The following is a 72,089-nucleotide window of genomic DNA, read 5'->3' on the forward strand; positions in this document are numbered from 1 at the left end:
GATATGTTTAGTAGACAATGCTCTAAAATTAAAGAACCAAACACTTTTATATAAAAAAATAAAGATCTAGGAAAATCTTTAAATTGTGCCACCCTGATTATTACTACATTTGAAGCAATTCCAAAAGTCTTAGCAGTCACTTGACTAGTTATCCCTTTACATAGTCATTGATCATTAATCTTCTTGTTATGAAGTGGTAAAGACCAATGCCTATTTTCTGCAACCAAAATGCTATAAAGTACATGTTTATGTAATTTCACACATATATCTAACAAATACTTTCTATTAAAGGTGAATAATGGATATCTATGGACTGCTCTAAAGCACAGCTTTTATCCAAACTTCATTGACCTCATCTATATTTATGAAAATTTTAGAAGGGTCTCCAGAGTAGGGCTTGAACTTTTATTTGAATACATCTTCAGTAGAATGCATGGTTTTTGCAGCATAAAAATGCCTTGATCGGCAAAGCTTCAGCTAAAAACTTTATGGGACAAATAAAAGGGGCAAAGGATTGAAATCTGTAATTTTTCAAGAGAAAAACAAAATTCAAAGAACTTTTTTGAGGGATACTAAAGATACTAGAAATACTAATAAAGTGGGGATAAATAGGATAGGAAACAAAAGATGTTAGGTTAACAAAATGTTAAGGTTAACAAAATAGTTGGTGAAATCAAATTGTATTTCTGATACACTGTATTATTAGGAATATTTCTAAGATCACACATGTTTGTTTTATTAGTTTCATGTCTAAGGATGACAGTGTTCTTATCCAAGTGCTTACAAAATCTACTGCCTTCTCCTGGCTTTTGTTTGCTTGCTTTCCATTGCAAATCAACATTCAAGAAAAATTTGTGTTGAAGTTCCTGTTATGTTCTTGTAGGATATAAAAAAAAAAAACAAGAAACAAAAAAATCCGACTTAAACCACAAAGACTATAGTTGAATAGTTGTCAGCATTTATAAATACTTTTTTTGGTGAAATTTAACTTAATATTTAAATTTCTATCGCAGAGGCAGTTAATACTTCAAGTTTAAAAGCAAACTGCTTCAGATGTTTTTGAATTATGCACCTGTAGAAATGAAATTCTCAACAGTTCCACCTGTTTTTTTCAGAAAAGGAAATTAATTACCGCATGTATGTATTTTTATTCCGGTATTACCTTATGCTGGCTTAGGATTTTATTTATTTTTTTAATTAAAAGATGGAATCAAGGATGATTCATAAGATTAAGCGTCCATACAGAGTGCCAGGGAGATGGGAAGGAAAAAAAGAAAGTTTTAGTACACTTATGTAAAAAAGAATAACTACAGACTGTCATATTATCTTTATTAAAGATACCTGATGTGATATTGGTTCAGATTGTGTATTTTTATTACTCATAAAACACAATAATAAAAGGCATCAAAATAAATGTGATTTGAAATACATAAAGCATTGATCATGCAAGATCAGCCATATGTATTTGCAGTCACCATGACTATGCATACTGAGCTGTGCCCACGTTCTAATGCATTTGTCCAGTTAACTAAATGTCTATTAACTCAGTGTTAATTTTACTGATAAACATAAAATCAAATATTTTTTCATAACCAAATGTACATTCATATATATTATCTTTTAGCCTACATCCTTGATAGCATCTTGTTTTCTAACTAGTTTACTCCAGAAGAAAAAAATCAAATTACTTCTTGTATTTTTCTGTATGAAATGTAGTTAATTTCCTCAGAGCTTCATGCACTCCTCATCATAACTGTGTAGCTTAGTTGTTATAATTAACTTAAAATATATTAAAGAAGCTCAATTATACACTTACATTTTAAGAAGTATACTTTTTGTGTGTGTTTGTTGTCCTCTCCTTAAAAAGGAATATAGAAAGCAGTACAGCTTTCTGTAGTTTTACATTTTAGCAATGCATCAATTGGGCTCAGCAGGCATGCCAGAACTAGCCGTTACCTAACCAGATTAGATATGGCTAACAATATAAAAACACTTGACACTGAAAAGCCAAGCTGAAACTGTGCAGGAAGATCTGGATAGATAACCCATACTGATATGTACTGTAAATCTATATTCTTATTAGAAGTACCGAAGCTGAACATGACAAATGTAGCTATTTTAGGTTTACCTCACTCTCAAGATATCTATATTTTAAGTTGATTTTAGCAAACAATCTTACTGCTATAAAGTGGACTTACACAGTCTTTAGGCTTTTTTACAGGATAACATGTTTGAACTATATCATGATGTTTGATCTTATTCTATTCACAGGATTTGGAGGATTATTTCATTCCATTTTGGATTAATATAATGACAGTAAAGTAATGGCTGACTTTATTACCCATTGAAATAATCAGTGAAGTAGTGTGGAAAATTGATATTGTCTAATAGCTCAGATCAAAAATACTTTTGCAAACCTTTATCTCAATACACACAATTATAATAAAACTAATAGCTTTGATTTCAAAGGGATAGCTGAGAAGATTCAAAGATTCTTTCTGCAGACTGCTTTCATGAGCCTATTTCAGCTGGAGAAAGTCCCACAGTACCCTAACACAAACATTTGAAAATTATGAGCACAGAAGAAGGTAAAAATTTATTGAAGAATTTTAGGGAAAATTTATCCAGAATAAGTGATGACTTTAAAGACATAAGTTCACACCAAATATCATCTGTCACAGGCAGCACACAGTCTTCAGATTATAGAATGCCATAATCACAGAATAATAGAGTGGTTTGCATTGGAAGGGACCTTTAAAGATTAGCTACTCCAACCTCCCCGCAATGAGAAGGAACATGTTCAGATTAGCACTGGCAAGGCCACACCTGGTGTGCTGTGTCCTTTTCTGGGCTCCACGGTACGCGACAGACATAGACATACTGGAGAGAGTCCAGCAAACAGCCACTAAAGATGATTAAGGGATCGGAGGATCTTTCATACAAGGAGAAAAAGCAGACAATTGAATGATTAGCCTGGAGAAGAGAAGGCTCATGGGTATCTTATCAATTTGTAAAAACACCTGAAGCGAGGGTGTGAAGAAGGTGGAGCTAGACTCTTCTCAGAATGGAGCAAAGGCAATGGAAACATATTCAAATACAAGTTCAAATTTCAGAAGAAAACTTGTTTAGTGTTAGGGATGCCAAATGCTTGAAAAGATTGCCTGGGGACATTGTGCAGTCTCCACTCCTGGAGGTATTCAAAACTGAGTGGACACAGCCCTGAGCAACCTGCTCTCATTCATCCTACTATGACCAGAAAGGTCTGGACTAGGCTATCTCCACAAGCCCCTCCAACGTCATTCATGCTGTGATTCAGTGGATCTATGGAAATAACAAGAGTAATAATATGTTGACTCCAGAATATTTTCCCACTCCGAATCCTCTCCTTTCAGAAAGCCAACATCAAAGTACTTGAGTAGTGATAAACCAATATAACAAATCCAATCCCTTCCTTGCAAATCAGTAAAATGTAGTGTTTTAGGGAAAAGAAGTAAAAGATTTTTCATATCTAAAAGAGAATGAGACAAGCAAAGTACTCTGAAAGTGAAAAGAAAATAATGTTTTGCAAATAAAACTAAAGTACACAATGTAATTAATTAATACTTGCTGAACTTACTCCAAACTGTTTTTTGTATTTTAAATGCTTAATATCTTTATGCTCATACTATAATATTTATTAGGCAGTATTTCAGAGATGTTAGAGATGATTTAAACTCCTTTGATCCAGAATGTCATAAATTTTCTTATTTGAATGTTTATAATTTCCTGAATATTGTTTCTTTTAGACTCACAAAACTAGTTTTGACTTGAAGCTAAATTGCTTTAGAATCACAGATATCACAATTTGATAGTTCCTACTTTAATATAATTCTGTCCCTGAAATTATTTGCCGTGGTACTAAAAATCATTCATTAATACTGCTTATTCAGAGATTATGCTTAAAAACCTAATGTGTATCTTTGAGGAAATAAGTATAGAGTAACTTGTCAGAGCATCAGATTTGGACATGAAATGCCTACAAATGTGATATTTCAGAGTCTTGCAGAGAAAATTGGAAACTTAGTATGCTTCTCACTCTTTAAATCCCAGAAGAGATAAACATTTCTTGCTCAATTAAGGTTCCTGTCATAGCAAAAAAGACTTTTGTAGTATAACTTTGTTCGGTTGCTGTAATAGGTGGTTGTAATACAATGTAGCTGGGAGTCAAATGTATTCCCTAATTATGGCATGCAGACATTGTTATATAGTGTTTTTTATGTTAGTTTATTTTATTTAAACGTTAAGAGTTTAACAAGAGGAAGGACTCCTCCATTTTCCCTCTACTTCAGAGTATATTAAAACATTAAGATACAATAAATCTGAACACTGTTTTAACCTTTCCTGCAAAAAAATAAATTATTTTTATTATAAATATAACATTAAATTAGTGTTCAGTTAATTAATTGCCCTCCCTGTATCTCAGATAAAAGAGAGAATTGTGAGGTAGAGCTCTTCTACTGTTTTGTGCAGATCTGAGATTTTTTTGATATAAAATAAGAAAATTTAAACCTTAACATATACATTAAAGAAAGCATCTGCACCTTGCTTTTCTAACCTTGGGATCTACATGTATTTGTCTCAATTTCAAAGTGCAATGCCGCCTGTATTTCTTCCTTCTCAGAAAAATATCTAAACCCAAAATTTAAAAAGGTATGTTCCATTAATTTGACTGAATAAATAAGAAGTATTTGTAATTGGAAAGATATTTTTTCTAAAATAATGAATATATACTATGCTACAGCTACATATACCAAGCTGCAGTTACTTTGATTTTTAGATATCCTTATGAGCTATGATACATTCTGGGTATAGCCGGAAGAAGAGTCGCAATTTGGGACATCTTTTGGTTTTAAGTTTACAACATAATAAGTGTAACACAAAAACTGTAATAAAGAACAGAACTAAACATTTGTTTTTTAAGTGCTTTAGTTCCAAAACCAGCCCCCCAAGAGAGTTACCTTATTTAACCAGTATATGTGTCAATATGTTTGGATGATTTAGACAGTGTGTATTTCTTATTTGGGGTCCTTGAGGTGCATCCTTTGCCTTAAAGATTTGATTCTCTGTCCCCTCTGGTATATATTGTTTTATCAATTAATGTATGTGACTGGATAATTCTTTCCTCATCTAAGCCTTAACCCATTTGGAGCTTTTCTAGTGTGACCTTCTGTGGTTCTCAGAGAAGCTTTTGAAGGAAATACATTAAAACAGAGAACATTTTGTGAAAAACAAAGAAAATCATACCAGGAAATCAGTATACTTAAGCTTATAATTGGTTGAAACATTTAGGCCTAGAGGCATGCTTTCCTCAATACTTCATTTAAGAGGTTGAGGCACATTTCATGCTTTATGCAGCTTCATGTGTGAAGTATGTTAATTACCATTAAACATAGCAAGTCCAATGCTCTGTCAGAGCGAAGATCCATTTAAGCCACCATCAAATCTTCAACAGAGCCAGTACTCTATGCTTAGAAAAAGCATATGAAATATATGAAAAAGGAAAGATCAACACTTTCTCTTGGATACTATCCTAGCTTATGTCACAATTTCACTGTCATTAAATCAATTAAAAGAAAAATTCCTGGTCTCACTTATACGTAACACAGCTAAAGGCCTACCACAGATTCCTGACCTCTCTTCATTTGTTTTCACCTGTTTTCCATGACATGTCCACTTGGTCTTACAGAGATTGTTGCACAATTAACCAGGTGAATGAAGGGGAAAATGACTTTATGACACCTGCCTTCCTTGAGATGAGTTATGTATCGCAAAAGAGTTAAGTTTTTTATTGACTATCTCTAGGAAAAGACTTATTTAACTTTTTTTCACATGTGAAAATAAAGGACATTATAAAGTATATTTTGAAATATATTTGTGTTAATCCATACCTGTTGCCTTCACAGGCACACGGTGACCTGGTTCAGGAACGGCACAGCGGCTGACCCCTGGCCGCGCGGTCCATCAGCTCACAGACACCAATGTGGTGGATGGCAAATGGCATTTATTGCTGAACGACGCGACACTGTATAGCCTAGGTTTACAGTGTCACTTCCGTCTGCTTACATCATAAACTAAAAGCTGTTGGCTACTTGGAGGGGGGCCCTATGTTTCCGTACAGCGTGAGATCTTCCAGCCGCGAGGCCCTACCTAGCAACACATACCCAATGTAGATCAGCACACAAACATTCATACAATACAAAGATAGGTCAGTTTATTTCCCTTACAGGTAGGACTAGAAGGCTAATTTCTGAGACTGCTTGGAAAACAAAAAAAGAATGAGAAAAAGCAGCATATGTCTATTCTCAGGAAACTGGAAAGTGTTATTGTAATATAATTTATTTTACCATTTACCTATTTTATTGAATTGGCATCTAGGAACATATACAAGTATACCTTTCCTAGCATTAGTTTGCTGGAAAACATAGCTCAAGAAATATGGAAAGAATATAAAGGTATCCTGGGACTTTGGAGTGCATTTCTAGCTTTTGTTACTTATATTTTTTATGTTCTATAACAAATCATATCTAGGTACCCTGACCAATCTGTGCCTTATCTCCCCATGAAGCCACATATTTAAGAAAGGCAACATAAATTACTCTCGTCGTACCAAAATATTGGTTATTATTATCCATTAATGTAATTGGTTGTTTAAATTATTTCTTATAAATCAAATGCATAAGGAAAGTATCTTCTAGATTTTAGTTTTTATGAAAAGCTGTATTTTTCAAAATCTTAAATGCATAATGGTGATTAAGTACCTGCCACATTTCATTATTACAAAATCTTCAAGGTGAGGGAAGACAGGGTTATGAGCAAAAATCATTGTCTATAGATACAAAGAATTCCTGCTGTCATACAGAAACAAAATTGAAGACTTTTTTTAAAAATCTGAAATAAATAAGTCTTTTACGCTAGATCCATTTACATCAAAATACTTCTAGAGAAAATCTTACTTTTATAAAGCTTACAAACCTTGAAAATATGATCCTTTATTGGAAGTGATGACAGAATGTCGATTATAGTGTTGTGACTGTGACCTTGTAATTACTGATGCCACATACACCAGCTGTGATGAGTATCTATGAACATGAGTTGAGCTTCTGCCAGATTATGAGTAGGACATGGAATTTTGCACTCCATATAAGTGTGCTACCTACTGAAAATGAAATACTCTGCTTTTACCTTTCTGGTTTTCTTTCTTTGATTGTTTTATATATAGTTTCTCCTAGCGACTACTTCTGTTCTACCAAGAGTATTAAAGTGGCAACCTACAGCTAAAATCTACCCATATATGGGCAGAGATATCTACATAGCTGCATCATGTGTCTGCATATGCCTTGGCACAGCATCAAAACTTTAACCAGTGTCTATGCTTTGGAGCTAAGATAGATACTGATTTTGAGAAGAGAGGAAATTGAAGTCATAAGCATTGACCCATGTTCAAACTGTTAGATTATAACTACAGATTAAACTCCTCATGAGTTAATCATGAGTGAAGCTGGCTTTCACTGTTTCAGAGAAACAAATCTGTATTGTAGAAAATGAACAAAAAGGCTTGTCTATGTGGTGCTATTTATTTAACAACAAGATGTGCATGCACTTTATGATTTACATATGATAAGGTGAAATTATGGAGTCATTTTGCATAGTTGAACTCAACGATTGTATTTATTCTAGTGGAACTGTATCATCTTCTGAGGAATTACCTGAAAGCTGAATTTTTACTGCTAGAACATCTGTTTCTTGTAACAATATGAGTTCTCTAATATTTTGGGGTTTTAGACATGCAAAACTGTTCTGCGCACCAGGCAACTTTGGGAGTAAAAAGAACAGTCTGGTTTTTATAGTCTATTTGTTTATTTGAGCTTTTGTTTGTTTGTCTGCTTATGACAGTTATTATTCCTGGAGTGAATGAACACTGAATACATTATATTCTAACCCTTAGAGCTTTATACATCCTGGGTTTTATCTGTAAAGTTGCAAACAAACCAAATTTAAATATTGCACCATTAAAAGCAAACCAGCCTGACTGTTTAAATTATTTGTGCATTTATAGTACATGCTCTCATGATTGTGTTTACTTGTAAAGTATTACTATATAAAATCAAACAGGCAATTAAAGTTCACAAATGTGGGGAAAATATATTACCGACACGACATTGTAATTTAGTACACAGATATTGTATGGTAACATTGTAATGGCCCACAGCCAGTGAATTTTTCTGTGCAGATGGTCCACGCACCTGCAAGCTATTGGAAGGTACCATTTTTTGAAAGCTATGTTTAGGTCTCATGAGAAAGCTTTTTTTGAATGTTAACGCAATGCCCAGAAATTCTGGATTGTAGCAATTATTTCCACTATGATGAGAGAAAGTTTTGTTTATTCCTATATTAGACAAAAAAATATCATGGTGGAAACCTGTATTGCTTAAAGAATAAAGCCTTGGCAGACTATAATATGTGAAGATAATTAAGGATTTGGTTGATATAAAAATAATATCTCAAATATTTCAGTGGTTCATATATTGCACCATCACTGACACCTGTTCATATTGGGTTCAACATGGTTGTTATGTGCTATACCACTATTTTGTACCAGCCATTTGACCTCATTTGGCATAAACAACAGTTATTACATAACAGCATTTTAAGTGAGGAAAATCATGTCTTTAATGTGTTTCAGGGAAAAAAAATACTTTATTGTCATATTTCAGTGTTATTTCTGTACCAGCAATGTTATTAAAAAATACAGCTACAGTTTAAAAAGAGTTTACCAAGTTATCACATATATGAGCTCCCATTTAAAAATCTATGGAGAGTATATTTACACTTAGCTATGCTGTATATCTCCAATGAGAATGATGTAACTTTTTCATATATGATGCTTGTATATTATAAAAATATCTAGTAAAATTAGTAACTGATTGTTCTTCTAATGGTTACAGTTGATTGTGCTTATTGTAGCCATTTTTCTCTTTTTATGCACGTTTTCCCAATTTTTTTAAGAATTGGTATTAGTAAATTGCTTATGATAAAAAAAAAACAACAAACCCAAAACCTTATCAGATAGCAGTTCCTGAAGAGTGGATTTTAACCTTGATTCAAAATTTAAACTTCTATAAGTGAAAAACTACTACAAAAATAACTATTCATATGTGGGGTATTTTTATTTTTCAAGTGGTTTTTAAGATGTTTTCCTTCAAAGAATAATGGTTTTACACAGTTGAAACTTATTAAAAGCATGTTATCAAATTTCTGCACTTTTAAAATTATAGTGAGTTCCTTCCAGAGTACTTTGATAATGTATTAAATTAATTCAATGCTAGTTATTATTCTCACTTCAAATGTTAATATGTTTTATTCATATATCTTAGAGTTGGTGGAAATTAGGGATCTTAAGTGGGTAGTCAGCAAGTTTCCTAGTAATATTAAGATTTTGATTACCTAAGCAAAGAATGCAACTGCAGTTTTACTGAAATGATTAACAAGATTATATGCTTCCATTCTGGTCTGAGAATGGCATTTGTCATCCAAAGATCAACTGAAAAACCTAACAGAATGCAAAATGGAGAGGGGGGGGAAAGAAAAATACAACCACCAAAATCATCAGTATCAGATCCAGAACAAAATTGCCTGAGTTTTCTTTGATGGATCGAAAGTCATGGAAGAAAAAATACTAGACCAATGAGTACTCTGAAGGATTTGAGAAGGTCTTGCTACTCACAGTTTAAATACCTCTTGAACTGACACCAGCACTTTCAGGAAAGATTCCTGAAAGGGCATAAACACGTAGACAAAGTTTAGGGAGCAGCAGCAAAATTTATGAGTCATTATCTCGGATAGGTTTGCAAGATATTACTGCAGACCAACTCACTGAGACAAATTTTCTAAGATATATTCCAAAGGTCTGAAAACCTTGGTGAAAATCAGAAACTCTGTTGCTGATACTCCACACTGCTTATACATTGCAGGCAGACAGTCATGAAGGGATTGGTCAGGTCAATGACAAAAAGCAGACAGGTAGATAGATTTCAGCTTTGGAGTCATATGGAAAAACGTATTTATGATCAGCTGACAAAGAAAGCAGTAAGATCAATGGTGACCAGAAGGAAAGCTATAACTTCTACACATATCCAGAGGACAGCACTCATGGATCCATGCTTTTATAGGTATTAGTGCGTGGAACACAAGGTTTAAAATGGCAGGAAAATAGTGTTAAATCACAGCAGTTTAACCTGCCTAAAGCCCAGCTGGAAGATAACCTAATAACTGTTCACCAGTTGTATACAAGTGCACTGGCATAAAGATAAAAATGTGAAAGTCACACCTAAGATTTGGGTCAATGTATGTTGGCCCTCAGGGTTGAGTACATAGCCAATTTCTTAAAGGATACATGATTTTTTTGTTTATCTTCAACTCAGATAAACAGAATTACACATCTTTTCTGTAGTTTGACTGCTATTTCTTAGCTTTTAGGGAGGTTAACACAAGTATACTAGTCTATTTTGCAAGTAGAGTTTATTATGATTAAAAGCAAGTGCTTACATGATGCAATGTGCTGAACAAAACGATGGGATATGAATGGAACATGTAAGTTTCTGCAATTTTTCATTTCTTTACTTTTTTTTTTTTTTTTTTTAATTTGTGTTGCTTGTTTCTGGTGCAACAGACCAGAAGGAAGACTTATGTCCTGTTATGTGCCTAAATCCAAATGCTACATCCTCGTACTTCACATAGTTATTGTTTTAGGTCTTTCAGGCACCTGTGTCCAGATTCAGGTAGAATCTGAAACACTGACAGCGTAGATATTTTTGAGTTCCAAGAAACTGGCAGTAGAACAGTCCTTTTGAATGCTTGTAATGTAAGTCTCTTTTCTTATTTTTTTCAGTTAAAATCAAATGGTAAGTGATTTAATTACTACTCGGTTTGGATCAACTACTCTTCACTGCAGTCAGCACAGCAGCAGTGTGCCTATGTTCTCTGCTAGGAGAATAGCATTGCTCCTATCATCATCAGTCTGCAAAACTAAAGTTTTTGGCTAGAGTTTGAACCAGTGACTGCAGCTGAACTTTCTGTGTGCAATAATAAATGTAGTGATATTGAAAGTATGAAGTGAACATAAAAGTCTCATTCAGGAAACAGGACTGAAAACCAATCTATGTATTTTAAAGTCTACTCATAAAAAATAATTTAGATACAATTATTTTTTAATAATGAAATTGCAAACCGGTTGGGACATTTGAGTTTATCTTTGTAATTGACTGAGGTACAGCCAATATTTAATTGTACCTAGTTTGGATTTTTCATGCATTTTAATTTTTCCATTTATTTCAGCCTCCTTGTCAGTAGTCTTCAACAAAGATAGTGAAAAGATATCTTCTTTCTGATCTCATAGCTCCGTAATTTGTATTGTGACTCCCTGTATTGTAAAAATACAGGCATTTTGTTTTTTAAAAAAAGGAAAATAAATCTGAACTTGTTGATTTGTAGTGGGAAAAAAAAAAAAGTCACTGATATTCTCTGGTATTCATATCATGAAGACTGAAAACCAAGGGAAAGTAATATTCTTAACGGGGGTGTTTTTTTCGGGGGGGTGTTGTGGTTTTTTTGTTTTTTTTTTAACTATTTGTGACCACATAGACATGAATCTAACCTAACTGGGAGCACCATCTGAAGACTTTTTCTAAAAAATCTTTACTGTACTTTGATGTTTTTAAAAAATAATAGACAACCTTAACCTTCTTTATAGTCCACTTTATTATGCATTTATGACCATGTGCACCCAATTTTTACATTTGTGCTACTCTATACATGAATTGATACAATGCTAGGATGTATATGGGGAAGGAATGTAGCACAAAACCACATCATTGAAGGTTTGTCTATTCTGCCACTAAAATCAATAGGGAAGACATTTGTTTAAAAGGGTTATATAAGACCTAATTTATCTTTATTAACTCATAAAAAATAATACTCCTAAATGAAATATTTTCTTGACAGTATAAGATTCATATTCTAATGTTCTCCTAAGAAGTTTAATTAATATTTTGAAGATTAAACAGGAATTAGTTCACATTACTTTGTCATTATAATGGCCTTGAACTTTTCCAGTTGTGACTACGACATTTTGATTTCTTTATAAACAATTTTTTCTCTCTTTTTATCAAGTAATCAGAGAACTTACCTCAAAATAGAAACACAATAGATTTTACCGCTGAAACAAAATCTGCCAAGGAAAAGAGAGAGAGCTGAAATAATATTTACAAACATTATGTTGTTTTCTTCCCTTCTGCCTCATAAATACTTTGTAGGAAATGACACCATAATACAAGTTTTGTCTATAAACTTTACACTTCTCTTTTCTCTGTAGTCTTGGCAAAAGAAAGGAGCAGAGTGAGATGTCAAGTAAAAGGTATTGTGGAAGCTTCCGGTCACAAAATAGTTTCTGTGTGGTTGTACGCACTTGTTACTAATTACTAGAATTAGCTAAGAATTTTCTGCAAAAGCAATTTTGTCATATAGAATATTCTTTCAGTATGGTACAAATTCCATAGAAAAAAAAAATCAATTAATATCACCTATTTCAAATAAAATCAGTGATGAGAATAAGAAAATAATACTGACAAGGCAAACAGTCAGGAGATGAGATTGAGTGACAAGTATATGAGAGAGAACAGAAAGGCTGAATGGCCCAGATTTTCATTACTTGACCTGGCTGGCGGTCCACCTACAACTGAAAATCGGTTCATTTTGAAATTCTGAATGTCCAGCTTTCAGAAGTTCATTGCTCAAAGGAACCAATCACAATTGCCAAGTGTCTTCATAAAGCAAGACAGCATTCAAAAGAAATCCCTGGCTGGAATTTTTGAGAAATTGCTATATGTAATATGGGGAAAGAAAAAATTCCCTTGCCCTGCCCCTGCCCCCCTGAAAGCTTGCCATATTTCACTGAAAAGAAATTTTGTTTCTCAGTTACTCTCTGCACAGGTATGTCTATGTAGTCTGTCAAACATATGCAGTGCTATGCAGCTATCTGAGGCACCTGAAGGCAAGGTAACTCAGGCACCAAAAGCTCTACTGTTTATCTTGGCATGTCACCTAGACTACTGCAGATTATTTTTCAAGATGTCTTTGCTTTTAGAAGTCTACATTATTTTATGGGGGAGTAACTCTTTAGACATAGCCTATGTAAGTCTACACAACACTAGTTTGTTCAGATTGTTCAATATTTAAACATTTTTCACAAGCAAGTAATTCAGAGAGATATCTTGAATCTGTAAATGTGAAGTTTAGAGGTCTTGATGTTGTAATTGGTACTAGCCCACATCTTACTATTTATTGCTTGCAATATGCTTGTGGACTTACTGAACCCTCACAGAATGCAAATGAATATTCAGACCCTAGATTAAGATGTAAATGATCTGTGTGCATATAGCTACAGCTGTGCTACAAGGCAGTGTAAAGATACCAGTTACCTGTAAACAAAGCTATCTTGTGTATTGGGAACAATCTAGTTTGGCATTACACTGAAAATCACGGCAAATTAGTCAACATTTAAGTTGCTGCTGCTGCAGGTAAATTGCACTTGATACCTAAATTACCTTATTTATGGCTATCCTGTGTATCTCTGAACACTTCTGCCTCTGTACAGATACACTTAAAAATTAACTGAAAAAGTTACAAAGGATCTGAAGATGATGTTTGCAAGAAAGAATGCAAAGTCAAGCAAGGCTTTATTTTTTCATTCCAAGCTTTGTGATAAGCAATATCTGAATGTTCATAAGAATTTATCTATCTATCTATCTATCTATCTATCTATCTATCTATTTATTTTGGGGGAATATCTTCCCCCCCTTTTTTTTTAATCTCCATTTACAAAAATATAATACTTCTGTTACCCTCTGTTAGCTTTTTGTATGCCATTGCTTTAATCACTACTTTCTATTTCCTCGCTTGTCAGCATAATGCTGATTTGTAGCAGGAAGACTATGCCATAGTCGCCATCATGGAAACATTGGTGGGATAACTCGCATGGCTACAAACTCTTCAGAAGGGACTAAAAAGCGAGGAGAGGTGATGGGGTAGCTCTGTATGTCAGGGAGTGTTTCGACTGCCTAAAGCTGAATGATGGTGACAGTAGGGTGGAGTGTTTATGGGCAAGAATCAGGGGAATGGCCCACAAGGCAGATATCCTGGTGGGAATCTGTTATAGACCACTCAACCAGGATGCAGAGGCAGATGAAACATTCTGCAAGCAGCTGGGGAGAAGTCTCAAGATCACTAACCCTTTTTCTTGTAGAGGAATTCAACCTACCAGATATTCATTGGAAATACAGCACAGAGGAAAGGAAACAGTCTAAGAGGTTCATGGAGTGTGTGGAAGAGAACTTCCTGACATAGCTGGTCAGTGAGCCAGCCAGGGGAGATGCCCCTCTGGACCTGTCATTTACAAACAGGGAAAGACTGGTGGGTGATGTGGTGGTTGGAGGATGTCTTGGACATAGCGATCATGAGATGCTAGTTTCCAGTTCCTAGAGAAGTAAGGAAGGGGGATCATCAGAACTGCTACTTTGCACTTCAAGAGGGCCAACTGTGGCCTGTTCAAAAGCGTGGTTGACGGAGTCCCTTGGAAGACAGTACTGAAAGGCCAAGGGGTCCAGAAAGGCTGGACATGTTTTCAAGAAGGAAGTCTTCAAGGTGCAGGAGCAGGCCTTCCCCATGTGCCAAAAGATGAGCTGATGGGGAAGAAGACCAGCCTGGCTGAACAAAGACCTTTGGGTGGAACTCAGGGAAAAAAGAAAAGTCTACCATCTTTCAAAGAAGGTGCAGGCAACTTCAAAGAACTATAAGGATGTCATGAGGTTATGTAAGGAGAAGATTAGAAAGGCAAAAGCCCAGCTAGAACTCATGCTGGCCACTGCCATAAAAGAAAACAAAAAATGTTTTTACAAATACACTACAAGTAAAAGGAGGGCCATGGAGAATCTGCATCCTTTACTCAATGCAGCAGGGGTGACATTGCCACGAAAGATGAGGAAAAGGCTGAGGGATTTAATGCTTTCTTTGCCTCAGTCTCTAATAGTAAGACCAGTTACTATCTGGGTACTCAGCCCCCTGAGCTGGAAGACAGGGACAAGGACCAGAATGAAGTCCCCACAGCCCAGGAGGAAATGGTTGGTGACCTGCTACACCACTTAGATGGGCACAAGTCTATGGGGCTAGATGGAACCTACCCAAGGATTATGAGTGAGCTGGTGGAGGAGATTTCCAAGCCACTCTCCATTATTTATCAACAGTCCTGGCTAACTGGGGAGGTCCCAGAAGACAGGAGGTTAGCCAACATGATGACGATCTACAAGAAGGGCAGGAAAGAGGATCCAGGAAACTACAGGCCTGTCAGCCTGATATAAGTGCCAGGGAGGGTTATGGAGCAGATCATCCTGAGTGCCATCAGGCCTGTGCAGGACAACCAGGTGATCAGGCCCAGCCAGCACATGAACTCCTTCTATGACAAAGTGACCTGCCTAGTGGATGAGGGAAAGGCTGTGGATGTTGTCTGCTTGGACCTTAGTAAAGCCTTTGACACCATTTCCCACAGCATTCTTCTGGAGAAACTGGCTGCTCATGGCTTGGAGAAGCATACTTTACACTGGGTAAGAAGCTGGCTGGATGGCCAAGTCCAAGGAGTGGTAATAAATGGAGTTACTTCCAGCTGGTGACTGGTTACAAGTGGTGTTCCCCAGGGCTCAGTATTGGGGTACAGCCCTGTTTAATAGCTTTATGAACGGTCTGGATGAGGGGATTGAGTGCACCCTCACCATGTTTGCAGACAGTACCAAATTGGGTGGGAGTGTGTTCTGGTCTGGGAAAGGCCGAGCGCAGGAGCTTCCATGTTACACCCAGAGTGAGGTGAAGACCAAACGAGGTCAAATGCTGCCAATCAAGAAAGTTTATACCGCCCCGGTTCGGACGGGCACGCTGCGCCCGTCGCAGCCGGCTCCCCGCGGACCGCCCGCGCCCGGCACGGCGGGGCCCGGTGCCGCTCCGAGAGGCCGCACCGCACCCGCTGCCCCGGGGCGGCCGCTCGGTCCCTCGCACCGCGGCGGGGCGGTCGCCTCAGAGCGGCGGCGCCATCGCACCCGGCCCCGAGGGGCGCGCGCGTCCGCCAGAGCGGGAAAAGGCCCGCGCGCCCCGCGGGGCGGCTGCTCGGCCGTTGGCGCCAACCCCCGCAGGGCCGGGCCGCCGATGTCTGTCCCGGCCCGGGACGGCCCCGCCGGGGGCCGGTGTGACACCCGGAGCGGGGGGAGACGCACACTCGGTCGGACGGCGCCGATCGGGGAAGTTTCTGGGAGCGGAGCGTCCGCAAGGGAACAGCGGTAGGAGGGGGCGGGGCGGGCAGCGCGGCGGGAGCCCAGCGCGGGGGGAAGGACAGCAGGCGGCCGGGGCGCGGGGGCGAGCGCCAGCCTGGCCAACCAGATCTTGAATGTTACCAGGGATGGGGCATCTAACACCTCTCTGAACAACCTATTCCAGTCTTTCACCATCCTTGTTGTAAAAAAAATTTATATCTAGTCTGAATCTACTGTCCTTTAATTTAAAAACATTACCCCATGTCTTAGTGCAACAGGCCCTACCAAAAAGTGTCACCATCTTTCTTATAAGCCCCCTTTTAAGTATTGAAAGATCACAATAAGGTCTCCCAAGTAGCTGATTTTCTCAGCTGATGAATTTTAAAGACTCAGAATTAAAGACTCACTATAGCTATATAAGCAGCAAGTCAGTCTTCTTAACAGCTATCACATTGAAACAAAAGAGAACTGTCCTCAGATGTCCTCTGCTGTTGTCAAGGTATCTGCATTACCTTCTAGAGCCATTCTCTCAGGTGCCTAAAAAAGAATGTAGTGCAATTAGTCTTCTAATATATATGTCCAACACGTAGAGTCAAAATTAGTCTTTGGGGCTCCTGTAACTGAGAAGTATTTTCAAGACAGGACAAGCCATTGCCTGGAAAGATTGTATGTTACAAATTTGCTTCTTTTTTTCATTTTTTTTTCTTTTCTTTTTTTTTTTTCTTTTTTTCTTTTTTTTTTTTTTTTGTGATGCCTCGATGTCAAGAATGTGCTTGTTTTCTAGCTATGACCCAAATACTGATAAAGGTACTACCAATAGTACCAAAGTTGCTGAAACCTGGCATCTCACAGAGGTAAACTGTTGAACTCAAACAGTACCAATTTATTCACACCCTTACTCTCCAATGTCATCTTTTTATATCATCATATTAGTGCCTTATAAACAGGACATGAGAAAAAAATACGAAAAATATTTTATAAGTAAACAAGAAATAATGTTGTGGGGACTGATTTTGTCTTCTTTGGGAATATGTGTGCGAAAGGGGAAGAAAACAGAGAAGTAAAAAAGAAAAAGGCCTCTGCCTGATCCTATAGAACCTCAACATTCGTTTTAAAAGACAGATTCTAAATTAATTCTGAGATTTCTCTTTCTCATTGTAAACCAGCTACAGATCTGAGTTTCCACATATTGTAGGAGAATAAATTTTACTAAGGACATACATACAGAATAGTACAGAGAGAAGCTGGAGAAGTGAGTAAGACATAAAATGGGAAGCATATTTCAATAAAAGCTAGACTTTCTCCATTTTTCTATTTCATGTGAGATTTTTCAGTGTTTACTTTTGCAGTGTTACTCATCACAAACATATTACTATACATTTACAATTAATTTTTATTAGTAATTGCTTGATTAAACATGTAGTAGGCAAACAAGCCAGTGTGAAAGTAACGGACTACTCTAATGACCAAAACATCTTGAAATAAATTATATGCTCCACAATGGCCTCAGAAAACACATTTAAGATAACAGCTGGAGTTTATTTCCAAATCAATGTATGTTTAAAATATACATGAAAACATATTGTATTTCTTTGTTGCTTATGGATTATGCATATATAATGATGGCTAGGGTAGAAATGTGTTTACAGCGGGGAAGAAGATAGTCTGCTTTGCAAGAACAGTATTGTAGTGTTTGGTGTTTTCATGTGAAACAACAGTCTCAAATGCAATCAGGTAATATAAATATTTTCAGGGTATTTTGGAATTGTTTCATTTCAAAATTATGCAAAGATATAAGGAAACAGAAAGTTCCTATTTCAGTTTGGAATCTATGCCAGAAATCTCCAACTCTGAATCCAACCTCAACCAGTTTATTCAGGATTTGGAGATAGAAGAGAAGGTCTTGGATATGATGATGCAATCATCCTGTTGTAAGAGGAATATATGATAAGTGAGGAAGGCAGAGAAGGCTAGCACTTTGAGGCAAACCTACAACAGGGGAAAAAACCAAACCTTAAACATTTATGTTAAAATATAAAGTTGCTATGAAATCGCTGTCAGTTTTCATACATCTCTGTGGACCCAGTGTTGACCTGTAATTTCAACTCCTAGTTTCGGGGGACAAACCTGCCCTTCTTGAAGAGCTCAGGTTTGCCTCTTTCTCCAGTTTGCTGCTCAAGTAGCCAAACTGCCAAGCATATGTCCCATGCCACTAGAAGGCAGAGTGTCACCCATATAAGCTTCTCTTAATCTAACAGCCCCACACTAAAATGAGACTTGGCTTATATCTACACGTGATGGGTAAGATTCTGCTCAATTAAATATGAATCTTTAATGTCTGTAGTGACATAATAGACTAAATTCCCATTACATATGGTTTAGCTATTCTATAATAACCAGGTAAGCATGTAGTATCAGATAATATATTTTACCCAGCCTGGACTCCTTGTGCTTTAGATTCTGTGTAGTATCTTTAATAGCAGTAGGCACTGCAAAGGAGCAAACTGAATTAAACAGACACCTGCACTTCATCAGTGGAACCCTGATGAGTGAATTCCTCATCTCCATTGACTATATTGGCTAAATCCTCATTGACTTTGATGGCAATTTAAACTTTTAGCTCTCATGTACATATCTATACTGTAGAAACCAGCATTAAGGAAGAGTGGACCCCACTCCACACATAGATTTTACGTAATATAAGCATGAAGTTAAACACGAAGTCTCAGGTGCTTAAAAAAACTTTCCTAAGCTCATTCAGATACCTGAGGGTACCGTGCCTCACCTCCAGCTGGCAGTCCAGTCATGGATCTTTCCTAACCTGCCACTCACACACAGACGTCTTGGATACCTTAAAGAATCTCAAATGGTATGCTAAATCAACTTAATTGAATTTGAAGAATCAAAAATAATTTTGGCAAAAGTGACGGGTTTGATAGTAAATTAATTAGGAAGTTACATCTTTGAATTTGAAACAGACTGAGAACGGAGCAAAGTTTGGAATGTGCCTGTTAAAGCAGTTATCCAAGATGGTCTTGTGAAAGGGGAGAAAAAAATAGCCCAGCAATGCTGTGAGATAGTCCATTACCTAAGAACTACCAAGCAAGCTTGAAATTTTTTATGAAGTAAGTGAAATAAGATCTTTTCCTCCTGATTAAGGAAGGAGATGTTAATTTGGAACATCTATATTTCTTTCTAGTAATCTTTAAGCACAGGATCAGAAATGTTTTTGTCTAATAAATTTCCAGATAATGTTGCTCCTAAGATAATATGTGCAATGAATAAAGGTAGCAGAGATGTTGCTTCAGGTATCTAAATAACAGTAATTAATAATAATTTTAATAATGTCTTAATTAATCATTTGTAACTCTGATTCATTATTACAAATTTTTTTTTAAAGACTTTTTTTATCCATACATTGTAATTAATGAACTCAAGTGAGAGATAGCATCATCATTCTTTTGAGTACAAGAAATCCTCCACAGGAATGCAAACTCAACTCTGCATGGTCCAATGCTCCAACATCTTGTAGAATTTACAGGAGCTGAAGGGAAAATGTTGTTTCTTTTAAGGGTATTCAAAACTTGATTGGATGAAAATCCAAGCAACTTGATCTACACCGGCCCTGTTTGGAGCAAGAGTCTGAATGAGGTGACTTGCAGTTACATGGTTCTGTGCTGATTAATCAGAACTGGCTGACAAGATGATATGTTGTAGAGATACATGTCCTGGTAAGCATTATCCTGAACCTCTTTCAGAAGTATAAAGTTTGAAATGAGGGTTCTTGGCTTGGAGATGGGTCCTGTTCTCTCATTACATCCTCACAGAATAAATAATCTGTGGTTGATACTTGTCTTTTAGCTATTTGTCTTCCCAACTTTACAACACAAGTGTCTTCAGCAGATACTGAGTTAGGGATACTCATAGCTGAAATGGAAGTTTCTGAGCCCTAGCTCTTCAATAAGCTGTTGCAAGTTCAGCCTTACCTGTTGTCCTGTCACCACAGCAGAGGACAATCAATGCTGAATTACGTAAACTGGCTGATGAGTATTAACAGAGATACCACAGACAGAAGCAAGGATATTCTCAAACAGAATATATATCTAGATACTGATGTCAATCATTATGAGGTTTGATTATATTTTGCAGTAATCAATTCTACCTCATAACTGCAGTGCACACTGCCTTTTTGAAAGCATGTAATTACTGTCCATACATATTCATAAGAGTATCTGAACCTTTTCAATATCCTAATACTCTTTTGCACTTAGTCATGAGGCTCCCCCACTCCACAAGCCAAAACAGTAGAAACATGGAAAAGTTTTTGTTGGGAGGGTCCTTTAAAGGTCATCTAGTCCACCCTGCCCTGCAATGAGCAGGGACATCTTCAACTAGATCAGGTTGTATCTAGATCCATATTCTGTAACAGTAGTCTTGTATGTGACGGGTTAAAAGAGCAGAGATTTCAACATTCATGTCTTAAAAAAGAGATGGTCAGACCCTCAGGATATTAATACAGAAATATATGAAAAGTTAATTTCCAGAAGTGCAGGGCAATAAAAACAAGGTCTGTCCAAACTCTTTTATTAATAATTAAAGAAGTATGTATATGTGAAGTGCTTTTTAAGTAATGAGTGTTAGTCATAAATATTTAACCATTGTGCTTATGAAATATGCCCTAAATTATGTCCAAATGTTAACAAGAATTCCTTATACTTGACAGAACAATGAAGCCCATAAATGTTTCAGAAGTGTGTGTCTGACAGGTGGAAGCTGAGAAGACACATCCTGCTCTTTGTTTTGACACTGCAACCTTCAGGTCTCTGCTTTTCAAGCTTAATAGGAACAGAGAGCTTTCTATGCAAAGCCAGTATCAGAGCTCATAGAAGGTTCCCTTTGGAGTTTGTTATCAGGCAAGCACAAGTTGCCTCATCAAAATCATGGGGCAATAAATTCAAAACACATAAGCAGTGGCTCAGTCCATCCTCATATTGAGTGTCTTCTGCATGGTGTTGATCTTTATCAGGAATGAAGTTCATAGGAAGTTTGCAGAATGCTGACTTCCTATTCCCTTCAAGAAGGAATTAATTGATTGTCCTCAGGAGGTACTCAGCATCTGTTGCAACAATGTCTTGAATAATTACTTGTCAAGGAAAAATAAAAGTAAGTATTCTAATACACTAGGAGGTAACTGGTAACATTTTAATTGCAATTAGAATAAGTAGTGACGGAGGGAAAATGGAGGAAAATATAGGTAATCACTTACTGATAAATTCTACACTTGCTGCTTAATTTTGCAGTTTGAAAAACTGAGTGTCTTAGAATTGTAATCCAGGTTTTGTCCTTTTTAATGTATTTTAAGTAAAGACAGAATAAGTAGGAGAAAGGAATATGACCTATTTAGAGCAGAGAAGAACAGAGAGAAGTGAAGACTCCAGGTGAAGACTCCTGTTATGACTTGGGGTAAGATCTTTTCTTACACTCCTTCCTGGAACTCTTCTCTCTAAAAAATGGAGAAACTAGTACTGGAACATCTCTCTGAGAACTGTGGGACTTATGTGTCCACTGTCTAGTGACTGAGGTGACACTATAAACAGAAAAGGTTTTCAGTACTGCTAAAGAAATAATTTATATGGAGGAATCAATAATAAATTCAAAGAGTGCTGTATTTATCTTAGGACAGACATTCAGAGTTTTCACAGGCTTCTCAATGCTTCAGCTCAGGGAGAAAATCTCAGCTTTACAGTAGTCACTGATCCCTTCTGTCACTGCAACAATAAAGCTAGAATTTCACCCAAGGAGTACAGAAGAGCTAGAATATTCAGTGTATTCTGCCAAAAGGTTATTTTCAAAGATTTCAGCTTCCTTTTCTTTCTTTCCCTGTAATGGTTCTCACAGAGCCTACAGCAGATACTTGGGTGTAAAATCTCTATAAAAGATGCTCCTTTCCCCTATGAACATATCATCTTTAATTGCTTTATGAAAGGCCTGTAGGGCTTCCACCTCTATTCACCTGGGCCTCCCAGTACCAGAAAATAGTTTTTTGATCTTTACAGTTCCCTCACAGCATTATAATGAGTTTGTAAAAGCATTTCTTCTTCCCCTACTCCCCCCCCCACCCCCGTCACTGATTTCCATCTGAACTGTGAGTTGTATTAGCTTTTCCATTATAACCTCCTTTTCAATAGTACTGTACACGTCTTAGCCAAATGGAACTACTGCAGCTCATATGTGACAGTAACACTGAGGAACTCCGAATCCCAGACTCCCAAGTACTTTTTGCTGTCATCAGAGTGGGTCCAGGCAGTATCCTTTCATGAAAAGCAAGACTGTGAAAGAAGTCAGGTTCATGCCCTTGTTTAAGGCAGAAGAAATAATGACAAAGCAGTAAGAGTGGGCATACTTAGATTAGTGTGGAAATATTTTAATGAGGTTAAGAAGATACCAATATATACAGTTAATTTTTATTAAATATTTTTGCATGATCAGAGGTGTCCTATGATAACAGAAGTTAAGGATGCGCAATACATATTGAACCTGGACAATTGCTTATACTTTATAAACAAAGAAGGTTATTCTATGCTTCAGCATACATACTGATTCAATTACATTCTATTTACAGAAGAGCTTCATCACTCATATACTGGAAATCTGGAAGGCATATCAACTACAGAAAAATTTTACTGTCCTTCACATTATTACCATTACCTGCTTTCCAAAAGTAGACATAGGTCATTAAAACCTAACCAGGATGATGAATTTTTTGGTAATTACATTTAAGGTGGTAAAAAGTCATATGAGTGAATACAATATTAAGAAAGCAGATGGCAGAGATGGCGCTGTATGACTCCAAGACAACTGCAAATATCACTTGTGTAGTTTCAGCATGGTATTTAGTAGTAGTCACTGACTTTTCTATAATCTGCTGACACATCAGTGTGTTACTTCAGAACTGTGGCATAACCTTGTTGAAAGCTATTGTAAGTGATGACATCACAGGTTGAAAAATAAATTTATCACCATATCTGACAAAGTGAGAGCAGTACATCACAAATGCAAATATCACAAGTCAGGAAGTCTGAATTGATCCAAGTGTTAGGGTGAGATGTCCATCATATGCTTTGTTGGTTTTTTTTAATAATTTATTCAGACTACCTCTCAGTGCCAAAACTGTATGGGAAAGGTTCAGGAATGCAGAGCAAAATGAACTTTTTAAGACTGGACACCTGAGCCATTCCAAATGACTTCTAAAGGGAAGACCTCATGACTGACCCTCTGGAAAGCACCTGGTCAGTTCACTAGCCTTTTTCTAATACAATTCTACTTAGCTCTCCATCTCCTTTGCAAAAATACACAGTGATTCTATGAGATACCATATCCACGTATCCTAAGACTTTTACAGGTAGCATGTCTCCACAGTAAAGTTCTTCCTTTTGTTCCCCCCAAAGTTACCTTTGACACCTAGGAACCCAAATGCAATATTTGCCCATTAGCGACTGAAACCATTAGCCAGAATTAACTGGCAAGTGCAAAGTTTATCACCCATATATGTATCACAACTTCCTACTAATTGTTGAAAGTATTTTAAAGAACTGGTTATATGAATAACACTTTGGTAAATACAAAGTTTGTGTCTGTGCAGTACTGCTCAGTAGTTTTGCAGTTATAGATTTTCTAGAAGCAGTATAGTATCTTGCATTTTATATATTTTTAAAACTCATATATTTATACATATTTATATATTAATATATTTATGTGTGTTAAAAAGCATTTGCAATATACTTAATTGACAACATGATATATTTGAGTATATTCACTGCAATGCGTTGAAAATATATTTTGTTCACACAGACAGTTGTTCATTTAAACAGGTTTCATTGAAAACTTGAGCTTGAGATTTTGGTATATTTTCATAGTAAATCTACAAGACTTGCTGACTTAAGATTGCTATAATTTATCACTATAACTTTTTATAAAAAACAGTAAAAGATTAGTCAAAGTGAGTATTTAGTACATTTTAATGAAATCAAGATTTCTAGAGAATCCCAAACAATTATTATGGGATTTTTTTTTTTGTGAAATAATGGACTATCAAAAGATTTTAAAATTATTTTTTTTTCTTTCAGATTATTTGATTATGAATTTTAACCTGATGTTATTCTGGAAGGAAAAATGTTCTTACTGCAAGAAAGATCTGATGACAATGCAATACTCTAATATAGCGTATTATGATATATCTATATTATATATATATATTACAGCTAAAAGAGTAGTTTGCATGTGTGCATCTCTCAGTTTCTGCAATCTTGTCAAATAATTTACTCTTTCTTAGATTATAGATTGGCAATCCCATATTATTCTTGGAAATCAAATAAAAATTGAAAGCAACATATTCATGAACAACTATAAACATCACTATGTTGTTTCATGATAAGATTTTGTTTAAATACACAGTGTATGTTCAAAGACAGTGTCTTCTGCATGCAGGTATGCATTGCATGCATAATTAATTAATTCAAACTAATGAAAAATTGTGAATTATGTTAAAAAAAGCCTAGTCAAGCTAAGTGTGGGACCTAATATATTTTTCCACAATTTTCTTACATTTCTGTAATAAATATAAAAAATATATTAATATGTGCCAATTTTATATCATGTTTTGGAGCAAAACATTTTATTGTAATGTTGAAGCTACTATCATTGTTTGTTTATCTTATTTTCCAACTATTCTTCTACAATACGAGTTTTCATGTCAATGTTTTCTTTCTTTTTCATAGGCACAGATGTGGTTTTAGCCTTTCCATGTATTCTTATATCTGCTATATTCAGCTGGCTTTTCAAGTTCTCAGAATACATTTTACCCCTTTCTGTAAAATTCAAGCTTGAGTGACCAATACTCATTATACGCCAGTGTTACAGTTTTGGTTTGTATGGACACAGAAATAATAATCTGATATAACTTGTTCAGAGATATAAACAGAAGAAATATTTTTTCTGTTTACCTGTATATGTAGACCAGCCTAGTAAGAATTCTGTCACTACACTTGTCCTGCACTTGCACAGAATCAATAGAAAATAATTGAGTTTTTCATAGTTGTGGTTACAGAGCATTTCCTATATCCCAAGGATATATGAAATGGAAATTATTTCTTAAACAGCGTTTTAAATATCAGGGTACTTTTCACCATATATATATATAAAAAAAAACAACCAACAAACAAACTTAAAGAAAAATAAAACATTTTCCATTTTCAGCAGTGGGAGGGGAGGAAGGTAATTCCTTTTTGTTTTTAACAAATGCCTGTTTGATTTTTTTCTTTGGTCTAACTATTAAAAGTTAATCTGCTGCACCCTTTTGAATACTGTATTGCCTTTATACGGCAAGATACTGGGGGTTGTCCCAACTGACCTACAGGACCTTGCACTTGGGTTTGTTGAACTCCACGAGGTTCACTGCAGCCCAACTCCAAAGCCTGTCAAGGTCCCTCTGGGTGACATCCCTTCCCTCCAGCATGTCAACTGCACCACACATCTTGGTGTCATCAGCAAAACTACTGAGGGTGCACTCAATGCCACCATCTATGTCACTGACAAAGGTGTTGAAGCAGCACTGGTCCCAGTACTTTACCCCTGAGGAACACGACTCATCACTGCTCTCCACTTGGACATTGAGCTGTTGACCATAACTCTTTGAGTGTGACCATCTAGTCAATTCCTTATCCACTCAGTGGTCCACCCATTGAATCCATGTCTCTCCACTTCAGATACCAGGATGTCATGCAGGACAGTGTCAAAAGCTTTGCACAAATCCAGATAGATGACGCCAATTGCTCTTCCATCATCTGTCAGCGCTATAACACCATCACAGAAGGCCACTGAATTTTGTTGGCTGTGACCAATCACCCTATTTTACATGTGCCTTAGCATATTTTCCAGGAGTATCTGCTCCATCATCTTGCCAGGCACAGAGGTGTTACTGACCAACCTGTAGTTTCCTGGGTCATTATTACCCTACCCTTTTTAAAAATGAGGGTTATGATTCCCCTTTTCTAGTCAGTGGGAAATTTGGCAGACTGCCACAGCTTCTCAAATAAGACAGCAGCTTTAGTCACTTCATGTAACAGTTGGTTCAGGACCCGTGGATGCATAACTATGCACCTTTAGGTTCCTTAGATATTCTTGAACCTGCTGTTCTCTGTAACAGGTGGTTCTTCATTCTCCTAGTCGCTGCCTTTGCCTTCTGAAACTGCCCTTCACATCCCTTTCCAGTTTTAATTCTATCAAGGCCTGAGCTTTCCTAACCTGGTCCTTGCCTGCTTGGAGAATTTCTCTGTATTCCTCCCAGGATACCTGTCCTTGCTTCCACCTTATGATTCATCCATGCAGGCCTCCTGGTGCTTTTGCCTGACTTCCTCTTTGTTGGAAGGCATCACTTCTGAGCTTGGAGGAGGTGATCCTTGAATATTAGCCAGCTGTCTTGGGCCCCTCTTCCAGCCATGACCCAATCCCATGTCAGTCTACCAAGCAGATCCCTAAAGAGGCCAAAGTCAGCTCTCCTGAAGTCCAGGGTAATGAGCTTGTTGTATGCCCATTTCGCTGCCCTAAGGATCTTTTAACTCCACCAGTGCATGGTCACTGCAACCAAGGCTGCCCTTGAGCTTCACGTTCCCCACTTACCCCTCCTTGTCGGTGAGATCAAAGTCCAGCATAGCACCTCTCCTTGTTGGATCCTCTGTCACTTGGAGAAGGAAGTTCTTGTCTGTATGTTCCAAGAACCTCTTGGTTTGCTCATACCCTGCTGTGTTTTCCCTCCAAGAGATACTGGGGTGGCTGAACCCCCCCATGAGGACCAGGGCTTGTGAACGTGAGGCTGCAGCTGTCTGCCTATGAAAGATTTCATCTGCTGGGTCTTCCTGGTTGGGTGGCCTGTAACAGAGCCCCATGATAATGTCACCTCTCCCTGCCCTCCCTTTAATCCTGATCCATAAGCTCTCAGCTGGCTCTTCATCCATATCCAGGTGGAGCTCCATGTTCTCCAGGTGGTCTTTGGCACAGAGGGTGACACCCCATCCTTGTCTCCCCTGCCTGTCCTTCCTAAAGAGCTCCATTTCAATGCTCCTGTCATAGGAGCCAACTTGTCATGTCTCCATGAAGCCAGTAAGATTGTAGTCCTGCAGGTGTGTGCGTGTCTCTAATTCTTCTTGTTTATTCCCCATGCTGTGTGTTTGCATAGGAGCATTTGAGTTGGGCCCCTGATGAATCTGGAATTCCTGTGTGCTGCTCTTCAGGTGCTCTCCTGCTGACCTGCGATCCCCCTCCATGCTCTGGGCATCTCTTGCCGGCACTGGCATCAAACTGGTATCAGCAGGATGGATTCAGGTTCCCCTTCCCCAGAAAATTCAGTTTAAAGCCCTTTTCACCAGCTTGGCGAGCATATGATCAAAGATGCTCTTTGCCTTCTCTGTCACGTGGACGCCATCATCCCCCAGTAGACCAGGTTTCTTAAAGTGTGTCCCATGGTCTGAGTAGCCAAACCCCTGTCTGTGGCACCAGTCCCACAGCCATCTGTTGATTTGCCAGATTTGACTGGCCCTTTCAATCTTTTTTCCCTTTGTCCGGGAGGACTGATTCATAAACTACCTGCATTCCAGAGTACCGTACCACTACTCCCAGGGTTCTGTAATCCTTCTTGATACTCTTCAGACTGCTCCTGGCTGTCTCACTGGTGCACATATGAAACAGCAGTAGATAATAGTGGACTGCAGGAGTCTTGGTAGTCTTTGTGGAATCCATGATACAAGCCCCCAGTAAGCAGCACAGTTCACTATGAACTATGGTGGAAACTCCCTGGTTGATTTTGGAAACTTGGGTAAAAAAAATGTCTTGTATTTTAGTATTCTTATATTCATAGTCTAGTGGAAGAGAAATAATCTTTCCCAAATTCTTGAAAGTAATTAAAAGTTATATCCACTACTTACTTTAGTTAATTAGCACATTTTTATTTAAATTAAAGCCTTATGTTTTGCACAGTGGGAAGGAAATCAAATTGGTTTAAATTCTCACTTTAACAGAGTTCGTGGTGAACCTCCCAATGATTTTACTAACTTCAGGCTTTTATCTGAGGATCTTTTTTGTCCCTGTAAAATCCACTTATGCCAGTATTTTTACCTTTCAACTTCAAAATCTTTTTATAAGTAATTTATTTTTCCACTGGATTTCAATGCATAGTTCCATGTTTTTGCTTTAACATACAATTAAGATTGTTTTACATTTACATGCTATGATATACAGAGAAAGTTGTTTGTAATAATACAAAAGAAGCTGGATAAAATTTGTTGCTGTGATTATTCTTAGTGACTGCTTTCTTGAAGATCTGTACTTTCCACTTAGGTGGTCTGTACTGAAAGCTTCTATCGTTATTGTGATTCTGCCTCCTTTACGGATTAGTTTATTCATACAGTAGTTATGGGTTGTTTTTTTTTGTGAAACTGCACATTCCGTGGGATATTGACTGTTCTTAATGGAGAATAAATGAAAGAAATGGTAATGGAAAAGATAAGCACTAAAGTGGAAATTTCTTTTGAAAAATAGAGTTTTTTCTTTAGACAATGCTGACTAATTTCTTGTAGCAACACATAATTCCATTTCAATTGTCCTGATGAGTAAGAATTAGATATACTAAGTGTATTGGCTATGAAACAAATGGAAATGGGGTGATGCTTCTTCCATTTCTTCTCCTACTGTTGCCAAAAGAATAAGAAAAGAAAAAAAAAGTGTATCCTATGAAGCTTATTTTCTGTTATTGTCACCAAAATAAATAATAAAAAAATAGAATTAAATAAAAATAAATAATAAAAAACCCCAGAGTTTTATGAAACTTACTTTCCTTCTTGGCAGAACGATGTGACAAAAATAAAACTCTTTAAAAATTGCCTTACATTCCCTGTGTGGAATTGCTCCAAAATGCATGATAAAACATGTTTTTCCCCGGGACCTCTTGTGAGCTTAAATTATGAAATGCTTACTCGGTTTGGTACCTGGTAGATTGATGCACAGGAGATCTCCATGATTCACCGAGATTTTCAGCAGAAGACTTATAAACTGAGAAGACTTACAAGCTGATCAGTAAACCTTTCTCAAGGGTTTGTTACTAAAAAATGTTTAAAATTTTAAAGGGAATCATTACAGAGCCATCAAGCTACAGTTTTGATTTGGATAGGGGTAAATTAGTATTTCTCAAAGACTAAAGCAAAACTCCTTGCCAGATTCTCACTGATTATATATTAAACTATTCAAAATGCCACTATAGTTCTAAGCTAAAGAAGTAGCCATCACACTTTATGCTATCTGGAATAATGTACATAAACAGTTACTGCACCAAAGATATGAACATAAAAGCAGTTACCTGTGTCCCAGGTGAGAAAGGAAGTAGATGGATACCAATAGTAACAAAGAAGATTAAGATCACATTAGAGGAAAGCATTCTAGCAGTCAGAAAAGTAAACAATTTACCTTTACATTTTGGAATGCCATTACTGGAAGTCTTTAAGAACAGGTTAGAATTGGCAAATACAAGGTCATTCACCATGTGTTAAGACTTAGAAATTAATTAATTCATTCTCTTCTGTCTCTGTGCTTTCTCCGATACTGGTTCACATAAAGTGAAGTTCTATTGAAATTGTTCTTTCCTATCCAGATGGTAAAATTTTCAGTGCTTGGTATATAAGTCTGTCTACACACCGTATTTGGTTCCTCAGTATGAAATTCATTCTGTAAACATAGATTTAGGAAATAGAAGGGGAAATGTCTTTAATGGACTACGTATATCAAAGGATCACAGAGTTGAATTAATTTGCTTTTAAAAAGAATAATTAATAGTCTGTCAAAATGGATTGATATCTGGATTTTCATAACATAGCTGCTAATCCAGACACTCATTTTGTGTTCTGATGATTGCAGACTGCCATTTATTGATCAGTAAAGAAATACCATTTTTTGCTGAACTGAAAAGGCTTCAAGTCTGGATCTTGGTGGTCTGACAGGTCTACTTTCCTGTAGAAACACTACAGGGAAAAGTTTTACTTTAACAGTAGTGGTGTTACCAAAATCTCGGAATGAAGAACTTATCGACACCAATGTGATGGTAGATGAGCAGACACTTCTTTATTAACAGCCGGGTGCGTGAGTGAGTCCTCTCACGATCAACGCACACCATGGTTCAAAATCATACACCTTCTATAGAACTCATTCAAAAATATTCATTAAGTATTCATGCATAATCACAATATTTTCCATAAATCATTAACATACTCTCCTCCCATATCCGATTCTGCACAGTAAAGCTTAGAAAGGTCCGGAAATGGGTCTGGGGTACGATTTGGGTAGGTGGTTTATGAGTCGGTGGTCTCGATCTCCCCCTGCCGGAATTACCTTTCACTTAAGGTAACTGTTTCTTGGCCGGCAACTATGGGTTGCTTCACTCGACTCTCCCCAGTTCACATTAATTCTCATTTTGACATTTTAGGACATTCTCCTAGGTTACATATAAACAATCATCTCGAATTTTAAGTCTGTTATCTAAGTTCTAAACATTCCTACTAGGTGATTCTGACCAATACCTCCGGCCTTAGTACGGGGCTGTACAGAAGATTTTTATAGCAGCTTTTACTATAGAAGTTTCATTAAAATATATTTCTTATCCTTCTATATTTCTATTACATAATTGATTTTATAAAATCAAATAATCAATCAAATAAAGTCAATCAATCTTAACTTATTAGCAAATCTGTTCTATGAAAATATCCTTTAAATATTTATCTTTTCATCAGGCATAAATGAAGGAATGATGCTAAGAATAAGACAGGGAAGCTACAAATAGTCCCTATTAAAGTGATTGTATATCATGCAGTCTATTGTATTGTTGCTCAGCAGAAGAAAGATATTAAGCAGCATGTTGGAGGCATGGACAGTTAGCTGGAATCTGTGCGTACCAACTGTGAATTACAAAAATGTAGCAGGTACCTTTTCTCTTCTCTATTTCTTTCACTGGGACACTTGAATAACAAACCAAAAGCTCTGCTCAGAATTTTGCTTTAGCACTACTAAATACTACTGCTCTGTGCTTTTATATTAATTTGGAAACTCGATAGATGTTAATTTTCTATGAAACATATATAAATTAGGGTTATTTTATTAGCAGTTTTCGCACCCAGTGTTCCATACCAAACCGTGTGGGATTTTACTCATACTGATATGACCATCATTTTCAACTCATTGTCATAGAATCTATTGTGAAGTAAATATAAACTGTAGACAGACATTAATTTTTATGGGTGTAACTGGTGTCAATTTGTGTTCCCGTTTGTCTCACTTTACTGACACACATATTTCTAAGTGTCTAAGCTATTCATTTTTTAAGATCGTAGATAATGTATAAGCCTTCATTTTTTAGACAGATTTTTATTTTAAGAGTCTAGATATGCATATTGCAAGAAACCTGTAGTGTTCAAAATGGAAAGCAATTTTAGGAGAAGAATAGTTCCAATGCAAGTAGTCAACAGTTAATAAAAATGTGATCTGTCATTCAGTCAAATATCCTTTTTAATGATTCTTTATGGTGAACTAGGTGACTGTCCTTCTGCTGAGTGGTGGTAGCTTCTGAAGTGATGGAAAATGGTTTCTTCTGTAAGATGAAATCTCAATGCAAAGTCTGGAAATAGTTATATTTGTTTTATATACAGCTGTTTAGCAATGATAGAATTGATGTGATCACAATGAATAGGTGGGAAAAGCTTTCCCTGATGCCCCACTTCCTCCAAAAAAAAACCAAAAAAAAAGAAGTTATCCCAAGTGTTTGGCTGTCATAGAGCAGTTATTTCAAGACTGGCATTAGCTTTAGGAAACGTAGCAATAAGTGCAAAACTCACTTATATTTGCTAACTATAAATATTTTAAAAAAAATACATAAGAATTCCTAATTATTTTTTTTTTCTAAAGCTAAAAATTGTACACATTAAGCGAGGTGTAAGACTGTGTGTAATAGCACCACCTGGTGACCCTATCACAGCAATGCTATATACAGGTAAGTACAATTTTTTTAAAAAAATAATTCTCCTGGCTGTCTCAGAAAAAAGTTCTGCTGGATAGAAGAAATATGCACTTTACCCAAAATGTATATGGCCCCAATATTCATTTACAAGTTAAATATGATCAGGAAATAGTTGGTAGCTTCAGTCTTTGCAGATTCCAAATACATTTTGTATGTTGAAGCCCAATTAACATATGTAGTTAGTATATAGTCAGGACTCAGGAGAAGAAAGAAGAAAGTGTGTGGACTAACTCTTGTGATGGCTACAATCCCCCTGTTACTTTTTTTTTTTTTTTTTTTTTTTTTTTTTAGGAAGAAGTAAAAGAAAAATCGACTCTATTCAACCTCTCTATCTTAAAAAGGACAGGCTTAGAGTACATTAAGAAAATGCTAATGATATTTATGTGAGGTCTACATCCATTTCACTGCACTATTTCACTATTGGTGAATCTTTTCAAAGTTTACTCTCCTCTGTTAAAACTTGTGCTTCAGCTGGTCTATATTCTGCTTCTTTCCTTTTTCCTATTTTTGCCCTGAGAAATGATACCCTGTGTTTCACAAGTCAACAGTAACTCTTGCAGATACACACTCTGTAGTCTTTGATATGGTGTGCTTCAACAGCAGAGCAAATAATTGAAACTAGTTTCCTTGAAATCAGTTGAGATTTCAGCAGGCCTGAAAAATAGAACAGATTTGTAGCTGAAAGCTTTCCAAGCAATCTGTTTAGTTCTGCATGTGCTTCAACTCAATTTCATGGTAATTTCATAAGGAGGTTGTATTTTAATGCGGTGTGCTGCAGAGCTGAAGCTTTTACCCTTTTATTTAAGTAATACAGTCTGAATATATATTTTTTTATGCCACTTTAGTTAGTAATATAAATTATTGCTGCAGCACATTTTCAATTTGTGTCTCCCAATAGCTTCCCAATCAGTTTCCTTCCCAATATATAGCAGCTAGCAATGTATATAAAGTTATCTATTTAACTCAAGTGTCGTTCCCCTTATCTTGTCTCTTTGGGTTTGGATTTTGTTTGGTTGGGTTTTTTTGGAGGGGGGGGAGGATTTTTTTTTTTTTGCAAAAGCTTATTTATTAAGTGTATCCACTTAGCTAATTACAGACAACTAATATAAGGTATAAGTGAATTGACCAGCGGGGTTAGATAAAAACCTGGGAGAAAAATATTTTTGTATTATAATGAGTTGTTAATAAATGAAAGATGCTTTTTAGAAATTCAGGTTATAGTGGCAAATTCCATACATAAATGATAAAAGTGTCTTAAATTGGTTTGCTTTCTCTCTGGATCACTCATTTGTGTATTACAAGGAAGATTATATGTTCAGCTCAGGAAGCACAAACAACAAAAGTAAAATTGCAAATTAATGAAAGAAAAAAGGAACTGTACAAAATTGCTTAATTGATCATGTTACTCATAGTCATTTTTAAAGGCAAAAAAGAAAGAACATTTTAATAGAAAAAAAAGAAGTATCTTTAGACCTCTTGGACATGAAGACCTCTAGCATATATTTATAATATTGTCCATAGCACATAGGTAAAGGTTTTCTGTTAGAAAGCATATACTGTATCTGTAGAGAAAAAAAAGCTGGCCATTGATTTGTAAAGACTATTTTATTCAGTATACTGATGGCCTTTTATTATTGTGGTTCTCCTTTATCAGTGGAAAAGCATCTCTCGTTTCCCAGTGTGTATGCCTGGATGTGACTGAGGCTTAAGGCCTTGACTGAAAGTCAAGCTAAATATTGTGGAATTAATATAATTCTCTTTATTGGTGTAGTTTTTGTTTATACCTCCACTATATACCAAAACGGATTCTCAGTAATACTCAGTTGTTAGCCAGCTACCTTTGCCAAAAGTCAAGATGGGGTTATTTGCTTGCTTTTCTTCTTTTTGTATTTTATACATTTACAGGGAGAAAATTAGACTCAACCACTTTATACATATGCATATAAAGATTTGCTTAATTTGTCTCTCTTTAAGGTGGGTGATGTTTCCTTATCAACCATTCATCTCATGATCATCATAGCCTTTCCACTGTTGTTCCTAGATAGATTACTGATACTTATTCTTCCTAAAGAGTAGGTAAATTTAGAAACCATTTGCACACAGAATGTATTCATGTACTCTGACTAAAGCATGTTGTTGGTATAATTCATTCCTGGAAACAAATCATACCAATTCTTTATATATGTTTCTGTCCCTTGAATATAGATAATTAACATACATTTGATCTTCAGTTTAAATTAATCAATCGTTTGGACCTCAGATACCTATGCTGTTACTACCTTTCTAATTCATCCTAGCAATGAAGATAGTTTAGAACATTTTTGGGGTTTTTGTTTCTTTCCTGTTCCAGGCAGATTTTGATATTGTTGTGCTGAGATCAAGGTGTTCTACATGGTAGGTACTCTAAGTTGGCTCGTTACATTTTTTACTACAAAACCTGTATTTGTAGAATGTAAGAGTCATTTGAACATAGATGGTGAGTGCTCATGGAGGTATGTTTCCTGTATTGGTTTAGATCAGTGTATAGAATATAGAAATTAACAATATTTCAAAATACACTTCTAGTGTAACACATAGAAAGTTAATAGTCTAGAATTAAAATCTTTAACAAAATTAAAAGATGTTCCTTTGCATGTGTATGTACACACACTCAAATATATATAAAGTACATACATGTGCATACATATATGCATGTGTAAGTGCACATGTATATATATGTATAGATACACAAATATAAAAAACCTTTCATGATGTTTGATTTATTCTTTAACTAATCAATTAATTATGTAAGAATCACTTTGTCAGGTAGGTGAATGGAGTGTTCAAGAAACGTGTAAATGTTGCATGAAATTGTGTGAAGGAATACTGAGAGGATGAGAATTGAATGGAATAGTTTGTAAAGATTTCTGGTTTCCTTTTTTAATGTCTTCTGAGGAGACAGAAATGTTATTTCTTCTTCAGAGGTCAAACGTAAAAAGATTTTCAATTGAATTTTAGAATGGATAATCCTAACAGTAACATGAACCCAGGCAGATTTCATACCTCAATCTAAAGACAGTAGTAGGAAACCTTTTCTTTAAAGAAAAGTTATTGAAATGAACAGTCATGCCTTAAGGACTTCTTCAGTTTTATCAGTTTCTTCATTTGGGAGTCTTTCCAGCTAAATGAAAACATGAACCTGCTTACAACCTAGTTCTAGTATATAACAAGATACTAAAGCAGAATAGGAATTTGATCTGGTTGTCTTACAACCCAGCTCAGAATTTTCTCCACCATAAGTGAAAAAAAAAATGATTTTTTTTTGACCATAAATATTCTAAGAAAATATAGTCAGAATTTAAGTTCTTTGCTGCAAATAAAGTTACTGAAATTACAAAATACATCCTACCTAGCTCAAATGTTGAGTAATATAGTTAAGAATCAGACATTTCATTATTCTCCAGAGCTCTCCTATCAGATGCAGAGAACTGATTCTCTTTCTGAAAAAAAGATTGTGATAACTCAAAATTATTGGCCTCTTCTTTCTCTGTAAAATGAGATGAGAAAAGATAAAGTTGGACAGCTAAGCTTTTTGAGGAAGATGTGTTGCATCTACTAAATGGGAAAGTTCTTAATTTTTCCTGCATGACATCCTGAGGATGTCTTTTCTTTTTCTAGAAAGGCTATGGATGTAACTCACATCTGGATCAGTTCTGTGGATGCCTGTATCAAGTTTCAAACTTCTACCAAAAACCTGTACCTTTCCTTTACCATTTAATCGTACCCCTTAGAACAGATCAGTTCTGTCTAAAGATATCAATTAAGAGAAATCCGTAATATCTGACCAGGCATCACTCAAATGGTTACTGGAATGAAGAATTAGATTTGTGGCAGAAGACCACCTTGAGATGATTCAGTTTGTCAAAATGCATAAAGGGGTTTTTTTGAAACGCAGTGGTGATAACACATGTCCAGAAAAGCTTAAGATAGACTTAATATTTCACATGAATCTGAAACATAATGTGTTATGAAGATTACTTTAACAAAATGGTCTGTCTTACACGACCCCTGTTACATCATGAACATTGTCTTCCTTCCAGGATTTAAACCTTGCTTCACAATACAATGGAATTGCAAAAGTTTCCATCAAATATTATGGAAAATCTATGGAGAAAATAAATGTCCAAGAGACTTAGTTGAAGATACATAAAAGTACCTCTCAAACAAAACTTACGGCAGCCTAATAGCTGCTGATAACATACAGTTTGTCAACAGTACTCAGACAAGATATAGCAATAGGCTATTTTGTCCATTCCCCACCCTTCTTTCCTGTAAAGGGAATTGTTCTCCAGGGCATAAACTGAAAGCATGTACAAAAGAAATGAGATTAGTTTTATTAATTTACTTTCTTCACAACTGAATAGCCATAGCTTTATTCTTTTATTCCCCTTGGCACTACTTTGCTCCATTCTTTAATAACAATAAATGTGAAAAATCAGGATTTGTTCTATTAAGCTTCATTTCACTTTGAGTGCTGTAGGGAGATGAGATTTGAAATTGTTCACTGTAATGTATAGGATATCTGGTGGATTCACTTTACTGATGATGCAGTATCATTACAGATATCTCACTTCAGGTTGTATATTCTTATTAGAACAGTAACTATTGAACTCCTGGCTCTGAGTGGCACCCAACAATTTCAAAGGAAGATGTGTAAACAGAATTCCTCTTCAGATAGTTTTGTTTTCAATGTACATAAAACTTGTCCAAAAAGAAAGAAGATAAAAGCAAGAGCTAAACGATGAGGAGAAGAAAAATTAAATATTGACTTTTTCTCATAACTAACCTATTTCATATCTGCTGACACAGAGTTTGAATTGCTGCCCCTGATACAAGTTAATGAATGGTTTGTGTTCTCAGAATTTGCAAAGACTGTAAATTCATATGTGGAATAACTAGTTTTTAAAATACTCATTGTCAAATAACAACAACTAAATGAATAAGATTGAATTAAACTCTAATAAAGACAGGTATCTAGAATTAAACTAAGCTGATTTTGCTTTCCTTGAAGAAGTGGAAAAAATTTTTCAGGGATGAAGGAAACCACTTTTAAACAGAACCAAAATGCTTTCCTTTGATTTGGATAATTTTAACTGCTTTTTAGGAATATAATGAAAGGAACTTAGAAAAGAAAATCTGGTTTCCCAAAGCAAAAGATTAGGTACTCAAAAATCAGCGAAGACCCTGTAAAGATCAGTGATTAAAGGGGCATTCACTAAAGCTGTAAGAGATCTGATTTTCATTCCTCTTCTTACCTGATTTGCAGTATGGGCTTAAAAGTAGGTTTTCTACCTTATAAATGAATAGCCTGATCATAGCTTAACAAATATCCAGGCGTGTTTGGTCTCATAATCATGCTGTTCCATTAAGCAGCTGAATATCCTTTGGGATTGGTACCAGGTGTGTTCTTATTTCAGGTAAATGACTTAATAAAGAGGATGGTCTGGAATAGTCTTGCAGCATTAATGAATGATTCCACACCAAATCCCACCCCTAAAAAACCCAAAAGCTATAAATTAAAGGAAAAAGTATGGTGTTGTATTAACTAGCCATTTACTTTACATTTACCTTACAGTACATGTTTACATGTATTATTTTATGAACACAAAAATAAGAAAATCATAGGGCAGGGTTCGTATACCCAGCTTTACAAGCATTGCAGCTTTAAATACACTGCAGCTACATTTAATTAAGGATCCAAGTTTCCCTTTACATTTAATAAGAGAAAAATTTTCTGTGCTGCAATCAGTTTCAAACTAAAGGCTATGCTTGCATTTGGTAGATTACTAACACTCCAGAAGTGACTATTTCATTCTGTTAATGAGAATGGTAAACTCAGATAACTAGGCATGCTCAGATGTGCATGTCTAATTCCAGCAGGAGCTAAGTCTCACATTATTTATATTCCTCTATGCTGGTCATCCAGGCCCTCAGTAGAGACGATAGGAATAATGTTGAATGTTGTTAAACAGAAAATAACACTCATTAATTTTTGCAATTTAGCTGATTTAACCAACTCACTGCCCTTATCAAAATTGTTTCCCTGACAGAAGAAAGATTCCCAACTGCCCATTTTTAGAAATATTCTTTCTCATGTAGTGAAGTATACAAAAGCAATTTTGTATGTTTGATCATCCTTGTGATTCATCCCAATTATTGCAAGCCACATGGGCTACTTGCACTTCCAGAACAGCTACCTGGCTCTGTTCTCACCTGACTACCCCATTCCAACTGACCACCATAGAACCTCTCCCTGGTAATTATGCGAGGAAACTGAGAGAAAAGAAAAGACCAAGGACAGTCAGCTCTTATGTTTTATGATTACTTCTTCTTTTTTTCTTTTTTCTCCCCCCCCCCCCCCCCCCCCCCGTTATTAACCCCAGTTATTAAGGTTTTTTTGCAAGGCAAGTAAGTTACTGATTAGAAAGGTCAGTAAGTGACAAAGTTATGAAGGTAATTTGGAGGGGTGGACACACATGTCAGGGAGTTAATATGAAAAGAGATTGCAGGAGAGGACTGTCATTCAGGGAAAGACAAATCCAAGAGCAAAATGCATGTTAGCAGGACTTCCCCACCCCCACCCCCCACCCCCCCCCCACCCCCACCCCCCGGCCCCAAACATCTAGTTTGTAAGTATAGATTCAGATCTGAAACTTTTGTTCGTATGGTAAAAAACTTTATGCTTCTTGTCTGCCACCATTATGCTAAAGTGCCAAAAGTAAACTGGGCATACTTAAAAGGCTTCATCTGCTGGTGATGTAAAGAAAGGTGTCTGCACGTTCCCTGCTACCACTTCACAAGGCTGAAAGTAGTTCTGCTCTTTTGAAAAGGTGTTCCTGGACTGGTCTGTTGTTTCCTATGGAAACTTCAGTCCCTGGATCCTGTGGAAACCCTCTGTAGAAAAGCAGACACAAGTATTGGGGAAAAAAAAAAAACAGGGAACAAATATACTAGCTATTTTTCTTATTCCTCTGCTTTTTCAGATCCAGAACTACCTTCAATAGTTCTCCAATAGGCAATGCCAGAAGCAATTATGTTAAATCTACTTGCTGCAATATGAAAACTGCTTTTACTTCTGGAAGTGTTGTTGAGAGGCTGCTTAAAATGCCTTGGATAGTGTCTGATGAAAGAAAATATCACTGTTTCCATAACTTCATGTGAATTCAAACAGATTTTACTTGAATTCTCATTTAGCCCTGCTTTATACCTAAATACTGCAGAGAAGTAAACAGTTTTCTAGACTTGGCATGTGTTATGCAGACTTTGGCCTATTTCAGGAACCTAAAAGAATCTGTAAATTCCTCTGAATAATCTCTCCTGACTCCACAGATCACAGGTTTAAGCTACTGCTACCTGTTTGCGGGGAGACTTGCAATTTGCTGAGCATATCAGGTAGCTCCAGATAGGCAATTGCTGTATAGTCTCTGAGAGTAAGACATAGATGATTTTCAGTCTAGGGCAAGAAGAGTACACACAGAGAAGGAGAAAAGTTTTTTCTTGTAGAACCCCAAAATCCTTTAAAAATCCCTAAAAGAATCTAATTTGATATGTAATCCCTTGAAGACTATAGACAGGCTGTCTTCTCTTTTAAAATGCCAGTCTAAATCACTACAGATGTGCACATGGTGGAAGTGTTTTCCCCAAAGCCTTTTGCAGTAATCTGGTGATTCATGAATTCAGAACACTGAATGATACTGTAAGGATATGAACTTCAGATCTATGAGTAGGAGTAAGGAGACCTTTACTTAAGGATTGCCTCCCTTAAGGACATTAATGCCTCTCTACTAACCTGGTGCGTCTCTTTATATAAGGTTGTAACTTGAAGTAAAAACTTTTTTGAGATTAGTTGTATAAACATTTTTGTTGTCATATCAAACTTTATATATAAATGAAAATGTTTTAAGAACTAATTTTATAATGTATCTATCATTGATTTTTTTAAAAAAATCAGTTCTGGACTGAAGATATTTATAAAGATCAGAATTTTGCAAATGCAATTGTAAGTTTCAGTTACAAATACAAATATGGTTAATTTTGTGATTTCCTTGTTTACGGAGTTCTCTTACAAATTTTGAGTTGATAGTGAATGACCTGGATATCATGATGAAGAGCACCATTATTATACATTATTATACATAAAGACAAGTGTATGAAATTAAAGCATTTTATGATATTCATTCCATTCTTTATTTATTATGAAGTTTGGGGTTTAATGATATTTCTGTATAATGTTTTAGTCATGTATCATTTCATAAAACATAAATGTATGCTAATTTCTTAGCAAATGTTTAAATTACACAGTTTAAGAATGGGTACTAATTAATCACAAATGTTAATATTAAAAACTAAGTACATGCACTGTAATTATACAGCTATCACTTTAATTTCATAAATGAAATACAGATACTGATAGGTATATGTTATTAATTTAAATGCTATATCTGGTAGCATAAAAGAGGCATATATATAAAATCAGAATATTCACATACTTTTATCAGCATAGGGAACACTTTTGTATAAAAATGTGTCAATATCTGATTGTAAAGAGAACCTATACAGATAAGTCTGGGTGGGATGGAATAATAATCATTATATAAAAATAAATATATTGGCTTTTCCTTTCCTTTTTAAACATTGTAACACCAAATCTTGGAAACAGGAAAACCATCAACATGTTTGTAGTTATTTCACATGAAGATCTATCAGTGCATATAGAGAAGAGATTATCATTGCTGAAATTTACAGTAAAAATATAATTGATTTTTAAATGAGAAGACATAACAAGAAATGTGTAAATTTCCATTTAGAAATTCTGCTATTCTACCACGAGAGCTGAATTTTAATTTCACAGTTTTCCACTCAGCCAGATGATGTCCCTTTCCAGAGAACATCTTCCATGATGCCTAGATTTCTTACATCTTGGAAAGACAGAATTTTCTTGCTGTGGAGCTGAAGAGCTCAAACAATACAGAAAAATAAATATGGAAGGGAGGGTGGGGGTGGGTGGAAAAGGAACTCCATGCAGACTATAAGGAGTGTCATAGCAACAAATCTGTTTTGCACTATTCTAGGGCTTTGGACAAAAACCAATTCTCTCAGCTGAATGCACATGAGAAGGCAGGGGTATTTAAAATCTGTAGCCCAATATGCTAATATGAAAGCTTTAAAATTTTAGATGATTATAGTGTTAGAGAAGCAGCTAGCTCTACATGACTTTAATAAAGCTATTACAACAGTCCACTAGCTCCAGACCCTACAGTTGCAGAACTGTGTTCTGGGTAATTTTTTTTTTTTTTTTAATTTACAAATCAGTTGCATCTACAAGTAGAAATGGATCTCGGTGGAGACCTGATTTGATTCTTTTTCCAGTTATGGGCCAAAAGTAGAAGTCTGGGAAGGGAAGGGGACAAAAGAAATAGGAAAGTGAGAAACAAGACAACTCAACCAATGTTCACTGTAGAGCAAACTAGTCCTTTTTGGCTTAGGTTCAGGGTGAAAGTACAAAAACGTTCAGGCTATTTTTTTCTTTAAATGTTCAAAGGAAATGTAATGCACTTTAGGAAACCAAATACAAGCACACTTTCAAACAAAAAATTGCTTTGTAGACCTAAAATAGTGTTTTAAAAAATAAAAGAATGTAGGTGATCATTCTTGTGGCCCATAAGAGTAGCCTTTTTAAAGGCTGTTCTGTCCCCTCCAAAGGATAATGGGACCAAATGACTAGAAGGGATCATTAGGGTAATTGCATACTCCATTATAGTTCAACATAATGTTCACAAATATATCAAGATCTATAGTAAAACTTGTGTCGGTTTGTTGTTTTTATCCTTACTACATGTGTTTGAATTCTCCCTCACAGATATTTCAGTATGTGGTCTAATTTCCATCTGTGTTCCTACAGACTGAATTTATATACAACTACAGCTCTTACTGTGATGAAATGGCCTGGAACACTGAACCAGACCCTTCTCTACCCATAAGATGAGCTATTCTGTTACTTATCACTTTTATGTATTACAAGCATTTCATTCTGGCACTTGTGTTCTGTTCTAGAATAGTCCTCCCCATAGATTATTAGGAGTGTCAATTCTTAGACCTACAATTGTGAGAATTAGAAGATACAAGCAAGGGAGAGAGTGTATATTATATATTGTGAGGTAGTTGTGTTATTTATGACAATGCCCCCCTAAATGTAGAAAAGGATTTTATGTGATTAAGGTTAGAAAAGACCACTCAAGATCATAAAATGGTTTGGGTTGGAAGGGATGTTAAAGATCATCTAGTTCCAAACCTCCTGCCATTGACAAGGCCACCTTCTATTAGACCAGGCTGCTCAAAACTCCATCAAATATGGCCTTGAACACTTCCAGGGATGGAACATCTACAACTTCTCTGGGAAACATGGTATCTTACCACCCTCACAGTAAAGATTTTTTTTCCAATATCTAATATAAAACTACCTTCTTTCAGTTTAAAACTATTACCCCTTCTAGTATCACTAAAGGCCTTACTAAACAGTCTGTGTCCATCTTTCTTATTAGCCCCCTTGAGGTACTGGAAGGCTGCTGTAAGGTCTCATCCAGAGCCTTCCCTTCTCCACGCTGAACAACGCCAACCCTCTCAGCCTGTCTACATAGTGGAGGTGTTTCAACACTCTGATTGTCTTTGTGGCACTCCTCTGGACTTCTCACAAAAGGTCCATGTCCTTCATATGTTGGAGGCCTCAGAGCTGCTGTCTCATGAGGGCAGAGCAGAAGGGAAGAATCACCTCCCTCCACCTGATGGTAACACTTCTTTGATGCAGCCCAGGATATGGTTTGCTTTCTGGGCGGCAAGTGTAAGTTGTCAGGCCACGTTGAGCTTTGCGTCCACCAGCGTTCCCAAGTCCTTCTTCTCAGAGCTACTCTCAATCCATTCCCTGCCCAGCCTGTATTGATACTGGGGATTGCCCCAACTCAGGTGCAGGGCCTTGAACCTGATCTTGTTGAACACCACAAGGTTCACTGCGGCCCACCTGTGAAGCCTGTCAGAGTCCCTCTGGATGGCATCCCTTCCCTCTACCGTATCAACCACACCAAACAGCTTGGTGTTGTCAGCAAAACTGCTGCGGGTGCACTCAATGCCACCATCCGCGTCACTGACAAAGGTGTTGAAGCAGCACTGGTCCCAGTACTGATCCCTGAGGAGCACCACTTGTCACAGTTTTCAACTTGTTACATGTCTTCACATGGGCATTAAGGCATTGACCGCAACTCTTTGAGTGTGACCATCTAGTAAATTCCTTATCCACTCAGTGGCCCACTGGTTGAATCCATGTCTCTCCACTTTAGAGACCAGGATGTCATGCAGAACAGTGTCAACAGCTTTGCACAAATCCAGATAGATGACATCAGTTGCTGTTCCCTCACCTGTCAGTGCCATAACCCCATCACAGAAGGCCACTGAATTTTTCAGGCACAATTTGCTCTTAGTGAGGCCATGCTGGCTGTCACCAATCACCTCCTTATTCTCCATGTGCCTTTAGTGTATTTTCCAGGACAATCTGCTCCATCATCTTGCTAGGCATAGAGGTTTCACTGATCAGCCTGTAGTTTCCTGCGTCATTCTTATTTCCCTTCTTTAAAATGGAGGTTATGTTTCCCCTTTTCTAGTCAGTGGGAACTTCAGCAGACTGCCACAGCTTCTTAAATATGATGGACAGCAGCTTATCCTCTTTATCTGACAGTTGGTTCAGGACCCATGGATGCATTTCATCAGGTCCCATGGACTTTTGCACTTTCAGGTTCCTTAGGTGATCTTGAACCTGATCTTCTCCTATAGAAGGTGGTCCTTCATTCTCCTAGTTTTTGCTTTGCCTTCTGAAACTGGTGATGTGGCTGGAGTATTTACTGATGAGGACCGAGGAAAAACAGTCATTGGAAAACTCCATCTTCTCCATGTCCCAGGTAACCACGTGTCCCTTTTCCTTCTGGATAGGGCCTACTTTTTCCTTAGTCTTCCTTTTGCCATCACTGTACCTATAGAAGCTTTTCTTGTGGATCTTGATGTCCTGAGCTAATTTCTATCAGGGATTTACCTTTCCTACCCTGGTCCCTGCCTGCCTGCAGAATTTCTCTATATTCCTCCCAGGATACCTATGTTTGCCTCCACCCTCTGCAGGCTTGCTTTTTGTGTACGAGTTTATGTAGAAGCTCTTTGTTCATCCATGCAGGTCCTCTAGTACTTTTGTTTAGTGGCTTCTTTGTTGGGACGCAGCACTCCTGAGCTTGAAGGAGGGAATCCTTGAATATTAACCATCTTTCTTAGGCCCCTTTTCCAGTCTTCCAGCCATGGCACAACCCCATGGTAGTTCACCAAGCAGATTCATGAAGAGGCCAAAGTCAGCTCTCCTGAAGTCCAGGTAGAAAACTTGTTGTATGTCCACCTCACTGCCCTAAGGATCTTTAATTCCACTAATGCATGGTCACTGATCATGACATGGTCAAGATCATCTAATCCAACGTCCCTTTGTGTTTCTTTTTTGTATGGTTTAATCTTCACACTCATATTTTATGTAGAAAAAGGCAGCAATTGTCATGAGCTTGCTTCTATTCCTAATGCAGATGTAAGCAATCACATGCTATCTGCATTTTGTGTATGATTCATTTTTTCTCCAAACGTGCAATGATGTACTGTATTAGCATAAGAAATAGATGATAGCAAACTTTTTATAAGAAAATTTCACTTGTTTATTCCTTTAGGAAGATCTTTCTCTGCAGAAAAACCTTTTTTTTCAGATTTTTCTTGTGAGATTGAATTAACTGAAACATCACACAAACAAATGCATACATACTCTCTTGGTTAAGTTTCCTTTGTGTCCATCATTCTGGGATGATTATTTCTGCACTCAACACATAAATGAAAGCTGCCTTGACTTACATCCAAGGTAACCTGCTGTGTTCTGTATGAGACCTGTCTATTATGATGGCTAATAATGAAGACCAAATGCATAGGTTTTGACAGACAGAAAACTGAGACATCCAGAAGAAAGCTACTTAAAGGATTCTGTTGTGTTTATACTAAACCAATGTGGTTTTGTTTAATTTTTTTATTTAGTATGGCAATATTTGGGTTTTTTTGGTTAGGTTTGTGCTACTATAACAATATTTTTAGGCATTTATAATTAAAAAAAATGTTTCCATGGTACCTTAAACTTGCATTTGTACATATTATAGTCACACAGTGAAACTGATCATTTCATGAAATGGCCAGTTCAAATCACTCCATTTGTAAACTCAGAAAAGCTTCAGCAACTTTTGGAAAGCAACATTCTAATATGTCATTTAACATTTCCTGCTTCATTTTGTCATTAAATAAAATATTTAATTTTTCATAAAATGACCAGCATCATTATTGTAGATATACTGTGAAAACTAGTAGGAGTCTGTCACATTACTTGATTACCTAAGCAATATTTAATACAAGAATTAATCAGTTGATAACATTACCAGTTGTCTTATATCAGGCCATAAAGAATAATTAAAACAAAGAGAAAATGCTCATGTTTTATGTTGGTAAGTCATATGAAGGACAAAGAAAATAAAAAGATGTTTTAATTCTTGCAGCTACAGTTGATTGTAGTACATTCACAAGAGAAGAGTCAAAAGAACGTTATGCAATATTGTTTATTCATCCCTTAACTAACTATTGCTGAGGATTGATCAAAGTTTTTAAGTTAGTTTCAGATAAAAACTTTAGAAAAAGTATGTCAAGTGTGCAAATTGCATAATTATATAAGAAGAACATTATGCTACATTTGGTAATATTTAAAAGAAAAAAAGAAAAGAAACCAACTTCATAAATTAAATTCAAAATTGAAAATTCTTTGCTGACAAAGCAATTATTGAGGACATTCTATTTTATTTTTTTTACACATATCATAGATTCTTTAGATATGCATAAACGTATTTTTTTTGAAGTAATGATGCTACAGTGGAAGACTTCTATACTGTTGTGATATTGAAACTGCTGAAGAAGTCACAGTTTAAGATAGCACCTACCACATAATGTATCGACATACTCTATACACAGCACATTGTCAAGGGAAATTATATATACCTACAGAATAAGTAACTTCTGCCTATATTATGAAACCAATTTAAAATGTAAAGCGCAACAATAAAAAAAGAGGCTATGGCAATCTCCTGTTTCTGCCTGCAAAGCCAGAAAAATATAATCTGTGTAAGTGATGATTACTCATTTCTACAGCAAATTGATTATTTTGGTAAGCAGTCTTTGGACTAAGGCAATTTGGAGTGCAAAACATTGCACTAGAAGCAGTTCAATTTGCATCCTTTGATTTCTTGCATCTCAGTGAACTAGAAGCAGTTCAATTTGCATCCTCTGATTTCTTGCATCTAAGTGAAGAACAAAAATAATCTAAGGTTATATCTTCCTTTTTAGTGTCCTGTCATGTTACAGAATGACAATAAAATGGAATCTGCCATTGAAATAACCTGAGAACTAAAACATTTATGGCTCTATAATCAGTCTATTGCATGGGAAACTAAGTACAAAAGCCAGAACTCTGTGAAAGGTATCAAGCAGCCATTATGGGTATGTGATCAGAAGGCAATATTCATAGACTGGGTTCTAAGAATTTATTTTGACAAGCTCATCGGTGCTGTTAATCACTCTGGAATAAACTCTATGCCATATACCACTTCGCTTTTAAAGCAAAATAAGCTGTTATGAGTATCTATTGTTCTTTCTCCCAACTGTACTGATCTATTGCCCAGATAATTCATAAAATAATTGTGTTCCTGTTCTCCACACTTCCAGTATCATGTAAGGTCAAGATACAACTGTTCTGTCATTAGTGTGCTTCTACATATTCAGCCAAAACCAACGAGTTCTCCAGCCGTAGTATCATATTCCTTTATCACTAAGAGCCAGGTCATGAGCCTCTCTTATTCACAATATCTTAATCACAATATTTCTGAGAAATATGAAAAGACTGTAGGATAACTAGCTCTGATGAAGACAACTAAAATGAAAATAATAGGAATATATCCCACACACTATGCAATTAGTAATCACAAATAACTAGGAATGACAGGAGTTCCTGCAATCATGTTCAAATCTAATTGCATTCGCAATTAAATTTTATTAGCAAAATGCAAGAACATCCGTGTGTGAAAAAATGCAAACAAAAGAATGTAGAAAGGAAATTGATAGCAGTTGAAATTTTAATATATAAATTATGTTCTCAGTAGAGCTGTTGTTATTGTGTTATTTTCCTTTTTTTATTATTTTTTACTATTGCAGCATGACAGGAACCATGAGATTTTTAAAATAAATTTTATTCTTTTTTGTGCAAATAAACATTACAAGTGTAGCCTTTATGAACATATACTTCTTTTTCCCTTCTCAAAAAAAAAAAAAAAAAACCAACCCAAAAAAACCAGAAAAAAAAGAAAAAAAGACAGACAAAAGTGAAAGGAAAAGTAACATTAGGAACCCCCACCTCAGTTACAGATCAAAAGGACATCTTTTACCTTCATTCATGGCCACCGATTTGAAAGTCAGGATCACAAGAGAATGGAGGATGTTTTTTCCTTAGTTTGGGAAGCGCGAGGGCAAAGGAATAACAATGCTATTTGTTAATTTAGTGATGATGTTATGGGTATATGCTAGTATTTTTCATGTTTATCAAATACATTTTGAGTGCAAAGACTGTTAAACGTAGGGAAGATGAAAAGGGTGGGGGTCTTTTTCTCCTGTTTTTTTGATCAATCCAATTTTCAAGATAGCATTCCCCCCCCCCCATTCCTTTTCTCTAGTACCTTTTTTTCAATTGCTTTTCCATTCTATCAAAAACCCCAGAACCTTAATACCTCACAACCACTGACCCACAGTACTACTAAATATTGCATCAGAAAAAGAGCTTTGTCCCGCTAGTGCAACACTTAAGAACAAGCCACATTAGCAGCACTGAAAAATAGCAAACAAGCCCCAAAATCCAATATTTGAAAGATTTTTCTGAAGGGTTTTCCTTTGCTATCTAGAGTTTGCTTTTGAACTATTACCTGTGATAAATTAGTCCCCCCTATTAACCAACCATGCTTCAATTGTGCACATTCTTGTTTTGTAAAAGAGTTGGTATTTAGTCCATAAAAATAAAACTGATTTAATAGACTGAAGAAAACAAAAACAACAAACCAAACCAAAAAAAGCCTGAAAAAAACCCCAAAATGTAATATTTAGAACAATCAAATAGAAGGTGAATTTTCTTTAAAACTGATTAGGGCTTTCAATTTGGGTCTCTGGATATAAAGTTTCATCTCTGTAAATGCTTTACCTTTGGAAACAAGCAGCTAGAGTAATTGTTTAGTGGTCTTCTTTTGCAAAACTAAATCCACCATATACATTCAGAGAAAGCCTATCAAAGCAAGTCTCACGTTAAGGTGAACTATCATGTTTTATGGATCGTATCACAGATTACAGATGTGTATTTTAACATCAGTTGCTCATGAATAGAATATTCGATTGCTCAAAACCATTAAGTCTGAGAATGTGGTTGGCGTGTCCTAAAGCAAGGCTCAGCTTTAAGGGCACAGGTTATTCTATATTACAGACAAGAAATAAAACTACATTAGCAACTGGCGTGGCACAAGGGGAAGGGCTCGCATTCAGTCTGCCATGGGCCACTGTAGTTCCAGCACTGTACATACACACTGTGTTTCTACTGCTGAAGAAATTGGTACCAGTGCCAGGACGTGGGTGCATTCTGCTGTTATGACCTTGTGTCCACACTGTGTTGCAAACATTGCTCCTGCATATGACTTCAGTCTTTGTTCTAGAAGACTCCTTTTGCACTCAGAGGAATACCACATGAATTCACATTTAGACAGATTTATTTTTTCACTGAAAACAACCTTTCCTGTGCATTAAATATAGGCAGACCTATAGTTGTCTTCCTAATTAGATTGTGAGTAAATAAGCCTTCTTAAAGATCTAGCTTTTGTATTTAAGTAATAGTAGTAGCAAGGAAATATTGAAATCGTACCTGTTGATTATATCCATCAACTCTTTACACGTTTTCAATGTACATAAAATGCAAAGTAGTGAAATTTCTGTCAGAATAACAAAATGCTGCTTTAAATGTTTTATTTCCTCTTTCCTTGTCAGTTTATTTTTCCAGTTTCCATGTACTAGCCATTGCAGTTTGGGCCTGGTATGTGTTCAGCTGCAATGATTTTTTGTTTTTTAAGCATTAAGACCTCATATAAGCTTGGTAATTTATAGAAACGTAAAGTATATGGATATATACACATGTACATAGATATACATATATATGGATTGGCCCAGTGTAATTTCATTGTTAAGAAGACCTCTTTTCCATGTTTTCCACTTCCTTTAGGCTGGACCTCTCACAATTTAGGCAAAGATTTACCTACCTATTTAGACAATGTGTCTGTTATTTGTAAGACAAACAACCACTGAGACCATCCACAGCATCCAGATCTGTGCCAGAAATAACAAAAAACCAGGGAGTACATATATGCCTCCATAACTGACTGTCAAATGGATAAACAATTGACTACAGGAGTAACAGCTCAGAGAGTTTTGTTCTAAAGGAGATCACTCTCTGCCATTGGGAATGACTTTCAAAAAGAGATTAAAGCCTGTTCCCCTTTTTTGTTGCTTTTTCAGAACCACCAGAGCAAACAAGATCTGTCAGTCTCTGCATATTGGGTTTTTGGAGGGGTTTTTTACATTTTATAACACCATAATCCATATTTAATTGTTAAATTAACAGGCTGCACATATGCTATTACCAAAGCTTAATATGATTTGATATTACTTACATCGAAACTTTTCAGCAATTGTGTTGCATTGTTAAAAATTAGAAATAACAAAATTTCCATATAAGCCAGTTTTTCAATACTAATATGGAGTTTTATAGGTAATTGCAATTAACTAGGGGGGTGCGGGGGGGTGCGGAATTTATCATTTACACTCTATTTTAGAAAGACGCAGGGAAAAAACCCAATAAAAATCCAATATACTTTGTGATACATTGAGGCAGTCTGTCTTTGTAGAAGCTTTTTGGAGGGCTATGAAAACATTTTTCAGAAAAGACCTGTTTGACGTACCTGAACAGGTAAAATAAGAACTGAGAAACTTTAGTATCTTCCTGAAGAGGAAAGATAGGTCAAAAAGAATGTAAGCTAAAAATTCATAATTAAATTTACCCAAAGGAATTATCTGTGCTAAAGTCAATTACAGCAATATTAAAACAGAGAAAAGTATGAGACCAAAGAGAAATAAAGTGGAGGTGAGGTTAGGTGATTAAGAATATTTATTTAAGTTTGGGGAAACCAAAGCACATGTGAAAACAGTATTTGAAGTCCAAAAAATTATTAAAACAAAGATGGCATGGGATGAAGAAGGGGAGCTAAAAGGAAAGGAGGTGAAGCAGGTATGATGCAAGGGAGATATAAAGCAATAGGATGCAATTTTTTAAAATAAGTCTCAGTGCAGAGTTACAGCTCTAATACAGTAGGCAAGAGTAGAGAAACATAGGGAAGAAAGATGAAGGAGAAATTAAAAGTAGGAAACAAAAAATGATTCTCCATAGAAGAAATAGGAATCTGCTGTTTAACTGTTTGGGTTTTGTTTTTTTTTTTTTTCTTATTTTGTTCCTTTTGAGGATTTGTTTATCATGTTGATGTTGGTTTTAGGTTTGGGCGGGGGGGGGTGTTACTGATTTTTTTTCTGGGTGTTTGGGTTTTGGTGGTTTCCACGCCCCTGCCCCCCAAAAGTATTCATGTTCTTCTGTTCATTTTTTTACAATAACATCTTGGAAGCTGAAAATCAGCTTCTCATTCAAAGAGCATCTTGTTCTTTCCTCTTGAGTAACATTGATTTTTGTTTTCCCCCTCCTTTTATTTTTTAATTCTTTTCTCTCTTCAGGGCACAAGCCAACAGTTTCTCTTATTCTATGCCAGTCTCATCAATGATGCAATTATATGCCATCAACACAGCTCTAAAACAAGGGTTTTTAGGAAAACTTGCCAGCATAAAGAACACAAATTATGCAGCTCTACAGCAATTGGGCACAAAAGTAGTAGATCCATACATAAATTATGGCTATTGTTTGCTTGCTTTTCACTTTCCTGGCAACAACATAATGGTTAACAAATACTGACTAGCAAGATAATATTCTACCTGAGATGATAAAAAATTTAAGGAAGACATGATAACCTATTTTTCATTTCAGCTAATTTATATATGTTTTTAATAATGTATAATTGGAAACATTTAATATTTAGTCATTATCAAATATTAGTCCAATTCCATTGGTGGGGGGAAAGAAATGAATCTGTGTAGCAGAGCAAATCTGTTCTTTAAATGGCACAACCTACAAGTATGAAATGGGAAGCTGCTGTTTGGGTTTTTTTTCTTATGTCCCTACATCTACTGTTGTTTCTGACTAGAATCTTCTAAAGGAACACAGGAAAGCTTATGTATGATATGTTTTCAGCTAGTATTAAAATAAAATGTTAAACTTCCTCCCCATATATACTTGAGCACCAGTATGTCATTGTTTAACCCCAGATGGCAACTAAGCCCCATACAGCTGCTTGCTCACTCCCCCCAGTGAGATGGGACAGAGAACGGGAAGTCTAAAAGTGAGAAAACATGGGTTAAGATAAAGGAAGCTTAACAGGTCGAGCGAAAGCCACACATGCAAGCACAACATAACAAGGAAATCATTCATCACTTACCATGGGCAGGTAGGCGGTCAGTCACCCCCAGAAAAGCAGGACTCCATCACGCATAATGGTACTTGGAAAGACAAACACCATCACTCCAAAAGTCTCACCCCTTCCTCCTTCTTCCCTCAGCTTTATAGGCTGAACACGATGTCATTAGCTATGGAATATCTCTTTGGTCAGTTGGGGTCAGCTGTCCCAGCTGTGTCCCCTCCCATTTGTGCACCCCCAACCTACTTACCAGTGGGATGGTATAATAAGCAGAAAAGGGCTTAACTTTGTATAAGTACTATGTGCTCAGCAATAACAAAAACACCAGTGTACTATCAACACTGTATCCAGCACAAATCCAAAACATAGCTCCATACTAACTACTATGAGGAAAATTAACTCTACCCCAGTCAAAAACAGCACAAAGTATTATTTACATTTCAAAAGAGTCTGTTTTGGATATTTCATTTATCGATTGGTATATTGAATGTTTGCGTAGTGGGTCCACAGTGGAATTATATGTAACAATGTTCTGCAAAGAACGGAGCGAAATTTAGTCTTTGTTCTCCTCAGACTGCAAAAGTAATACAAAAATGCAGAAAGAAAATAAGAACATTCTAATCCATATTCTCATGTATGTGGACACAGAAAATGTCCATTCAATCCTAAAAATGCCGTTATTGCCAACTTTTTGAAAGAAAAAAACAAAAAGTGAGGAAAAGAGATGTGTTGGTATTCAGAAAAGGAAAACAGTGTGGTGCTCTTTCAGTCTGAAATTTCAGTAGAAATCATTAAGCAGAAAAAAAGGACTTCATTTCCTGAGCCTTGTTCTGTTAGGGGGTTGGGACATGGCTGGCATATATATTATGCTCTAGAAATCTAGAAGTTAACTCTAATTCATCAATACAGATGCAGACAAAGAGATGAGATGTTCCAAATCAGCTGACTTTAAAAAATATCTCATGGATAGATCATGAGTCTGAAATTCTCTGAAGAGTGACTTGACACCACATCTTTCATTTATGCATTGCTTTGTTTAGTGTAGGCTACGGTCCAGAATCTCAAGACTTTTTGTCTTTATTAATAAAGACTTGGATTCATTCTGTCTGCCCTTGAATATCTCAATGATTTTTAAGTTGCAAGCCTAAATGTGTTTTAATGATCTTCTATATTTCCTCTAAAGGTGATGAGGGGGCATAAGTTTTTCCAGAACCCTTTTCACTCTACTTAATGTTTGAATTCCCACTGAAAGCACCTAATTCTGTTTACTAGCTAGATTTCTAATTTGGAATGGACTCCCTAAAACTGGCCTTGGAAACGATTGTTGAATGGTTGTAAACAATATGTGCCTGGAGGTTAGTGACTTCAGTGACTTGAAAGTAACATGAAGAATTAAATGATTCTGCCTGCAAATTAGTACCCAAAAATAATGTGAAGAGGTAACCAGCAACAGGGGATGGAAGGAGTAATAACTGTTTCAACCATCAGTGGTAAGATAGGGAACATTCAGTTGGTTGACCCAGGCAATGCCCAGACTAGGAGAGTGGTGATATAAATGCAATGGAGTAAAGCAAACTGGCGAAATTGTGCAAAGACATCAGAACAGCCACTAAAGGGTCCTACTGCCTTGCAGAAACAGAGGAGTATCAGGGGGATCGCAGCCTTGTCCTCTTCACTGGGACAGGAACACAACATAGTATGATCTGATTTGGATCAGCCCTCATCAATGACCTGAGAAAACCTCCCTCAGCTCATGTTGGGACAGGTGAAGAGATGCATGGTCTCCCTGCTGTACCTGTGGTGTAGTCATTAGAGTACTTTGTAAGGTACATTTTTTCACACTCAGGATAGAGATCTGAAATACATCAGCTGGTATCACGAGTCACACCCTGAAGTGGCTAACACCACAGAGAATAAAGACTTGTAGAAATGAACTTTTGACTTCCAGTTTTACAATTAAGAAAATGATACACTGAGTTGTGTTGTGAACAGTGTACAGAAACCATAGTAAATGTGTAGAAGTACATAGCAAGACAGAGGTCTCCTCTGTTCTCCAAGCAATGCATTAACCTAAGGTTATGACGATGACAATTAGTTTAATGATTCCTGTGGTCATCTGCTACCAAGACAACACCTGGCATATCAGTTTATCTGTGATTTCTTATGAAATTGTCCTTAATAATCAGTGGATTACTCAATTTCCTTTGCTCCTAAAATGTGTAATTATTTTGGTAATGTGAATTCTTCACCGACACTGACTGACACACAGGAAGTTTACCACTGAAATTTTAAGACAGTAAGGAAACAAGGAATTACTGAAAATGAATACAAAAAAGCACTGATAAAATAAGCAAATTTAGTATTCTGCTAGGAATAGTCTTTGCTATTTGAGTATGTTTTAATCTATGTCAATCCTTGAGGTATTTTTCCTAGATATTTCAAAAGCACAGAGGCAATTGTTTTGGGGTTTTGGTTTTTGGAATTAATTTAGGGTAGGTTGTTTGGGTGGGTTTTTTTTCATATTAGTTAACAATCACTTGATTTTATTTGTAAGGGAAAGATAATTTTGTTTACTATAGCTCCCAATCACATGTAATAACAGTGAGGGGTATGGACAATTTTTTTTTTGCAGTTTTCTACACAAGTTCAATATATCATAGAAACCCAGGAGATAATTGAATGCAAGTTGAAGAAGGAAATGCTGCACGTGAGTTTAATAAAATGATTTCAAGTTGGTGCTCCAAAGAATATTTATTATTTATACAAAAAAGAACAGTTTTGACAGGGGAAATTGAGAAATGTACCCCCTGCTTAGAATAGCTAATACAGAATATAGTTTCAAATAACTTTTAAAGTGCTGTATCTGTCTTCTTCTATGTGTGATTCTCAGTTTTCTTCTGCTAGTGGTTTCACTGTCTCATCTTCCTAATTACACAAAAATCCATTTTTTTTGCCCATCACACCAGACTATAAATCTGTTGCAGTAACTAAACTTTCTTAAATTGCTACCTTCTTTTACTTTGACTTTCAGGTAAGTTACTCCCTAAGGTCACAAGTTAGAAGTACTGGAATATTTAATCCTAGGGAAGAGGAGAGAAATTAAATGGAATGTGGCAGTCGGGAGACATAGTTCGTATTGCATTGCAAGTCCCCAATGGTCAGCCACAATTTTGACCATTCCAATTCCTAAATTGTTGTGCAGTGTTCAATATGTTGAGTTCATTTAGGAGAAAGATTGAAGAGAACATGCCTACGAAGACAATTCCTTCTGATACCATTATAAATATCCATGTTCCTGTTACCCATTTTAAAAGATATTCATTTAAAGATTAGTATTTATGAATAAGTAATAATATATGATACTTGTTATTAGGAATAAAATTGTACAGGAAAAAGGTTACATTAAAAAGATTCTATTCAGAGATTGTATTTCAGCCTAAGGTATTTAGAAGTAATGAATTAGAGGTAATGGAAAGAGATCACATATGGGGAATACATCTTTGGCATTCATGTCATAAACACTGTTTTGCTAGCATAATAGTCAAAGAACAGGTGGCAAGAGTATATAATGGTTTCAAAATGATACCTTTCTAAATGAAATTTCAGAAACAAAGTTGGTATTAGCATTAAAAGATGATGAACAGCTCTGTCAATCCATAAACAAATCCTTTTAAGTTAACATTGTTCTCAAAGCAGAATAAAATTAAAAATAAGTGAATAAATAAATAAATAAGTTTAAAGCTTGCCTCTGTTGGACATAAATGTGTTTGGAAGTATGAAGGTTATTTCTGGCATAACGTTTGAGACCTTATGTTTCCTCCTTTCCTGTACAGCTTCATGGGGGAATCAAATACTTTTCAAGCTTCCAATGTTCCACAGTTATCCACAGTTCAATTCCTCAGCAAGAAGGTACCTGTACCTTCTTTCCACTTAAAGTCTTCCAAGTGGTGTTTTATTTTTCTGTGAACAGAATTATGGTTATATCCTGTGCCTTTCATTTGAATGACAGTATTTTCTATGAAGCTAATAAAATAATTATAAAGCTATGACTCTTTCCCTGAGTTCCAAATTATACATATTTGAAACTGTGGTTCCTTCTGCATTGACTTTTTAAAAATAGCTGAAAGCCTTTAACTTTATACAGACATTACATTTCAGCCCTACCACAGCTTAGTATTGAGTAAAAATTGTTCCCAATAATTATTCAATAACTTCCATGTTATGTGACACATGAATGTGACACTTGAAAAGTGTTTCTCTCAGTTGTAATATTCAATATACATATTATTTTTAAGAAGTTCAATTAAAAGCCACATTTGGTTCCTACTAGTATCCTGTTTGGAAGGCTCAGAATGTAAAGTAGTTACAGGAAAAAAAAAAAAAACCACCACAACTATTTTATCTCAGAAGTTGCCCTTCCAAGTCAATTGGCAAGAAATTTGGAATTTTAGTTTGGCAAGGCTGCTACTTTGTTTATGCTAAGGTAAATGAATCTGTTTAGGGGTGGGTTTTTTGAGGCTTGAAATACATTGAAAGATGTTTTTGACCAGGGCATTATAGGTATCCATATATAATCATTGAAATGAAAGAGCAAAATGCCAAGATCTATTTGCATTGCTAAATCTCTCATTTTCAATTAAATAAGTTGCATAAACTATTTCTATGTCTTCAGTAAATTTATCACCTTTATACAAAGAGAAGACTGTTTAAAAAGCAGTCACCTACAGCTGCAGTTGAAAGAGTGGTGACAAATCAATGGGAATTAGTAGACTAGCACAAAATAAACAATGGATCTTCTCCAAGGTGAATTGCATAGCAAAGAGATTCATAAGTGTTCCTGAAAAAATGCCTTTTTATTGTTGGCAGCTGTGCTAGTGCATAAGCTTCTACAATAACATTTTTTTAAAAGTGAATATACATCTAAAATTTTTACACAAACTTAAAATAGAACTCTCTTTAGTGAATTTTCTATTTCAGATATTTTTTCCTGACGATCAACATAGTCATCATGAATAGACAATAAAAACTGACAACAGCTCAGCTAATACTCTTTTTCATCTTTTGGATGAGACACCAAACTGAGTGGAAAAAAATAACCCACCATTCCCTACCATTTTTGCAACAAAATACAAAATAATGTACAAAGTATTTAAAATATGGAAGATAATGTTCTTGAAACCTGTAATCTGAAGTTTAGTATGACCATTCAGAGTGATCTCAGAGCTTGCTAAAACCCCACCCTCCTGCCTACTAAAACTATATTTTTTTTACCATAATGCAAAATGTTGACATTTTTACACTTCTTCTGTGTAAAAGCTTTCATTTTTACAGTGTGAAAATCCATTGCCTTGCTTTTGAAAAGAAAAAATGGTTTCCATGGGTGTAACAGCTAGATGTAGAAGGAGAATTTCCTGATTTTATAGAGGGGTACTTTATACCCCTCTAGGTGTGTCATCTTATTTCAAGGGTTTGGAAAAAAATATTAAGTGAATATGACATTTAATTTCTTTCAAAAGGAATCTAGTTTGCATACATCAAAACTACTTCATGATAAGATTCTCAGTACTGAAGTAGGACAAAAATTAAGCAATTTACTAAAAAACTCCACGTTTCTGACCAAACTTTCAAGCTAATGTTGTGCAGGTATCATAAGGAGCACAGAGTGGTATTAAAAGTCAATGTCACTGATTCCTGTGATGACTTATAGTGTCCAGATGTGGCAAAGGACTGAATTGCTATGTTTAAATAATTAATATATTCACTTCAGTGTGGAGCGAATAACAGAAAGGTGATAGACAACATTGACGGCTACAGCAAATGCTTTTGACTTAGAAGGTGCCAGTTCTTTTGGAATGTCGGTAGGAAAGATACCATTACCCAATGCTGCCTACCTATCTAATTTACTGAGTAAAGGACGGCAACTACAGAACAGGTGAGCAATCGAGGGGCTCATCCAATGCTGCAACGACTGTGATTTCAAGCACCAGGAGAGGTATAAGATTATTTTAACCTTTTCTGTAATTCTCATCCATTACACAATAAATTAGTTAATCGGCTTTGAATGTTGGTGCCTTTCTTACTGGGATTCCAAAAGAACCAATACATCCTCAATGAAAAAACTTCACAAGTAGTCAGAAGAAGGTCAGTAGGAAATGTTCTTTTGGAAAAGCAGTAGCAAAGCCTGAGTGGGTGCTTACTTGGCCTTGCACACAGGTGTGGAAATGGGTAGCACAGACATTACTCTAGGTATTTCTCCCAGTGACTTGGGAAAAAGTGAAGGACTTAGCATCTTTTCAGACCCCCACTGCCATTCTAAAGCATTTGGAAAAGCAGGATGTAGAAGTAGGGAAAATGCAAAAGGATTTGCAAAATCTATAGTTGTTAACTTGCCTCTGGTGGTTGTGGGACACTTTAATGCAACAATATAAAACCAGATGTGAACAGCAGACACAAAAATACATAGAGGCACTGGAGAGGAATATCTAGGTTGTGGACAGAGGGAAGAAGGACCACTTGAACCTGAGTTCATAAGATTCTGCTTCCAGGTGCTTATTAGGATGGAGATATTTGGAATTCTTCTAAAGAGGAGTTGTCCAAAGGGTCCAAGGGTAAGAATGGGAGATGTCCCTCACCCCCACTTCTGGTAATAATTAAGCCAAAGAGGTCCTTTAGATACCCATCATATATGATCCTTCTGTGTGATTATACACAGATGGAGCTCCAAAATTTGGCTGATTTATATTGACAGAAGTTAAGTGAGTGTCGGGGGCAGTTGTTGCTATGCATCTTGGATACAGGGGCTAGGGTGGGTAGGTGGATAGTATGCATCTAAGCTCTCAAGAATTACTGTGATTAGGCATATTATTGAAAAATCTTGTGACTGCAGAGCAGTGGAAGGGGGCTCAGAGGAGTGTTACTCATTTCTTTTGGGACTGGGTCCCTTAATGCTAGAAGGGATGGAAGGAGGATATGGGTAACTATAGGCCTGTAAGTCTGATGTCAATGCCAGGAAAGGTTATGAAGCGGACCATCCAGAGTACCATCACATGGCAATACAGGAAAACCAAGTAATCAGGTCCAGTCAGCATGGGTTTATGAAAGGCTTGATTAACCAGATCTCCTTCTATGACAAGGTTACCTACTTAGTAGATGAGTGAAAGGCTGTACACATTGGTTTTGTGAACTTCAGCAAAGCCTTTGACACCATTTCCCACAGTATTCTATTAGAGAAACTGTCTGCTTATGGCCTGGACAGGAGTAGCCTTCACTGAGTAAAAAAGTGGCTGAATGGCTGAGCTCAAAAAGTGGTGTCGGAGTTAAATCCAGTTGGGGGCCAGTCACAAGTGGTATTCCCTAGGGCCCAGTACTGAGGATAGTCCTATTTGATATCTTTATTGACAACCCAAATGAGTGGATTGCATGCACCCTCAGTAAGTTTGCAGATGACACCAAGTTGGGTGGGAAGTATTGAGCTGCTTGAGGGTAGGAAGGCTCTACAGAGGGGTCTGGACAGGCTGCAGTGATGGGCCAAGGCCAATTGTATGAGGTTCAACAAGGAGTGCCAGGCCCTGCACTTGGGTCACAGCAACCCCACACAACACTACAGGCTGGAAAGAGTGGCTGGAAAGCTGCCCAGTGAAAAAGGACCTGGGGGTGCTGGCTGTCAGCCAGCTGGACATAAGCCAACAGTGTGCCCAGGTGGCCAAGGCAGCCTAGTATCCTGGTTTGTATTAGAAATAATGTGGTCTGTAGGATAATGGAAGTGAGTGTCCCCCAGTACTTGACACCGGTAAGGTTGCACCTTGAATATTGTGTTAAGTTTTGGACCTCTCAGTTCAAGAAAGACATTGAGGTGTGGAGCATGTCCAAAGAAGGGCAATGAAGCTGGTGAAAAGTCTTATGAGATGCTGCTGAGGGAACTGGAGTTGTTTAGTCTGGAGAAAAGAAGACTCAGGGGGAACCTTATTGCTCCCTACAACTATCTCAAAGAAAGTTTTAGCAAGATGGGTTTCAGAATCTTTGCCCAACTAGCAAGTGATCGGACAAGAGCAAACAGCCTCAAGTTGTACCGGGGGGCGGTTAGATTGGTTATCAGGATTTTTTTTTTTTTTTTTTTTTTTTGACCAAAAGGGTTGTCAAGCATTGAAACAGGCTGCCAAAGGAAGCGGTGAAGTCACCATCCCTGGTGGTATTTAAAAGACATGTAATGGTTTAGTGGTGGACTTGTTAACATTAAGATTATGGTTGAACTTGATGATCTTAGAAGTCTTTTCCAACATAAATGATTCTATGATTAAATCCTCCAAGCACAGTACCCCTCCCCTTTTGACTGGGATAATCAATCAGTTGCATGGAAGCATGTGGAGGAGGCTGGGCATACCTTTGGGAGTCGGCTGTGAAGCAGGGAATAAATTCCCACAGCTTTGTGAGGCCAGATACCAAATTATTCATCTCTGGTATGCAGTTGGTTTGCAGGCATCCTCTTCATACTAAAGGGCACCATTTTGTCTTACTGGGGACTGCCCAGGGAAAGCCTGTTGCAGATGCCATCCTCCTATGGGAAAAAAATTCGTCAAATCCTGATCCAAAAAGGAAAGTCTAAGAACATGTATCATAGATGCACAGAAGCCTACAAGGAAAGTAACTTGTAGGGGAGTGTTCTTAGCACTCCTCCAGGCAGGTATACCTAAAAGGAAAGCTGATGGAAAGCCAGTCTCCTACCTTGTTGGGACCTACATAAGCAGCTGAAGAAAAGACACCATCAAAAGATGTGTAGTGTTAATCTAATAACACCATTGGCTCCCCTTGATAGTCAAGGGGAGGAGGTGAAAGAAACTGCCCAGTCTAATATCTCACTGGATGTAATCTCCGCTGTGCTTGAAAACAATATCCAAACTAACATCAGGATTGATTAAGCATGGCAAATGTCCAGAAGCACCAGGTGGGACAGAAGGATCATCGATCATAGATCTCACTAGTTATCTATTAGAATGGGGAAAAAAACCTGGCAACAGGTCTCCTTTACATATGGGGTCTGAAGTAACTGAGATTCAGAGAGATCTTTCCCACTATCAACACTGTTACCTTATAGCTATACATTCATTTGGTGGTTCTGAAGAGCTATTCCATGAAGCCTACCTCATCCTACAACTGGAAAAATAACCAACATTTATTGCCTGAGTAGGTGTGACAAGTTCCCAGATAAATAACAGAGGATAACGTTTTGACAGGTAAAACTTTATTTATCACAGGTGAAAAATACTCTTTAGGAATTCAGGCTATTTTGGTGGGTTAAAGTACTTTACTGCACCAGTTGTTTTTCTGCTAACTCCAAGCCCAGTCGCCTCAAAACAGTGTCAGTTACCCAGGGAGGCATGCTGAAGTCACTCAGCTAAACTATTGATGGAGACATGTATTATCTGGCATACCACTCTCCCTTTAATAGTCCTATTTGGCCCATAAAAAAGCCAGATGGTTCCTGATGCATGATGGTAGATTACTAGCTAATAAATAAAGCAGCCTCTCCCATGGCTGCAATTGTCCCAAACTATTTGAATGCATTGAGATAGAAGCTGGAACATGGCATGCTGTGGCTGATATGGCTCATGCTTTCTTTAGCATATTCATTACTGCAGAATTCCAGGAACAATTTGCCTTTTCTTGGGAAGGACTACAATATACTTTCACTGTCCTGCCCCAGGAGTATTTGCATAGCCCTACTATCTGCCACGGACTAGTGGCACAACATCTGGAGGACAATAACATCTCTCTAGCTTGTAAATTTTTCTATTACATGGATGTTACTATCATTACTGGGCCCACTGAGCAGGAAGTGGGAGGAACTCTTGACAATATTGTAAACATAATGCAAAAATATAGATGAGAGTTCAATCCAAAAAAGGTACAAGGGCCAACTACAGAAAGTATGGCAGGGACCCCATCACATGATGCCTCAAATGGCCAAACAAATATCTTACATATGGCTGAACCCTCAAAATAAAACTGAGGTCTAGAACCTTGTTGGAATCTTTGATTATTTGAGACAATTTCTCCCCATCTCACACAGATCTTGTGGCTGTTGTATCATATATGCAAGAAAAAGGCCCACTCTGAATTGTGGAAAAAGGAAAAAAGCAACTTTTGTACAAATTAGACAAGCTGCCTCACATGCTGTGGCTTTAGTGCCCAGACTGGCCCATAAACCTTTTGAATTGTAAGCCCTAGTATCTGATGATACAGGCCCATTGGAGCCTTTGGCAATGAGGGGAGGGGAAGCAGATCACTCTTGAGTTCTAGTCTCAACACCTCTCTACACTGACTCAAAATTAAAATTCCTTTTCAAATACTAATTTTAGCTGCATATTGGACACTGGTAGAAGCTGAATAGATGACATAAGCTTGGAGACATTGCTCTTATTGTCAGACTACCTGTCCTGCAATGATCTCCAATGACATCAAATATAACATTAGGAAAATGCAAGGTGGTGTAAAGTGGAAATGATACATCGCCACACATGCTAAGCTAGAGGTACTGGTTTTGGTTGGGATATAATCTTCTTCATAGTAGCTTGTGTGGTGCCATGTTTTGAATTTGTCCTGAAAACAGTGTTGGTAACACATGAATGTTTAGGTTATCTCCAAGCTGTGCTTACAGGGTCAGGTGTCTTTTATGCATCTCATAGTGCTCCACCAGAAAATAGTCTGAGGGGGCACAAGAAGCTGGAAGGGGACACAACCATGTCAGCTGAGATGATGGTGTCTTGAGAAGCACAATGAAGAAAGGGCAAAGTGATGCATAGGCACTGACAAGTGAAGAAAAAAAGTGGAAGGAACAACCCTGCAAATACCAAGGTGAGGGAAGAAGGAGCAGGGGGAGGTGCTCCAGATGCCAGAGCAGGGATTTCCCTGCATGCCCTGGAGGAGACCATGGTGGAGCAGATATTTCCCTGCAGCCTGTGGAGACAATCATGATAGAGCAAGTATCTGCAACACAACTTGTGGAAAGGACCACACAAGAGTATGTGGATATGCCCAGAATGAATGATGGATTGTAAAGGACCCCCACCCAGAAGCAGGTTTTTTTCCTGAAGTACTGCAGCTCGTGGAGAGAACTTGCAGTAGAATGAATCTGGGTTAATTAGCATTGATAATATACAACTGTGGGCTGGCTTCAGGGACGGTGGGTTGGCCAATGTAGATAAGGTGCAGATGTGGCTGGTTCTGTTAAGTGGTTGGGCAGCCAATGAAGAGATAGCAGCTGAGGAAGAGAAGGAGAGAGAGGAAGAAGCATGAGGAGAGAGAACACATGTCCTGGATGAGGCGAGATAAGGAGAAGGCAGCAGGGGGACTGTATGAAGAGTGTGCTGGATGAGATGGTAAAAGACCTTGTTGCAGCTGACTAGTTTTGAGAGTGCTGTGACAAGAACCCACACTGGACTAAGAGAAAATCATGAGAAGGAAAGAGCAGTGAAGAGGAGCTGTTATGGACTGACTTCTATCTGCCATTCACCATTCCCCACTGCACCTCTCAGGGTAAAGTGGAGGTAGATGAGTAGAGAACGAAGCGGTGAGGCTAAGCTTGAGGAAAATGCAGAGTGGGGGGAGAAATTTTAGGTTTTATCTTTGTTTCTTGGTATCAAAATCTATTTTAATTGGCAATAAATTAACCTTCCCCAAGTTGAGTCTGTGTTGTCTGTAACAGTACTTGGTAAGTGATATCCATGTACTTATCTTGACCCAAGAGATTTTTCATCTTATTTTCTTCCCCGTCCTGTTGATGAGAGGGGGTGAGAAGCTGACTAGGCGGGCAGCTGGAAGCTGCCAAGGTCAACACATCACAAATGTACACTTAGTCATAACTGCATGCATATTGCATTATCTTCTCAACATAATATATTACATGCACCCATTTGGGAATTATAGCTTTATAAAGATAAGGGTATTGGAATGCACTGTCCAAAGGACCAGTCAAAGCTAAGATCACACTGTAGCCATGACTCCTATCAGTGACTGATGAATCAGTGCTGTAAGCAAGACCTTGTAAGAGTACTAGTGAAATTAGAGCTGATGAACTTCACCATGGATAGGAAATTTACACACATGTATATTTAAAATGTAAATTTTATATATCCATCAGGAAGGGCTTGTATGATGCTGCAACAACCAGGGTTCCCAGTGTCACAATGGAGGTAAGATTACTTCAATCTTTTCTATAAATACTGTCCTTTAATCAATAAATTAGATAACCAGCTTTGAGTGTCAGTGCATAACAGCTGTACTTTTCTATAATGATGTGGTGCTTAGGGACATGGTTTAGTGGTGGACTTGGCAGTGTTAGGTTTACGGTTGCACTCGGTGATCTTAAATGTCTTTTCCAGCCTTGATAATTATATGGTTCTATGGCAAATGTTCATACAGCCTTTAAACTACAACAAGATGCTGAAGAGGCCAGTCTGTTGGGTTACTCCTCTATGGACTGCCTGGTAGCATTAAGACAGTATCAAAAGTTATGCTTCATATTAAAGTTGACTATGCCTATTTGTTGTATCATTTTTTATATGGTAAGGACTATGTGTTCTTTATTTCAGCACAAATTCATAGTATTTATTGTTAATTAAAAAAAATGGGGCATATTTGTAAATAAATGTTTCATAAACATATTTATGTCATGCCACAAGATATTTAATTTTTTTCTTTTCACAATCCTTTTCCCTATCCTTTATGTTTTATTAAAAGCTGAGACCTTTATTTTTCTTTCATGCATCAAAACATTAATAATTGATTTCTTATGGTGAATGGAGAATTTGTTGACTTACTGTCTAGAAGGAAACTTGAGAATTTCTCAGATGAGCTCTCTGTTCTTCAGGTTAATGTGGGAGAACTGAAATGTACTTTCTAGTTGGTAAACTGATGGATTGCCTGGAGATGTATTGCAGGCTACAGGAATAAAAGAGAAGGGCTTTCACCCTTTATGCATTGTTTATAGCCATTTCTTTGCTGGCAACATTGTGATCTGCCATGACCAGAGCTGCTGATTTAGATAACCTGAAATGCCTAGACTTCTATGTTAACGCCTTGAAGTGTGATGGCCACTGAAAGAAGAGAAAGTGAAGTGAGTGAAATATAGGACATCTTAAAAGCAAGAAAAACAAGGATATAATTAAGAAATAATGGAGTAAACATACCAAGATGGGTATAAAATTAAATAAACATGAACTTTTTAGAAATATTTTTATCTTAAAATGCTGCTTTCCTACCAACAGTGTTCTAGTAAATAACTTTCACAGAATCATGGAATCATAGTATTATAGAATGGTTTGGGTTGGAAGGGATGTTAAAGATCATCTAGTTCCAACCCCCCTGCCATGGGTGGGGACACCTTCTGTTAGACCAGGTTGTTCAAAGCTCCACCCAGCCTGGCCTTGAACACATCCAGTATCTCACCACCCTCTACAGGAAAGAATTTCTGCGTAAATATCTAATCTAAATTTGCTCTCTTTAAGTTTAAGGACATTCCCCCTTCTAGTATCACTACAGGCTTACTAAAAAATCTGTCTCCACCTTTCTTATTAGCCCCCTTGAGGTACTGGAAGGCTGCTGTAAGGTCTCATCCAGAGCCTTCCCTTCTCCACGCTGAACAACGCCAACCCTCTCAGCCTGTCTACATAGTGGAGGTGTTTCAACGCTCTGATTGTCTTTGTGGCACTCCTCTGGACTTCTCACAAAAGGTCCATGTCCTTCATATGTTGGAGGCCTCAGAGCTGAACACAGCACTCCAGGTGGTGTCTCATGAGGGCAGAGCAGAAGGGAAGAATCACCTCCCTCCACCTGATGGTAACACTTCTTTGATGCAGCCCAGGATATGGTTTGCTTTCTGGGCGGCAAGTGTAAGTTGTCAGGCCACGTTGAGCTTTGCGTCCACCAGCGTTCCCAAGTCCTTCTTCTCAGAGCTACTCTCAATCCATTCCCTGCCCAGCCTGTATTGATACTGGGGATTGCCCCAACTCAGGTGCAGGGCCTTGAACCTGATCTTGTTGAACACCACAAGGTTCACTGCGGCCCACCTGTGAAGCCTGTCAGAGTCCCTCTGGATGGCATCCCTTCCCTCTACCGTATCAACCACACCAAACAGCTTGGTGTTGTCAGCAAAACTGCTGCGGGTGCACTCAATGCCACCATCCATGTCACTGACAAAGGTGTTGAAGCAGCACTGGTCCCAGTACTGATCCCTGAGGAGCACCACTTGTCACAGTTTTCAACTTGTCACATGTCTTCACATGGGCATTAAGGCATTGACTGCAACTCTTTGAGTGTGACCATCTAGTAAATTCCTTATCCACTCAGTGGCCCACTGGTTGAATCCATGTCTCTCCACTTTAGAGACCAGGATGTCATGCAGAACAGTGTCAACAGCTTTGCACAAATCCAGATAGATGACATCAGTTGCTGTTCCCTCACCTGTCAGTGCCATAACCCCATCACAGAAGGCCACTGAATTTTTCAGGCACAATTTGCTCTTAGTGAGGCCATGCTGGCTGTCACCAATCACCTCCTTATTCTCCATGTGCCTTTAGTGTATTTTCCAGGACAATCTGCTCCATCATCTTGCTAGCCTTTCACTGATCAGCCTGTAGTTTCCTGGGTCATTCTTATTTCCCTTTTTAAAACTGGAGGCTATTTCTAGTCAGTGAAAACTTCAGCAGACTGCCACAGTTTCTTAAATGTGATGGCACTTCATCTGCCAGCATCCTCAGGACCCGTGGATGCATCTGATCAAGTCCCATGGACTTGTACACCATTAGGTTCCTTAGGTGATCTTGAACCTGATCCTCTCCTAAGCGGGTGGTTCTTCATTCTAATTTTTGCTTTGCCTTCTGAAACCTGGTCAACATGGCTGGAGCAATTGCTGGTGAGGACTGAGGCAAAAAAGTCATTTAATAACTCGAGTCTTCTCTGTCCCCCTTTTTCTTCTAAAAAGGGCCCACTTTTTTTCAAGTATTGTTTTATCTCTGATGTACCTATTGTTGCGATCCTAGTGGAGTCGTATCAGACAGCCTCCCTCCTGGGATCAGTGACCAAGTTGATGATACCCTTGGACTGAATTAATGTGAAACAACACCAACCAAATGGCTTTATGATTTATTAATAAAAAATACAAAGCATGTGAATGTAGGTCAATGGCGATTACTTTACCTGGATAAGGAAGTTTCATGCCACACATTTTTACCTAGATCTTATCACCTTTCAATAAAAAGGAAGAGTGGAGAGGAGAAGCGGAACGAGGCAGGGTGGGTTGGGGTGAAGGGTGGGGAGAGAAGAGAAATATCACCACCTGAGGATCCAGTGGTGTCTTATTGATCCTCTTCACCAATGGGTGTTTTGATAGTGGGGGTCAAACCTGAGCTTTCATGAATTTGAGTTTTATGCTGTAGAGTGGATGCCTCATTTATGTACAGAGCAAGGGTGCATATAGTCTGTGTCTGCACAAGCTGAACATGTGAGTGGTGGCCACAGGGGGTCCTCATCAGTGGTCAAGAAGGACGAGCACCCTCCAAAGATTATAAGCAGCCCCTGCTGTGCACATGAGCAGTTGCCGTATGTAACCACAGAAATTTCTTCCAGGAAGCACTAGCTAGACCTCCCCTTTGCAAGACCTGAAACAATTACATCCTGTGGCTGTAGTTGGTTGTAGTTATGAAGCTAGGCAACCAGCAGATCACTTTGCAGCAACAGCTGATTTCAGCTCCTTTCCAGTTTAGAGCATTACACCTTTTCACGAGTTCCACTTGAATTTCTGCTCTAAGCAATGTTTAAAGGTAGTTACCAATATATCAGTTCCTTATAGAAGCTTTTCTTGTTGCCCTTGATGTCCCAAGACAGATTTAATTCTGCCTGGGCTTTACCTTTCCTACCCTGGTCCCTGCCTGCCTGCAGAATGTCTCTATATTCCTCCCAGGTGACCTGTCTTTGCCTCCACCCTCTGCAGGCTTGCGTTTTGTGTACGAGTTTGTGTGGGAGCTCCTTGTTCATCCATGTAGGTCTCCTAGTACTTTTGCTTAACAACTTCTTTGTTGGGACGCACCACGTCTGAGCTTGGAGGAGGTGATCCTTGAATATTAGCCAGCTGTCTTGGGCCCCTCTTCCAGCCACGACCCAATCCCATGTTAGTCTACCAAGCAGATCCCTAAAGAGGCCAAAGTCAGCTCCCCTGAAGTCCAGGGTAATGAGCTTGTTGTATGCCCACTTCGCTGCCCTAAGGATCTTTAACTCCACCAGTGCATGGTCACTGCAACCAAGGCTGCCCTTGAGCTTCACATTCCCCACTTGCCCCTCCTTGTCGGTGAGATCAAAGTCCAGCATAGCACCTCTCCTTGTTGGATCCTCTGTCACTTGGAGAAGGAAGTTCTTGTCTGTATGTTCCAAGAACCTCTTGGTTTGCTCATACCCTGCTGTGTTTTCCCTCCAAGAGATACTGGGGTGGCTGAACCCCCCCATGAGGACCAGGGCTTGTGAACGTGAGGCTGCAGCTGTCTGCCTATGAAAGATTTCATCTGCTGGGTCTTCCTGGTTGGGTGGCCTGTAACAGAGCCCCATGATAATGTCACCTCTCCCTGCCCTCCCTTTAATCCTGATCCATAAGCTCTCAGCTGGCTCTTCATCCATATCCAGGTGGAGCTCCATGTTCTCCAGGTGGTCCTTGGCACAGAGGGTGACACCCCATCCTTGTCTCCCCTGCCTGTCCTTCCTAAAGAGCTCTATTTCAATGCTCCTGTCATAGGAGCCAACTTGTCATGTGTCCATGAAGCCAGTAAGATTGTAGTCCTGCAGGTGTGTGCGTGTCTCTAATTCTTCTTGTTTATTCCCCATGCTGTGTGTTTGCATAGGAGCATTTGAGTTGGGCCCCTGATGAATCTGGAGTTCCTGTGTGCTGCTCTTCAGGTGCTCTCCTGCTGACCTGCGATCCCCCTCCATGCTCTGGGCATCTCTTGCCGGCACTGGCATCAAACTGGTATCAGCAGGATGGATTCAGGTTCCCCTTCCCCAGAAAATTCAGTTTAAAGCCCTTTTCACCAGCTTGGCGAGCATATGATCAAAGATGCTCTTTGCCTTCTCTGTCACGTGGACGCCATCATCCCCCAGTAGACCAGGTTTCTCGAAGCAAGTCCCATGGTCTAAGTAGCCAAACCCCTGTCTGTGGCACCAGTCCCACAAACGTGTTGATTTGCCAGATTTGACTGGCCCTTTCGGTCTTTTGCCTTTGACCAGGAAGACTGATGAAAACAACACCTGTGCTTTAGAGTCTCTTACTGTTGCTCCTAGGGCTCTGCAAGTTTTTCTGATGCCCCTTAATCTTCTCCTGTTTCTATAATTGGTACGCACATGAAATGACAGCAGCAGATAGTAATCAGTGGACTGGATGGTAACTATATGAACTTTGATATCTTCTGTCCATGAAAACAGTCTAAGTAATAGAGGAATAATGTAAAAGTTTATCTCGTCTTCTATGCTGTTTCTTCTCATGGTTCCATATTTCAGAAGTTTCCTAAGTTACATATTATTATATAAATATAAATATAAATGTAAATGTAAATATAAACAATAATGATGATGATAGTAATTTTTAATATTATATAATGGATTATATTTTCTTATACTAAATGTCTATTTCCATGTTATCTTATAATCTTGCATCATATTAGTTAAGAAAAACAAAACCAGGACCTTTAACATTGTTTACATTGGTGCTTGGATTTTTACTGAAAAGGCTTTTCATTAAAAATGATCTTAATAACAGATAAGATAGGATGTTCTGTGTTATATGTGAGAAAGGACTTGATCTTCTCCAGTAAATTATGTTGCTTCAGTGACATCAATTTGCATTATTTTCAGTATAGATTTGAGCTGTAACGTTCCAGCTCGAATTCCAGAAAAATCTGAGTCACACTTTATAGATTGGATTTTCATACTTCATTTCAAATCTTGTTTTCTCAATATCCTTCTCAGCTGCCATTAAGACATGTAGTCAGAACAATTTTCAGCATTGCAGGTAGTTCGTGTGTATTTAATAATAAGAACTACACCTGAGTTAATGAGTGATAAATGTTTTGAGTTTTTTCAGGTCTGTAAGAATATCTGTGAAGTCTATTGCATTTGTCCCATCATCTTTGGATTGGAATTAAAGAAATCAAAAAACTCTTGATGCTGTTAGTTCTTAGTTGCTGCAAACAATGTGGCATGCTTTATTTTAGTACAGAAAGATTTCTAATTTGTTGAAACTGAGTTGAATGGTCATCAGTTCTCACATCTGATTTCTTTTCACATGATGCACAGTTTTGCTTTTTATTCTGAAGTTCAGTTTTAAAAATGACTGGGATTTTAAGTGAAACATTTTCAAAGCATATAAATTCAGTTTTCTGTATTCTTGTGCTGCTCAGTCGTGTTTGCTGAAATATGCTGCTATATGGGAATAATTCCACAAACACTTTCTGTTCTAAGTTTCCCAGTTCTTATAATGTAGAACTCATACAGGTTTCTCTGAACTCATGATCACTCTCATCTTTTCATGCCATATATTCAAATATAATAAATAGTGTTACCATCATATTTTATTTTAATCTCTATTGGGACTCTTGATAATTATAGTTTGATTGAAGAAATTATATTTTCTGGTATATGGAGAACTCAAATGTGAAAGCAACAAATTCTGCTGAGGAGAAAGGAAAATAGTTGATTTCCTTATTTGCAAATTGATCAAGGGTAGGTTTTGTTCTTTCTTTTCTTTTTCTTTGAAGAGCTCACCATAGCAAACAACTGATTTTACAACTCTTTGGTCCTCTGATAAATGTGGCCCATGTACATAAATAACACTGGTAAATACATGAAATTATTAAAATAATAAATGTGAGACAAATATTCCGATAAATTGAAAGATGCTACTTATATAATGAAAAATTATGGCTTAGCCTATAGATAAAAGCAGCTTGCTTGTCTCTGCTGTTTTCTTCTTGGAAACTGTCTTTATGATGGTGGCACACTGTGTAAATCTTATATATTTTAACACAGCTGTCTCCTAGATACTGAGTTATTCTCTGAGGGAATGCTGGGCTGCTAGGTCATTGTAAAAGTGGATTAGCTGAACAGTTCTGGGAATTCCATATTTTTTTCCACTTCAGGAGCTTACCTGTGGACTACAACATATTTTTGGTACTATTGATCTATTATCACTTAAAACTGGTAATTTTATAAAGAACAATGTAAAAAGTAAATTATGGAAGAAGTCAGAAAGATGTTATTTAAGTTTTTAAGTTAGTACAAGTTACCCTCTATACTTGTATATCTTAAAAGAAGCATCGTATGGACTGTTTCAGCAGAGATGGCATTAAAACGGTTACAGAGTCATTGCCATACTAAGTTAGGAAATTGTGTTCTCACATTTCAGTTTTAATGTGTTGGTTAACATTTCAGAGACTTACAATAACATTTTCGGATATGTGCACGTTAGAAGGTAAGATCCTAGTTGGAGTTATACTAAATTCTTATTTTGACTACTCCTGCGATGAGAACAGGCAAAGATGTTAAGTAGAAACTGTCTTACAATTCATTTTACCGTTCATTCTGTGATTTCCTTTTAGATATTGAACTTTACTTTGCAAAAATACAACCCCCCAACACCCCATTAAAAAACCCAACTCCCATTCCATTCTTGCAGATGGAATAGAGATGGGTATCTGCTCTGATAACATGTCACATTCTGGCTTCTTTTCCATACTATGAATATTAACATACCTGCATTTAGCTTGTGAG

This window comes from Falco cherrug, chromosome 2, assembly GCF_023634085.1.
Source record: "Falco cherrug isolate bFalChe1 chromosome 2, bFalChe1.pri, whole genome shotgun sequence".
Lineage (NCBI taxonomy): Eukaryota > Metazoa > Chordata > Aves > Falconiformes > Falconidae > Falco > Falco cherrug.